This window comes from Eublepharis macularius, chromosome 4 (genome assembly GCF_028583425.1).
Source record: "Eublepharis macularius isolate TG4126 chromosome 4, MPM_Emac_v1.0, whole genome shotgun sequence".
In the NCBI taxonomy this organism is placed as follows: Eukaryota; Metazoa; Chordata; class Lepidosauria; order Squamata; family Eublepharidae; genus Eublepharis; species Eublepharis macularius.
The window spans coordinates 92027988-92099860 of NC_072793.1; the positions used below are offsets into that span (position 1 = coordinate 92027988).

Below are 71873 nucleotides of genomic sequence, written 5' to 3' on the forward strand. Positions count from 1 at the left end.
TCTCCTGCTGGGTGGGGAGATACTCTTAGGATTGCTTAGTGGTGAAGAAAGTGCACTCTTGCCCTGCTCAGGAGCATTTTTTTTATTCTTACCCTATACATTCGGCAGCTGCGTTTGAATCCTGTCACGTTAATCAGAAAACTCGCATAAAGATTTCGAAACATTTGAAATGTGCTATATAACAGGGCTCGAGACGAGAGTGCACTTTTCCAGGACTGCCTGTCCGGCGCACGTGTGCATCAGCGACAGTTTCAGCCCGTAGCGGTTTCTGGCTGGGTGGGCTGCAACTGCCACCCTTTCCCTCTAGGGGGCGGGCCAAACAGGCGGAGCGGCGGTGGCGCTGCTGGGCTGGCGGCTGGCGGGCGGCATGGGGCTGTGAGCCGGCCGGGCAGCGCCCAGGCCCGTGCCCGCCATGCCAGGCAAAGCCCAGCACTTCCAAGGGCCCCAAGTCAGCTGCTGCGCCAAGTACCTTCTCTTCGCCTCCAATGTGCTCTTCTGGGTGGGTGAGCAAACGAGGGCGCCGCGGCCCGCCTGGGCGCAGGGTGGGGAGAGGGAGTGCGCGCTTGCATCGCTCTTTTCTGGCTAGGGTGCAGAAGGGGGGGCGGGGGTGGACGGGCCGGATCTTTTCTTCCCATCCAGTCCGCCGCAGGTGACTGGGCCCGGCCGGGGTCGCGGGGAACAGACGGGCCCGTTCGCCCTCAGCCCCAGGCCCTTGCGCCAGGGCTGGGGAGGAGGGAATACGTTTCCTGAGGAAGGAGGCTTTCAGGTGGCAGTGGCTGGCGGTTGGCCCTGCGGAGGGCTGCGCGGCACCTGCGAGGGCTTGACGTGGGGGAGAGGCTTCCTGCAAGCTTAGGGGCAGTTCCGGCAGTTTTCGAGCCCCTTGTACCAAAGCTGTGTGCCACAGTTCCCATTCTTTGGTTCGGTGCGGAGTTTGCCCGGCTCCCGGGGCTCTGCTGCACCACAAAATGCGGTCTACTTCTCTGGCGAAATTCTTCTCCGGCTTGGAATGTTCAAAGACATTCTGCACATGCACAGTCAACAGACCGGCCGCTTTGGAGGGGCACGCACAGAAGTTCTTTCGTGTTAACTGCTTAGTTTTGGTGCAGCCCTCCGTGATTGTTGCTGTAAACCACATTTCTAGACCACCCACTTATGTGGCCTTTGGAGGGTGTGTGTGTGATATTTGCGTTAGTTCCCTTGGTTGTTTCTTGCTGGGGGTTTGTGTGTGTGTGTGATTGTTATCCTTCACCCAAATCTCAAAACCTTGCCTTGTTCTCAGTTTGTGTGTATTAGGGAAGGGGTGAATTCCAAAACTTCTCTCTAGGATGGCTGACACTATGGAGTGGTCTCGGGACAGCAAAACCAAATTTTAATTCCTGGGGCACTGTATGTGCACAGCAGCAGGTGCTGACATGTGTTTGGAGACACACAACAAAGCCTTTTGAAAATAAGCACAAAGGTGTTCAAAAATACCCACCCTCTGCTCTTCTCTCTTTATGTTTCCTGGCAAAGGAAGTTGGGGTGTGAGGAGAGGCATTCCTTTTCCTGTTTTATGGTTTTATGAGCTTGTGGTTTACTAACACTGGGCTGAGGCTCCCAAAGTTTGTTTGTGGCTTTTGCCAGTGGCCGTCACATAACTTTTCAAGACATTGAACCTGCTATAGCTTTTGATAATTGCTCTGTCTCAAGCTCATCACAGCATCAAGTGGACAAATACTCTGATGGAATATAATCTGGTGCTGTGAGGTTAGTTCTGCTTATGCTACAGGTATCTTGTTATGCGTATTTTGTTTTACTGGGGAAGTTGCCCCCAATCCAAATGCATTTCTAGGGCCTCTGAACAAGGTGATTTTTTTTATTTCTTAAAAGAAACACCTACTTCCAAACTCGGAGCCACTTCATGTGTGATAAGATTCTTACACAGAAAGCACTCCTTCAAACAATGCAATGTGCAGATTTTGTACATGATCACAGTTGACTGTGGCTTCCAGTCCCATTTATGTGTGCATTGCATATACATCTAGGGCACAATTATGGTTAGTAGACTGGGATTGGGCGATCTGGATTCAAATCCTCACTTGGCCACGAAGTTCACTGGGTTAATCCCATTCTCTCTAAGTCTACTTTACATCACAGGGTTATTGTGAGGACAAAATAGGAAGGAGAACTGTGTATGTTGCCCTAAGGTCTTTGGGGAAAGGCAGAATAAAAGTGTATCACTAGGTAGAGAGTTGTATGTGCCTTTGCAGAGGCTGCATTACATGTTGAGTCTTCCACAATAGTGTGTTTGGTATAGGAGTTTTATTTATTTACTGCATTTCTACTCCATCTTTCTTCCCAATCTTGAATTGTTCTCATCTTCATTTTATCTTCACAGCAACCCTGTGAAGTAGGTTAGGCTGAATGTGCATGACTGGCCCAAGGTCACCCAGTAAGCCTCCATGGCAGTGTGGGGATTTGAACATGGGTCTCCCAGATCCAAGTCCAGTACACTAACTCTTATGCCACACTGGCTGTCATGTTTGAAGTGGGCCTGAGGGACTCAGACTTGTCTAGAGTAGCCATGATTGTGCTGATCACATCTGCATGTCAGAATAATAATACTGCATTATCATGTAAGTCTTCTGTCACCAGGGAAACTGGGATTTAAATGATGCTACTTACCATATTGCTTATCATGATGGGCTTAGCTGTTCCCTGTACAGTGAATGTTGATGTTTATGAAGGACACTACAATAAAAATTAAGCAACAAAATGCCAATAAGCAAGTTCCATAAAAGAATTATGAAGTTAACAATCACATGTATAAAATATTGCATGTGGCAAAAGTGGAAACCAATAGCTCGTGTTAAAATATCCACAGACACCACATAAACACTCTCTGAAATAAACATATCTTGACCTGCTTTCTAAGAAGGATGATAGGTGAACTTCCTGGGGCTGGGACTTCCATATCTGGAAGAATTAAATTTTGTATCCCACCCACAGTATCTCAGATGGTGGGACGCTCACAACTGAGCCTCCTTAGCTGATCTTGGCACATGCTGGAAGGAGGTGTTCCTTCCGATAAGAACATCTGGAGCAGTGTAGAGCTTGTGTAAGCCCTAGGACTTGACTCAGCTTGCTAAAGAATAGGGTGAGGCATCTATATTTTGATGAAACAGAGGAACTGGCAGGCCACCTGGCAGAGCAATCCAGAAATGGGTTATATAGAGATATACTGCTGTGGTTTGAATGTGTGCCCTTGAGATTTCCTGGGTGCTTTGTTAATCTTGGACCCTACCTAAAGTTTTGCCATGTCTAGGAGGTCTTTTCACATGAAAAATTTCCTGTAGTTTGGATGCTATCCCACAGTTTTTCTTCAAGCTTTCTCACATTCTCGTTTTCCAGTTGTGACCTTCTGTGGCTTCTCTGTGCTTTCTCAAATCAGATCAAAGGTGGTTTGAGAAAGCACGGAAATGATGAGGAAAACACAGTTTGACAACAAATGGAAGACAAGGACATGAGGAAGCTCAAAGAAAAACCACTGTGGGCTAGTACCGAAACCGTGAAAAAAGCTCCATGTGAAAAGACCTTGGGTTTATGAACATAGGGATATGTCTTATACTGGGTTGTGTCATCTGGCCCAGTAGGATGACACGCATGGGGTCTTCAAGGGTTGAGCAGAGGTCTTTCCCAGCCCTGGACCCTTAGGTTTTTAAAAAATGCCAATGCAAATCATGCATACTATCACAGAGCTATGTTTCCTTTCTCCTTTAATTTCTATAATGCTTTTCCAGTACTAGACACTCCATTTTGCCCTATGGTTCATAATCATAGAGACACGCATGATGCAAGCAACTAGCATTACCCAGTGAGTCTCAGGTGACTGCAGGCTCTTGGTGGTTTGGGAACAACTTTGTTCCCTTGAGGCCAACGTAGCTGACTTGGCAAAGGCAAGAAGCATATAGCTGAGAATTTCAGGGATGTGCTGGAAGCATCCTGCCCTCGGGCTAATAGTTCATCTCATGTCATGGAGAACGAGTGTCTTAGTGCAGGAGGGTATCATTCTGAGGAGGAGAGAGACAGTCCTTCAGAAGGGACCCATTTCAAATGATGAACCAATATGCCAAGTACGCTCCTTCAAGGGATAGAAGGCTTTTAGTACTGGGTGATTTGACGGCAGAACGTAGAGAGATGGGTTGTGACTCCCATGGTGTCTTTTCTGTCTGGTACATAGTTTGTGGTCATTACACACTATATAGTTAGGTTGGTAGGTAGTGCAGGAAAGAGTCCATGGTTATGGTGCACATTAACAACAGCAATGTTGGAAAATGTGAGGTTGCACATGAAGGAAACATGGCTGTATTGAAATGGAATTGTTCAGGAGGGTGCTTTTATGAAGGGTTTAGGATTGTAGTTTATTACACTATTTTTCTATATGTTACCTTTTTTACTTTATTATTTTCCAAGTTCTGTAAATTCATTTTTTCCATTGCTTGTAGTATGTCATGCCTTATCCTATTTTTTAAATTTGTGATGTTTTCTAATTTTGTAATCCAGTCTTATTGCATGATTTGTAGTGTGTCTTAAACTGTTTTTATTGCATTGTTTTTATGTTTTGTAATCTACCTTGAATTATAGCAAGAAAGTAAGATTATAAATAATGTCAATAAGTTGTAAAAAATAGATTGTTACATAGAATGTAGGTAAGATGATCAGGTGGATCTAGCCTTTGAAAACTTAATAATCCTGTTAGTCTTTAAGGTGCCAACAGCCTCCATTCTGTGCTCTCTTTAGTAAACTGATAGGAATATCCCACTTGAGTAGGTAGAATGTGGAAATTCAGGACTGCCAAGGTATTTTAGGAAATGCTGCCTGTCCCATATGGAGGGCCAGCCTAGGGGTTACAGATGAGACAGTGGTTTCTGGAGGAGTGGTTTAGATTTGATAAAACACTGGTGAACATTTGGGGCCATGACAAACAAATACAAAAAAGGACAGATTGCACTTCAGCTGCTCTGGAACCATACTTCTAGTATGGTTTGTTCAGACTAGCATGGAAGATGGCCCTCTACCTTGACACAGCTGATCTGGCCACTTGGATTCATGCCTTGGTAACATTGAGATTAAACTACTGTAATGCACTCTATATAAGTCTCCCCTCAAAGTCAATTCAGAGACTCCAGCTGGTACAGAATGCCACAGCTCAATTATTACCAGGAGCTAAGCGGAGCATGCATATTTCTTCCATTCTGTAGTCACTCCATTGGCTACCCATCAGTTACCAGACTTAGTTCAAAAGTTTTGGCTATCACATACAGAGCCCTTCATGGCCTTGGGCTCTCACATCTGTGGGATCACCTCTCTCCCTGTGCCCCACTAAGGCAGTTTTACTCATCTGAACAGGTTCTTCTGTAGGTACCACCCTGCAAATGGGCAAGCTCAACAGCTGCCATTCTCTCTGGTGGCTCCTGCCTTATAGACTGGTCTGTCTGAAGAGTTCAGGAAAGCTCCTACTCTGTTGACTTTCTACAAACCATACAAAACTGAATAATTTAGGAGGGATTTTAACTCTGGAAATAGGTCTGTCCTATAAGAAATGGATCAGACAGATATCTAGGTAAAGGGACATGACCTGGGTACCACAGGGTATTATCTGTTTTGGTAGATGTGCTTCTGCTGAGAGTTTCTATGGCATTCAGTATGTTCATGTCAAATTACTTATGTTTTGTTTCTGCAGCGTTTCATATTTGTATTCAGTTGTATGCTTGTTTTCAAATTTCTGCAATCCTATACCCCATTGTATTGTTTGTTAGGTGTACCTGCATTTGATCATATTGACTTACACTGTGTAATCTTCCTTGACTCCCAGTGAGAAAGGTGGACTATAAATAAACAAATAAATAATGTCTAAAGATTGCAGAGCAGCTTTAACTAACTTCAGGGCAAAGGCTCATTATGGCAAGGCAACATCTTGTTCAGTCTGATATCTTTAATGGACAGCCGTATAAATGTTCCAGCTTATTGAAATGGGGATATAGCAATGGCCTCATAGAAGGAAGTCATAACTGCTTAAGGGTCAAAGGAAAAATCACATTCAAAAGGTGCCTGGTGAGGTTATATACCACTACTAGAAGCTTCGAACCTATGATGGGAGAGCTGGAGTACTTAGTGCTAAATGAGAGCATAAATCCAGTGGGCATTTCAAAAACCTGAGGGCTACAGCTATCCTTTTATGCTAGAGGAAAGGCACTGACGGATGTGTTGGTATTGTTACTCAAATACAAAGTTTCCTTAACTGGTTGGGGGAATTAGCATTAAGGAGGCAAGCAAGAGCATTAAGGAAGCAAGAGGAATCTCCACCAATGTTTCCAGGAATTATTCCCTTAGAGAACGTTCTAATAAATCAGGCAGCTGTTCAACAGGAAAGGTTTTTTTATTTTAAAGAGAAATAAAGGGCAAATTATAGAAAACTACACAGCACACATACAAGGATAACTAAGAAAATCAAGGAGGAATTGAGGAGAAAGCAGTTTCAGAGGGGGCAATAGTTACCAGTCTCGAAGAGCAGAGGTCCATGGAGGCAGCAAAATGACCAATGTTTCAGGAAGAGAAGAGGCCCAAACAAATTTGGGAGCGTGTGGACAGATCCAGAACACACACACACACACACAGTACATGGCTGGGGAGCCCAGTTATAGGGTGAAATGCTCCTTGGGACAAGCTAATGACTTTACTCCCAAAACAATGGGAGTCTTGAGGTGGATAATGGAGTTGGGAGAGGCTTCTAAAGATGGACTATAGCTATGAAAAGTGCCTGACGACCCTTTTAGCACCAGGTGGGAAAAACTACCAAGTTCGCTGAATAGCTTTGATTAGAGTGGATAGGTGAGGGGAAGCCAGGTTGGGTGTTGATGGGATGAGTCAGGAGCTTCCTGGGAGCCTCATTGTTCTAAGTTACGCATCTCCAGGGCGTGGAGGGGTCAGCCAGCCACTCTGACTCACCTCCTGGTAATTTTCCAGGCTCCTGTCTGGTTGGCATCCATTCTGCCTTTGGGTAGGCAGTGCCTTGTGCTTATGGAATATGAAGAAGGGGGTTTATGATATTCCATCAATAAAGTGCCCTCTTAGCGTGAGGAGGGGTCTGACTGCTAACAGTATAGTGTTGCTATGTATGTCAGAATGGGCACATTTGCTGGATCAGATCAGTGGTCTATCTAGTGCAGTATCCAGTTCTTCATGGTGACCAACAAGATTCCTCAGAAGGTCCATAGCATTGGCCCTGCTGCGGCCCCCAGCAACTGGCATTCAGAGGTATACTGCCACCAAACATGGAGGTCCCATTCGGCCATTGCGGCTGATAGATAGTGATGGACTTTTCCTCAATGAATGTATGCAATCCCCTTTTAAAATGATCTAAGCTAGTGACTGCCAGAAGGTATCATGGCAGCTAGGTCCACAAGTTAATTCACAGTATGAAAAAGTACTTCTTTTTGTTTCTGCTGAATCCACTGCTTATCAGTTTCTTTGGATACCACAATTTCTAATATTTTGGGAAACATAAGGGAAAACATATTTCTTCAATTTCTCCAGACTATTTTATCAACCTCTGTCATCCACTTCTTCCCCAGGTCATCTTCCTTCTGAACTGAAAAGTCTTAAACTCTTTAACTTTTTCTTGTAGTGAAGCTGTTCATTTGATAATTTTGAATTGACTTTTTCTGCACTTTTCTGGTGCTACAATATTGTTTTTGAGATAGGGCAGCCAAAACTGTACATTGTAGCTGTACTATGGATCTAAACAAGGACACTATAATACTGACTGATTTATTTTCAGTCATTTGCCTTTTAATCTTGCTGCATACTAAGTCAGCATTTTCATTGAACCATCTACCATGACCTCAATCACCACCGATCTATCACCACAATTTCAAACCCCATCACTCTATAAAGTTAGAATTTTCCCCCCCAATATGCATCACTTTGCACTTACTTACACAGAATTCAGTGAGGGCAATTTGTGAGATATTTTTGTGAAGTCCAATAATAATATATCCGTTCAGAGACACTCTTAACCAAAAGTGTAACAGTTTCAAAGAACTCCAAAAGTATTGGTGAGGTGGGGCATTTATTTGCAAAATCCCTGCTAATTCTTCCTCAGCAAACTATGTTCCTCTCTCTCTATTCTTCTCTTATTTTATTAATGCTTTTTGCTGATTTATCTGGAACAGATGCTAGGCTGACTGACCTGTCATCTCCTGGATTTATTTTTAAAAATTGGCATTATGTTAGCTACTTTCTAATGATGCAATAAAATGATGGATTTTTGTGATATTGCATATTTTTATTAGGAGACTGGAAATTTCACATTTAAGTTCTTTATATGTATATTTGATAACTGGTCACATATGTCATTTGACTTCCTATCACAGTAAAATATGTTATAGTACAACCTCATTTGCCATACTGTTGTCTGTTCACTCATTTGGAAGGATCCTTCAAAGATCCTTGCAGTCCACTTAGGTTTTCCTCATCCTGAAATAATTTGGACCCACTTGCAAACTTGGCCATTTCAGTGCGTACCCTAACTCCAGATAATTTATGAACAAATTAAATACTTCTAGTCCTGATTCTGAATCTTGAGGGGGCTCTATGTTTACTTCCCTACATTGTGAGAGAGGTTTATTTCTACCTCCCCTCTGCTTTTCCTGTTGTTAGCCATGTTGATCCGTAGAAAAATCCAGAAACAAAAGTTATCTAACAATGCTTTTTATTAAAACCAGCCAAAATATGACAACGTAGTGTGCAATCTTTTGAATTCTCCAGAACATCCAACCTGATGAATAGTTCTGGAGAACATAAAAGCTTGCACACTACATTTTGATATTTTGGTTGGTCTTCAGAAAAAGGTTTTGTTTTCTGTTCTTTGACCTGTTACCAGTCTATGAGGGTGAACATCCTTTTAATCCATGAGCCAAGCTACAAGTGACGAGCTTCACTTGCCTGGTAAGTGAACGGACTCGTGTGTATTCCTCCCTGTTCACTTGCCATTCACTTGCGCTCCACTTGATCAAGTGGAGAGCAAGTGAATGGCAAGTGAACAGGGAGGAATACACACGTGTCTGTTCACTTGCCAGGCAAGTGTAATTTGTCACTTGTAGCTTGGCTCTATGACTAATCCAATGAAAGCATTTGCCCTGCTTTCCTCTCCTCTTCCCCCCCCCCCCCCTCCACTGAAAGTTCCTACCAGGAGCCTGTCCAGTTCTGCCTGCGCTGTTGCAGGGCAATAGAAGAAGCATCTGAGCATCTCAACAGCGCAAGAAGAACTTTGAGTGGCGTTGACATGGTTCTTGAAAGGGCATTCAGGCTTAGATTTTGCCCACACATGGCACCCTGTAGCTATGATCCTAATATTAAGAGGTAATATTTTGTGGTCTGGGTGAAGAGGTGCCCAGAAATTGTCCAGCTTTGATTAAAGTGTTGTGTGGTGCCATAAAACATATGAGTATTATTTGACAATATTTGATTAATATTAGACAGGCTAGATGGCCAAATCTTTTTTGACCAGTCTGATGCCCAACCTAGGGTGTGAAATGATGCACACTGGGGTCTGAATCTTGACTTCACATATGCATTGAGGAAGTCTGAACTAGTACTCAGTAATCAGGAAAGAGATCTTGGCATTATGGTTCATAGTTCATTGAGAACATTGACTCGGCATGTGGCAGTGGTGAGAACTGCCCATTCTAGTCTATGGATTATCTGAGAATAAAACATAACCATACGTTTATCTATGACATAGCCACTCTGTGTAGTTCTGGCTGTCCCACCTCAAAAAGGATATAATGGAAAAGGTGCAGAAAGGTGATTTAGAGGTTAAGCATCTTCTTCACGAGGCAAGGCTAAACCAATGAGTATTTTTAGCATAGTTAAAAGGTGATTAAATAGGGACATGGTAGAGATGTATAAAATTACAGGTGTGTGATCCACAAAGACTTGTGGAGGGCATCTCATTTCCCCCTCCACCACCGTTTCTTTCTTTCCTCTCGTAGCCCCAATGGTTTCTTTTCCTGCTTCTTTCTTTCCTTCCCACCCATAACCAACCGTTATCTGTCTTCAGCATCCCCTCCTTCCTTGCAGCCTCTGCACAGGAAAACTAGGGCCCAGTTGTGCAGCATCAGCAGCTGCCAAACCAAGTTGCATGGTTGAGAACCCACAGTAACTGGGTCCCCATTTTTTCCCTGTATTCCTTTCTCCACACTATTTATGCTCTCCCTTGCCTGGCAACCACCATATTCTCATCTTTTCTTGCTTCCTTCTCTCCTTCCCAGCCACCCACCAACTTATTTTTTATTTGCATCCCTATCTTCAGCTATATTTATTATTTATTTATTTATTTCATTTATACCTCACCTATATTTCCACAAAGCAGCCTGAATAATTCTACATTCCTCCATTTTATCCTCACAACAACCTGGTCAGATAGGTTATGCTGAGAATGTGTGGCTTGCCCAAAGTCACCCAGTGAGCTTCCAAGGCAGAGCGAGGATTAGAACCTGGGTCTCCCAGGTCCTGTGCTGTAACAACTACACTAAACTGGCTTTTGTGGGGTGCCTGCTGTTGAACAATAGCAAGTAGCCAGGCCTGGGTGAGCCATGCAAGTCACATGATAGCAAATTATGCCATGATTGCTGCCAGGCCTGGCCCTGATACATTCTCCCTCAAAGGCCAAAATGGCCCTGACCCCTCCCTCTGCCTTTTCCTGATAAAAAACAAGACTTGAAGGCTGGCAGCAATACTGTTGAGGTTGCCCAGCAATGGCCACTAAGGGTATTTGCTTCTTAAAGCTACAGGCACTGCTTCTGTTATGTGTGTGGGGTGGGGGTGGGGGTGGGGGAGGGGGTAACCTCCAGGTTTTTTTTTTAATTTAAGATTTCAGATTTTTCTGCAACCTATATGGCTTTTCTCAGGTTTGTAGAAAGATCTGTCTTGTCCATTCACAGCTCCTGTCTCCAGATGCAAGTAGCTTCAGATTTCGTCAGGTTAAGAATTAGCCACTTTGGTGTAGTGGTTAAGAACAGTCTGGAGAACGGGGTTTGATTCCTCAATCCCCACTCCTCCACTTGAAGCCAGCTGGGTGACCTTGTGTCAGTCGCAGCTCTCTGGAGCTCTCTCAGCCCCACCCACCTCCCAAGGTGATTGTTGTGGAGATAATAATAGTGTACTTTGTAAACTGCTCTGAGTGGACATCAAGTTCTCCTGAAGGGCAATATGTAAATCGAATGTTATGGTGATGCTGCTGCTGATATTGAAGTACATGTTGCTTCCAACACATTTATTTTTTCCTGTAGGGAAGGCTTTTCTTATTTATCATGACAATCTCTTAGGAAAAAAATTATTTTCTTCCCACCTAGCTTTCAGCAAGATTTGTTACAGTGTTAGAATGGCACAATAGTAGTTGCTTACAGATAATAGAAGAAACTCATGGTAAGTTCAAAATAGGGGTGTGCACCAAAAAAAATAAATAAATCAGTAAATCTGATTTTTTTTAACCTAATCTGAGGGGAAAAATGGAATTGCCTGAATTCTGAATTGATTCTCTAATTCAGTCCAACTATTTCTTGAAATGGTTGTTGGGGGTTTTCCGGGCTGTATTGCCGTGGTCTTGGCATTGTAGTTCCTGACGTTTCGCCAGCAGCTGTGGCTGGCATCTTCAGAGGTGTAGCACCAAAAGACCTTTTGGTGCTACACCTCTGAAGATGCCAGCCACAGCTGCTGGCGAAACGTCAGGAACTACAATGCCAAGACCACGGCAATACAGCCCGGAAAACCCCCAACAACCATCGTTCTCCGGCCGTGAAAGCCTTCGACAATACATATTTCTTGAAAATTCAGTAAAATTTGGCCATTGTTTTCTATGGGAAAATCTATCTTGGGGTGGGGGGGAAGCATCATTTTTAACCAAACTTCACCAAATTTGGAAGGAACCACTCCTGACTGTCCTAAAGACCCCCCCAAGTTTCATAAAGAGTGAGCTCCATGGCCCATTTCTATGAGCCTCTGAGCAGCCACTCCATTGTTTCCTGTGAGAAAAAAGTCAAAGCTGCAAAGTTGCAGAAAAACACTGGGGCAAGGCTGCCGTGGCTAAGACACACTTCCAAATGCAGACTGAGTTCATCCTAGAGAAAATCCAATAGAACCAAACTGAAGCACAGGAATGGAATCCCCCCTAGAATCAAAGTGAAGGAAGGGGCCTGTCACCACATTAGAGAATCACATCTATTCTACCCAAACCAAACTGAAACAAGGGACACTGTTGCAACTTAGCCCAACAGAAGCAGTCGAGCTGTACACCCCTAGTTATCATCCCGAAGGCCACTAATATGCGGCGATACTCTCCCCATTACTGTTTAACATCTACATGGGCCCCTTGCCCAGTTGGTGCGAAGTTTCAGGCCTGGGTGTCACCAATATGCGGATGACACCCAGCTATATCTCTTGATGGATGGCCGGCCTGGATCAGCCCCGGATGTCCTGGAGCATGCTTTTGAAGCTGTGGCTGGATGGTTGAGGCAAAGTCGACTGAAACTAAACCCTGCGAAGACGGAGATCCTGTATTTGAGTCGCAGAAACATAGATTTGGGTCCTCAGGTTCCTCTGCTCGATGGGGCAGCGCTTACACTGGCCCCGAGAATTAGGAGCCTGGGGGTGATTCTGGATGCCTCCTTGACTATGGAGGCCCAGGTCACTGCAGTTGCTAGGTCTTTTTTTTCCCTATCTTTGACAGACCAGGCAGCTTGCCCCTTATCTTTCATCCTGAGACTTGGCTACAGTGATCCAGGCAATAGTCACCTCTAGGCTTGACTACTGTAACGTACTCTACGCTGGGCATCCCCTGAACCTCATCCGGCAGTTACAGCTGGTACAGAATGCAGCAGCGCGGGTCATCACTTGAACGTCAAGGTGTGAGCACATAACGCTGGTATTGCGTCAGCTGCACTGGTTACCAGTAGAGGACCGAATCAGGTTCAAGGTTCTGGTATTAACCTATAAAGCTCTATGCGGACAGAGACCAGCGTATCTGTGGGACCACCTCTCCCCATATGAGCCTCAGAGGACTCTTCGCTCTAATGGCAAACATCTGCTGAAGGTCCCCGGCCCAACAGAAGGTCCCTGGCCCAAATCCAGGGTCCGGCAGGATTTATTGTCTTTTCGCTGGGCCTGTAAGACAGAGCTGTTCCACCAGGCATATGGCTGATGCTAGGCGGAATCCCCCCATCCAGTCGAGCATGGTCTGTGCCCTCCCCACTAGCGACATCCTCCCATCTGTTGAGCTCCAATGTAAATGCTCTGGTGAAGGTGAAAGGGAGGTGCCTTGTGTATGCATATAGTGCATTTTATTATGCCGCTGAGTATTGTAAATGTATGTAAATTGTAATCCACCCTGAGCCTGCTGGTGTGGGGAGGGCAGAATATAAATCTAATAAATTAAATTTAAATAACTAGTACAGAGGATGTTTTGCCTTATGAGTTGTGGGTTGTGCATATTAAAGAGCTATCATGGTATAGTGGATAGAGTGTTCAATTAGAACCTAAGAGACCCTGGGTCAAATCCCCACTCTGCCATGGAAGCTTGCTGGGTGACTTGGGCCAGTCACACACCCTCAGCCTAATCCACCTCACAGGATTGTTGTGAGAATTAATAGGAGGAGAGGGGAACATGTAAGCTTCTTTGGGTCCCCACTGGGGAGAAAGATGGGATACAAATGAAAATAAATAAATATTATGCCTGCATGTATCCTGAGGTGGTGGCTACGAGCTGGCATTTATTACTCCCAGGCAAAATTAGTTGATCTGGTAAAATCACCTTGATATGTCAGAATGTTAAAGTGGTTAGAGTGCTGGAATAGCACCAGGGAAATCTGAATTCAAATCTCTGTTCCCCCATGAAGCTTATTGGGTAACCTTGGGCCAGTCACTCTTTCTCAGCCTTATCTACCTCACAGGCCTGTTGTGCAGATAATGTGGGGGAGGGGAAAGTATGTAAACTTCCTTAAGCTTCTTGGAGAAAGGGCAGGATAAAAATATGACAGCCCAGGGCTGGGGGTGAGGCACCTTCCAGCAAAACTGCAGAGTCTGTTTGCTAGCAGTATTGCATTGTGTCATCTTTGATGGAGTTGGTATCCTCACAAATATGTTGGATCATTTCAGCAACTCAGAGCTCTGATGATGGCTGCTGCTGTTTTTGGAACATCCCACTCCGATAGTGGGAACAGAGTGACCATTGTCTACCCTGTGCCAGGCTTCTAGTTGCTCCAGGCTCTCCGTCTCCAGCCTTCTGTTTCCCTGTGTTGGCTGGCTGGACAGGGCCCATGGTTGGGGGGTGTTGCGCTGATAGGGTTAGAAAACTGTGGAAACTCAGTCTTCTATATCTTGCAGTCAGAAGGGGAGGAAATGGCTTTGTAAGCTTGATCAGAGAAAGAGGAGGTGTGCGTTTGTTCCTGTCACCAGGGAAGGTGATTCTGCGAGTACTGGCAGTACTGCAGGAAGGTCTGACTTTGATTCCTGGAATGCCACTGGCAGCACTTCTGGTAGCCAAGGAGGCAGCACTCTCAGCTGTACACATCACCCTGTGCTGTCAAGAAAAGGGGCTATGGGCAGTGCAGGGAGCTGTGAGCATGGATGGTGGGAGGGCTTCTGAGCAGGCGGTAGAACACAGGCTGGGGGGGGGGGAGGCATGCAGCTGGGTTGGCATGAAGAGAAGTGCAAGCAGAGTGCCCCTAGGCACTCTCTGACAGCCCCTCCCTAAAGAACCTGGAACCAGCCCTTTGTAGAGTTGTACATTCTGGGTTCTACTATAGTAAATATTTTCCAGTTAAAGTTTCAGAATATCCTAGGAAGACTAGATAGCACTCTTCCCCACAGTTGCTTACCTTGACTATTTTTAGGTGTCCAGGTGTTCTTTCTATTTATCTTGGATTTTGATTGAAATGATTTATAATATTAAGAGAAGCTTTATATTTTGGCTTCCTGTTGGCTTGTACTGCTTGCTGTTCTGGATTTTTAAAAATGCTTGTAGTTTACTTCTCTGATGTTTTTTAACTGGTAATTTTTAAAGATGGCCTCTGGATTTAGAGGTGAAATGGGATACAATTTTTGAAAGAATACATGAATATTTTTTCTGCCACATACCTAAGGAGTAGAATTTTAGGAGGCATTTTGAGCTTCAGTGGGAGAGAGGAGGCAAGAAAGTTGCACTTTGCAGGTGGATGTCCTTCCATCCTAAAGTTTTTAAGCAGTTATTAGGCACGCACACATGAGCCGGATGCTGATCAGGACTGCACCAAGCCATTTCCTTGACAAGTACAGAAGTAAAGTAAGGACAAAATCAGGCACCCATGTGCCTGATGGCTGCATTAAAAAAAATGCTGGGAGTTCCAGTCATGGAACTCTTAGCGCCTGACCTGGCTTGACCCCCAGTCTGTCAGCAATGGCCTCTGCCTCTGTACACTTCCCTTTTTCCTGTCTCACTATGTCTTCTTCACTGTGACAAGAACTGAAAACAAACTGAATTCAATACTAAAAGCATGGATATGTGATACAGGCAAAAAGAGAGTATCTCTGTGTGGGAGACATAAAGCAAAGCTTAGGTTTAATTAAACTAACTACGGTTAGTGTTGTCTGAATGCAGGGTTAGTTAGTGTCTGTCAACCCATGCTCTTAAAATCAAGGCTTGAAATTGATTTATTAAATATAGTCTTGACTGTGGCTTTGTATGACATAGGAATGCTGCCATCCTGACTTGTTCCCTGGCACTGCCCTTGCACACTCTCTGGCTAAAGAGACACCTGGTCAGAGCAAAAATGATGAAACTGGCACTTATTGAGGCAAGCCAAGATTTGAGTGGTCATCTACAAGCAGAACCATGGTTACACAAACTATCTAACCACAGTTAAAATAAGCTGTAATTTCATGTTGCATCTGAACTCAGCCTGTGTATGTATGAGTGTGCAAATATGGCCATTTTGTATGATGCTCTGAATCTATGAGATGGAGGGTTGCAGAATCAGGAAGTGTTGTAGGTCTTAATTCAAGGTATGATGCTATCTTCTTGTTAGCTCTATCTCCAGGCTTTCAGCTTCTCATAGATACAAATACAAATAAACTCAAGTATATCCTTTAAAGAGGATAGATCGTATCTGAGTCTGTGAAGAAGGTACCTTGATGGAGGATGTTACTGAGACTGATCAACATATATATCGTCATAGTTGCAGTGCCTGGCAGAAGTCTTTGGGAGGGAAATGCTGGTGGAGTTATTGCATGGAGAATGCTTTTAGAGCACGAGCAGGGCATCACGCCACACATGGCTTCTGCTTGTTGCACCTTGCATAACTATGGTCTCTCCTCTTTTGCAGTTGCTGGGGGCTGCCTTCCTGGCCATTGGTCTGTGGGCCTGGGCAGAAAAGGTGAGTGTTGCCAGTGCCTTGAGCATCTCAAGGGGAATGTTCTGGTCGGCACTTGTAATGTGCACTCTGGCACTCAAAAGTCATAGGCAGATTTGCTGCTCCCCCCAGAAATGGTGCGCAAAAATTGATGTTTGTTTGGTTATTATATGTCTGAATGCAAAAACATCCTGTATAATGACAAACAGCCTTTGACTGTGTGGGGGGGAGGGGCAACAAAAATAGACAGACTGCTGAGTCCTTTTCTAGTGCATCCCTGTGCTACCCACTAGTGCATCTGAGATCACCATTCCTTAGAAACACCAGGTTTTAAAATCAGATTGGGGTGGAAGGTGTTGAGGCGTATAAGAAAATAGCAGATGACAAAAAATACATACACGTAATGGTCTGAAACCCGCCGATCAGGGGAGCCGGTTTCCAAGTGAAATGTCTTTTGGATTGGTTGCCAGCATATCCTTTTTCCAAACCTGGATTCTGTATCAGCAATGCAGTGAGCGTGCATGGAAATTGCTAACTTGCATCATCAAGAGATGACATGCATATGCAAATGAGCCATCCACCAGAGATCTACAGCTACAGGCAAAACTTCCATGTGACTTTGCATTGCCGGTGCGCCTGCACTTTTCAACTGGGTCAGCTGCAGAACATCAACTCTTGTGAAATCAATCTATGAACAATTACGTGTGAGCCAGCCCTATATGAAAGTGTTACGGTTCAGTGATGTTTGCTTCTGTTTGGAATCTTGAGATCTTGGATTATGGATCCTTTTATCCATTCACAACGTCACTTCTCCTTGATTACATGACTCTTGTGTTTGGTTCAACAGGAGGACCACCCTGCCCTTTATTCATTAGGCATGTATGCGGACAGCCTGCGTTTGGGGTGTGGGTTGTCTTTCTTTCCGATCCCCTGAAGATTATCCTAACTGGAATTTACATTGGTTACAACCACATGTAATTCACTAGAACACAGCAGAATGTTGCCCTGTGAACAAAGAGATATCCAAGTCCCTGTCAGTCACAAGTTCTGAGTCATAATACCTAATGGGGGAAACTCCTATACAATGCTGCGGGAGAGGGCATTGGGATTGCTAGGTAGTCTCCTAGGATTTGAGTCCATTGGCACCTTAGAGACCAATACGATTTTCAGAGTGGAAGCTTTTGAGAGCCAGAGCTCCCTTCTCATATTCAGTAGCCTTTGGGAAGTACCAGCTTCCTTGAAGACATAAGAGCAGCACGGCTGGACTAGACGAGAGTTCACCTTGTCATCATATATTTTGTTTACAGGAGTCGCTAGCAAGATGCCTCTGGGAGCTCGCAAGCAGGATATGAAGGTGATAGGTCCCCCCTGTTGTTTGTTCTTGACACCCAGCATTCAGAGATATACTGTCTCAGTACGTGGAGGTTTCATTTGCCTATCGCTAGACTCATTACCTATGGATTTGTCTTAATCCTCTTTTAAAGCCGCCCAAGGTCATAATCAAATTCTAACCCTATTATGGCTCCTAGCCCAGTAAGCAGCAGGATTTTTAGGCCTGGGAGCTTACTGTTAAGATAACTCTTATTCAGTATGTGTCTGTAGTGCTGTACTTTCTTGGAAAAAGATCCCTCTCCAACCCATGCTTCATTCTCAGTTTGAGATATAGAAAGCGTGGATGTCTGCTATACCCAGCAAAGCCTCCCACCCCACTATCAGGGTAGGGTTAGCTGTCCTCTCCTGATTCCAGCTGCTATTACCCGCAGTTTTCTATCAGATAGCTATTGTGATTACTCTGCATGCATAATCACATAACATTAGAAGAGGAGGGTCTTTTTTTTGGCCTAGCATATGTGTGATCCTGCCCCTCCTTCTCCAAAAGAGCAACCTAGGGCAGCTGATAGCAAAACAAATAAAACACAAATCCTGTAAAAACAATGTATCTTCTTAAGTAAATCCATAAAACCATAACTAACAGCAGCAGACATCTAAAGGCACAGTGATCAAATTCCAGCGTATCAAGTGAAAGCTATAAAATTTCACAAATGTATGAAGCAGCAGAAACTAACCCAGATCACAATAGAAAGCAGAGGATGAAAGCTGTGGAAGGGTAGAGATGTGACAAAAAGTCTCAGAGCAGCAGGCCTGGGTCACACCAGTGTTGTCTGTTTCTCTGGGTGAGGCTTGACTTTTGCAGGAAGGGTCTTTAGCAGGGTGGATTTGATTTAAATCAAACTGATTTAAACTAGAAAGGAAGGAAAGAAGAGAAAGGGAAGGGTGCAAAGGGCAGGAGCTGCCATTAGAGCTGGCTGGCTTGAGAACCACTTTCAGAAGCTTTGTGATTGTTGGATAAATTTACGATTTAAATCACGATTTAAATCACTAGTCAGTAAGGCTTGATTTAAATCATAGTTTTCTACATAAAGACTAATTCTTGCTGGTATAACTTTAATATGCAAGTAGATGAAGATTGTTCACAAACTGTCATCAGAATAGGCCGGTTCTTGATATACTGCTCAAAACAGGCCACCACAGAGTTCCATCTAACATCTTGTGGGAGCGTTAGCTTGGTTCCACCCATCCTTTTCAGAGCTGCTGCAGCAAAATGATTGTTACGGAAGTATTTAGCAATTTCAACAACATTAGTCTTTATTTCTGGAACACTTAAGTCTTTGGCTAAGAGGTGCAGCAAATGAGCACTGCAACCATATGTTATTAGCTTTGTATTCCCTTCCTGCTCTTCTAAATTTCTTCTCATCTTGGATACATTTGCAGCATTGTCTTTAAGGTCTTTTTCTCAACTCTGTTCATGTTATAACATTTTTGCTGTGAAGAAGAGGCATGTGATCTCTGCTGAGCTGACACAAATTCAGTTTTGAGAACTGCAAAACCAAGCATCTGTGATAATATCTTGTAGGCAGAGAAACTGCCCAATAATCTTACAAAAACCTCTGGAAGAGCATGACATTGTGGATGGATTAATGGAATTTATTTACCCCAAAAATTAAACATATACAGCCTTATTCTACATAATTAAAAACTAATCTTTATTTCATGATGGAATAACCTTTGGATGGTAATATATTTTCCTCAAAAAGCATTTTATTTAAAAAAATCCAATTTAAATAAAAAAAATCCGATTGAAATAAAAAAAATCTGATTTTTTTGATTTTTTAAAAAAAATCATTGATTTTTATCCACCCTGGTCTTTAGCTGCCAGGTGGAGATCAGCCCCTCTTTCTCACCCCCATCTCTCTCCTCTCCTCAGGGTGTGCTTTCCAATCTGTCATCCATCACAGACCTGGGCGGCTTTGACCCCGTCTGGCTGTTCCTTGTGGTCGGAGGGGTGATGTTCGTGTTGGGCTTCGCAGGCTGCATTGGGGCCTTGAGGGAGAATACTTTCCTCCTTAAGTTCGTAAGTCTCTTTCTTCCTGAAGGGTGTGGATATGAGGTAGATGTCCCTGTTTTGAATCTCAGCTTAGCCGTGAGCTCATTGTGGCTTTAAACAGGTAGTTCTCTTTTCCAGTCTCACTCCCTCACGTGTACTACTGCTGGCTTACTTTAAAGGAGTGCACAGTACTTGAAGTGTTTTGAGCCCTTAGAAAAAACTCACTCTCTACATATTTAGACAGGAATGTTTCTGACCCAGCCTCCTTAGGCCTAGGGAACGAAAGCAGAAGCCTCAAGGGAAGCTGCCCCCTGCACATGGAGGGCTGTGGATTTTCCTTTGCCAGTACTGGCAGGATTAGGGCAAACTAGGGGTGGTAATTGGGATTTATTGCTTAGAATGGAAGAAGTACAAAGGGCATCGGTGTTCTTGGAGGGGAGGGGAGTGGGATGTAGAATGTGCAGAGTAGGATTGTGTCCAGGATGTTCATATTCTGTTCCTGGTGCTGTTGCAGTTTGTTTTTTCCCCCTGTACGTTTCCTAGTGGACTTGGAGTAAACAGGGGTGATACTTGATTTCCTTCCACTGTAGTAGCGGCAGTGTCCCTTCACAGTCACAGAAGCAGTGGCCAGCATCCGTGTTGACTGTTCAAGTCGCATGTTTGATACCTGTGAGGCTTTCAGACTTTTCCAGCCATGCAGCTTCCCATGAGCTGTGGAAGGGAAGCCCACTCAGTGTAAAAGGGATTCTTATCCTGCAGCAGAATGAGTCAGTGGTTTTCACGGACACACCTAGACTGCTTGGACACCCTCTGTCTGCTTTCCTCTCAGTTTTCGGTTTTCTTGGGGCTTATATTTTTCCTGGAGCTGACAGCTGGTGTCCTGGCCTTCATCTTCAAGGACTGGATCAAAGACCAACTCAACTTCTTTATCAACAACAATGTCAAGGCCTACCGTGATGACATTGACCTGCAGAACCTCATTGACTTTGCTCAGGAATATGTGAGTTGTGCAGTCTGCCCAGAGCTCCGTGTCCTTCCCCCGTTCTGAGTTCATTAAGCCCCAGCACGTCACAGGGCATCTTGAGAAGCCAGTCTCGGTGCGTCTTAAGGCATTCCTGCTGGCATTCTGTGCTTCTCCAGCTCCGCTGCCCTCAGTGGTCCAGAGATGCCCTGCTCCCTCAGCTGATTCCCTCAGACACCTTCCAGAGCCCCTGCATGAGGAGGCCACCTCACTCCCAAACCCGTAGTTTCCATGAAGGCTTTGGGGACAGCCCCTTCCCTCCTGAAAGTAAGCTTAAGCATTGAAATGAATGTGTATTCGTCTCCTCATTCTCACCTCCTTCCCCTCTCTCTGTTGACAACCTTGGATTGTAAGCTGCTTGGGGCAGCAATCTGTCATTTTGTACTGTGCAAAATGTATTGATGGAGTGGCTCATAATTATAATCCTAAGTGTTACTTGCTTGTTGCGAGTGGCTTACTGCAAAGATATCCCTAAAGATCTTTTCCAGTCCTACATCCTTAGCATTCCAAAAACAGCAAAGTTTGATCCCAAAAAGTGTTTTTTAAATGGCTGCTCCCTTCTTTATCCCCACAGAGAGCATCTTCCCCAGTACTAATATCTGTTGCCCTTGTACACGTGGGAAGGCAAGGCAACCCTACTGCTGAATAGGTTCATGGGAGGCACACTGCTCTAAGCCCCGGTATAGAGATTCAGCTTTAGCATGCAAGCTGCACCCTTCACCTGGCTGTTAACTCCAGTAATCCCAGCTCTGTTGTAGCTCCCTCTGGGTACTTTCTGTGGGAGAATGACCCAAATCAGTGGCAATCCTGCCACCTGGTGGCTGATGATGAAACTTCAGGACTTGTTAGACATGATGGGGACAATGCATTGTCTTTCATGCCCCATGTAATGCTTTTCCCTACAAGGGGTCCTTCCAGAGAAGTGGGTTCACCAGTTGGGCCCAGTTCTGTACTGTGCATTTGCGTATGTGTTGGTGCTGCTGGAGGAGGTGACTTTTCGGGTAGACACTCATCCAAGTCTAACAGTGTTTCCCTCTGTAGTGGTCTTGCTGTGGTGCTCATGGGCCGAATGATTGGAACTTCAATATTTACTTCAACTGCACTGACTCCAATCCCAGCCGGGAGCGCTGTGGAGTACCCTTTTCCTGCTGTGTCAAAGATCCTGCGGTGAGACTGCTTTTGAACGGAAGTTAAAACAAGAAATATGAGTAATAAGCCCCACACTTTACCCCAGGAAATGCCAGTCTCAGGATGAGGTGGGCTTCATGTGTCCTCTAGACCAGACAGCAACTGCTTCTTTGGAGGACATGCCTGAAATTAGACATACTAGAGGCACTGTTGAGCAGCACTGATCATGGCTTAGGATATGCAGTAGACCAAATTAGGTTATGATCCAGTCTGGACCAAAATAGCCGTGAGTGCATGAGTTGGACTGGCACAGCTGTATATGTCCTGGGACTGCTACAGGTGAAGGGCCCAGAGGGGTCAGCTGAGCAATTTGAGAGGATGTGGATTGCCAAGCAAAAAGCTGGAGAGAGGAATTATGAATCACTTCCAGGGAAATGACTGCTGAGTTTTCCAAGATGGTTTGATCACCTTTGAGTTTGTTCTTTCCCCAGGAGGATGTTCTCAACACCCAGTGTGGCTACGATGTCCGCCTTAAACTGGTGAGAGCCAAGGGGCTGTGGTGGGAGGAGCCTGGTGGATGTGCTTCCTGGGCTGTGGCCATGAGACAAGGCGGGGTGGGTGGGTGCGTGCAGTTGCAGTGCAGTCCTACACAGAGTTTCATCCTTCTAAGTCCATTGAAGGCTGTGGGTTTAGAAGAGTATTGCACTGTTAGCGTTTTTAAGTAGGTTACAGGTCAAGTAACGGGGTAACTAAGCCACTTTCACCCAGATTTGCACTGGGGCCCGTGAGTTCAGATGGGTGTCCACGTTTGAGACAAATTGCTGTGGAACCGATTGTATTTGGGCTGTGGGGCTATTGGATACAGAGGAACTGTCTAGTTTAACAGTATTTTATTTCCTAAGTACTTCTTTCCTAGGGAATGGGAAAAGCCCTTGCTGTTTCCGGAGCTGCTCACTGGTTTGTCCTCACCCTTTGCAGGAGCTGGAGCAGCAGACCTTCATCCATACCAAGGGATGTGCTGTCCAGTTTGAGAAGTGGCTCCAGGACAACCTTATCGTGGTGGCTGGGACCTTCGTGGGCATTGCCCTGCTCCAGGTAGTTATTCCACAAGAATAACATCCATGCTGGTATGTTTCTGTGGAGCGCAGAATGTCAGTTTTCATTGTAGGAATGTGTACAAGACAACGGAATTCCATCCCCTTCAGCTAGAGCTGGTCTTGCACGAATCCCAAGTGAGACAAAGATTGCTTGGATCAACCTGGTACCCAGTTTGTCACATGCACAAATTATTTCCAAGGTTAGTTTCACTGGCTAATCTCTCAATGACCCTTTTCTGGAACGTTTGCCCTCCTGAAATAAGGGAAAAGTTGGTTATTGTTGTGGAAGTTCTTGAGACATTCTGGTCCTCGCATGACTCCTTACTTCATCATTCTGGCTTGATGATGCATTGGAAACAGGTAACCAGGCATCTGGGTTGTTGCCCTTGCTTTTCTGCTTCACTAGCTGAGCAGTTCCAGGAGGCAGAAACTGAAATATATTGGCAGTGGTGGTGTGTGTGGGGGAAGGAGGAGGTTGTCTGCATTTTATGTCCACTCACTCTGACAGGAAAAGTATTCAGCCACAAAATAGGGTTTTGAGTGCACAGGGCTGGTACAAAACTAGATCAGATGTTGGAAATCCATAATCAGATCTTTCTCTTAAATTTTCTAAACAGTCATAAGGAGCATCAATTCAAACTCACTCCACTCTGCCCTTGTCTTGCCATAAATCAGCTTCCTTTGTCTCTGGAAGGAAAATACATGTTTTATTGAAATGGAAGAATTGGTCAGAATCTTAGCAGAGGCTCCACCTTCGCTCCCTCTGTGGTAACAGAGAAACTCATCAACAGATGATTTACTTCACTTATGCCCCTGCTATGTCCCCAATGGGGACCCAAAGAAGACTACATTATTCTCATCTCCTGCATTTTATCCTCATAACAGTAACTCTATAAGGTGGGTGTGACAGACAGGACTAGTTCAAGCTCTGCCTTTCTTGGGGAACAGCCAGTGAGAGCCAGAGGAATGCTGGGGCTGGGAGTCAGCTGCTGAAGTGTATGACATGGTAGGTATAGGTGACAGTCCATCCAAGAGTATAATAAAGAAATCTATTGGACTAGTTAGTGAGGGAGAGAGAAGGATTTTTGGATGCTGAAGGTGTTGGGATTATATATTTATATATTAGTTTAGTTTAGTAATTTAGCAGAGTAACATAGCAGAGCAATTTAGTCAGAAGCATTTAAACCCTTACAAACGTGCATTAATGAATCCTCAGACAAAATCATAGAAAGATAGAACTTACAGTTTATTGTAGCAGATTTCTTCCATAGCAATATCTTCTGGTAATAAGGGAAAGATCCTAATCTAAAGAGTTACATTCCCTAGTCTAATGCCACGGCCTGAAACTAGGCAGCGAGGCTGGAAGTGGGTTTGTGGACAAAAAGAAGGGCTCCATAAGGAGCATGGTGGGTTACATCTTTTCTCTTTGGATGACCGTGAGGGAAGGTGTGAAATCTCCCAAGAGGCACAGAGGCAAGAGAGGAGGAGTCAGTAGGCGTTCCCATCTTAGACAAGAGAGTGGCAGATTGCTAGACTTACACATTACATTCAAAGAGACATGCAGCACCCCCCAGTGTCCAAAGGCAGGCTGAGTCGCCTATTCCAACAGAAGGGAGGCTAGCTGTGGACATCTGTTATCATACATTGTAAACACCCACTATTATAAGAGTTTGAGGTTTTAAGTTCAACTCTTAACAAGAATGTATCTATGTATTTGCATAATTCTCTTAAGTGTTACATATATCTTGCAAATAAAAGTTACTGTTTCTGTTTTAACCCTGGCTGACTTGAAGTTGTTGGCTATGGAGAAGCACCACACACAGAAACATAAAGCATTCTGGCCATGACAGATGTGCATGATTAATGAAATGCTGGCGGTATATAGGGGAAGTAAACACTGAGTTCCCTTTCCCCAGTAGCCCTCGGCTGTAGCTGGGTGAGGAGTAATGACTAGAGGGAGCTGGCTGCCTGTCTGATGGAGCCTCTGGGAAGAGGAGCGAATGTACTTGGTGTGGATTTGGGTCAGGGCTCTTTATCTGATAAATTTCAGGCTAGACAGGTGGTGTGTTGTAACTGCCCTTAACTGCCTGTGATGCCATAAACCTGTGCAGAGAAGTTTCTAGTTAGTGACAGTGTGTAAAGGGGTCACAGTAGGTTAGGCTGAGAGAGAGTGACAGGCCCAAGGTTGCCCATGGGATTCCATGGCAGAGTGGGGATTTGAACCTGGGTTTCTCAGATCCTAGTCCAACACTCTAACCTCTACAAGTATGTGTGCATGTGAGGGAAAACATGAACATGTCTCCTTTCACATGCCTCATCCTCAACTTTCTCTTTCAGATCTTTGGTATCTGTTTGGCACAGAATCTAGTGAGCGACATCAATGCTGTGAAAGCCAACTGGTGACACCAGAGTGGGGTCTGTGCCGTCTTCCACAGACTCACGGCACCCTCTACAGGCCTGAAGCCACGATCCCAGCCACAACCACTGGGGGATGCTTTGCCATCAAGCCTCTGTGTGTGTGTGTGTGTGTGTGTGTGTGTGTGTGTGTGTGTGTGTTTGTGTGGAGCAAATGCTACCAGTGTTAATGGCTACCTGGTGCCCTTCCATAGCTTTCTCTTCCTAGTTGTGGCACACACACCATACAAGATGTGAGTGGCATTGTAAATAGTATTTATATAGGCTATTCTAGGCAGGGACCTCTCCACCTCCATTGTGGTCTACTGGGCTGCCTGCGGCACCTGCAGACAAGGGCATGTAGATGCCGAAGGAGATAGAGGTAGCTCTGGGGTGCATAGGTGCCCACTGAAATCCCATTAATGAGACATGGCCCACGTGGCTTTCCATTATGATCCTGCCTGGAGCAGGCCGTATGCCAATCTCTACTTGAATTTTCTGGGCTCCTCTCCCCTCATAGCTCAGGTCTACTCTCTGTCTGGGTTCTAAGTCAGGGAGATTGCGCTCCCTTGTGCAAATACAGAGTGAATGCTACTGGCTTATCCTGTAATTACAGTATTGGTCTCTGCTTGCCCTCTCTTTGGATCTGGGATCAAGCCAGAAGGGGTTCTATAGGACACAGTGCTGCTGTACCTCATTTGCCATAGTAACTCTCAGCCTTGCCTGTTGGGTTAGAGCTCCCCCCTCTTCATTATACTACTATGCACATTCAAGATGGGTGGAATGTGCCCAGATGGAACCGAGCATGAGGCCATCCACACTTCCCTACCAAGAGAGAGTAGAAATTTGTGTGAAAGCCATGTTGGGGAAAAAAATGAAATGCGGCACTGTAAAAAAGAGATGAAAAAGGCTCTGAGCAGATGGTAATGCTCATTTTTGTATTTGAACAAGAAATGAAGACCCTTTATTGTGTGTGTGCGTGTGTGTGTGTGTGTGTGTGAAAGAGAGACAGAAAGAGTGACTAATTGGAGCATGAGAAATAAGCAATCCTTTTCTGTGTGGTACCTTTTCTGATGCATCTCTCTTGTGTGTGTGGGTGGGGGGGGGGAGTCATACACACGACCTATTGCCTAAGCTATTGCCAGAGTCTAAGCTTGAACAAGCACAATGTTTTTCCTTTGAACTGTCCCTTGGTCCCTTCTTTTTGGATCAGCAGGTGATGATGCCCTGGCATATGGCAAGGAAGGGCTTTTGTGCTGAGGTGCTTGTCCATGCTGCCATTCTTGGTGCTTCTCTCTCTCTTGGATGAGATTCTGCCATGTCCCCCTGGATTCTGCAGCTAACAGGACTGATTGGTTCATCTGAGTGTCTGTTGACCTGCTGTGCCCAATAAAGCAACTCTTACCAAATGGTTGTTGTGTTTGGTTTTTATACTGCCATGAATCAGGCTGGAGTTTGTGCATTTGTGTTGATAGAAGGGAATGCTTTCCTGTCTGGCTCATGACTGGTCCTCTCGTTAGGATTTCCCTTTTGCATAAAATGGATATATGTTTCGTCTTTCCCTCTCCCCAGTGAAACATTTGGACATTTTGGGCTGCAGTATCAGCTTCTCTCCACTCGAGGGAACTGCTGTCTAGCTTTCCTTCAGCACAGCAGTTTTAAAAAACCCATCTCTGTTGTGTTTATTGCATGCAGCATGGAGAGATGTAGCCTTTATACAGAAGAATAGGAAGTGGGTGAGGGTGGATGAGGATGCTTAGCCAATTCCCATCTGCCATGGGTTTCCTATTTACTGTCACCTTTGGCAGCTGAGGCATGTGTGATGAGGTGCTTTATAGCATCTTCCTCCTCTTACCCCTCCCAAAGAAGAGAAAAGAGCTATTATGAACCTGTCAGTATATATAAAAACGAAAACGAACTACTGCATATGTAAAATCTTCAACCTATCCATCTTAATCAGAGAGTAAAAGATAACTTGCTAAGGAGATTTACTTTTCACCTCAAACAGTCTGCAGTATTCTAACTATTCTAGGGATTAACAATACAAATGCATTTCTGGAGAAACCATAGACTTCCTTGTCAGATCACAGCTGACTCCTCTTCTACTTAGATTTTCTTGGTTTTCATTTGTATCACACTGGTTGCCGGATCAGGCTTTGCCATGCTTGCTTGTTGGTGTATTTCGTCTGTATCACTCCTCTGTTTTCTTCTCGAGTTAATCTGTCAGCTGTACATGGTTTACAGTGTGATATTGTTATCTGCTGCTATTTAGGGGGCTCAAGGTTGTAAAGGAACTTTTTGTATTATTAAACCATTTTCAGTTGATGGACTGTATGAGGTTGCCTGTTTATTTGTGCCTTTTGATAGATTCTAGGTTCTGAAAAAGATTTTTCTTCATACATGTCCTTACCAACCACCCTTAGCTTTGAGCCCTGTGTAGTATTCCTAATCTATATACCCCACCGGCCTTTTGTGTGGCATCTGTGCACTTTGGAGTCTGCAAAGCTGCTCATCCTAAATGGGTTCAGTTGTCTTTTGTGTCTGTCTGCTGAAAAAAAAAATCTCATTCCGCCTGAAGAACAATAGAGTATAATGACAACTTGTGTATTTTTCCAGCACCAGAAGATGTTTTAATTTTTAAAACACGCTCTTTACCCATTTGGGCCACCAGATAATAGCAGATGATAACACTACTTTGAAATTTGCAGTAACCACCCAGGAAAGACATCTGGAAACAGTGCCTTAAGAGAATGAGACAAGGGGATGCTGGAGAACCTGGTCCTCACAATGGATAGAATTAGAAGGTATCAGTGTGACTACAAAAAGGGCACACCTTCCGCATACGCAACCTGACTTCCCAAGTAGTCAAGTATAAACGGAATAGAGTAAACCGTAAAGTTTATTCATGATTTAGATGTTTAAACCCCACTTTTCTCCCTAATGGTGACTCAAAATACCACCCCTGCATTAAGGAAAAAGGAGTATCTAATTTTTTAATTTAATAGGAGGCTGATAAGGTACTTGCACTGAAACTTTGCAAAGGATATTTCAACAAGAGAAAAGAACATGGGAAACTTCATTAGGTGATGCTAATGCTATTTGTCTTCCATTGACTCTTTACTTACAGTGCCATCCTAAGCAAAGTTACACCTGGCTAAGCCTGTTGACTTCAGTAGACCAAGGGCCAAATTAGTCAGGTCTGAGTATCCTGGACCCAACTCACTTTCCCTGTTGCCTGTGGGAAATGTCATTTTAAATATCAGTGGGAGCCCAATTCAGCTTGAAACTGGTATGAGGGAAGGAGGGGCTCCTGCCTCCCCTCTCACACTATTTTCTTGAGTTGAAATGGCCCAGGGAAGGGAGTTATTTCCCCATTTTTGCCACTGCATGTGCATGGAATACTACATGTGCAGCTGCAAAAAGGAAAAATACCCCACCCCTCCCCAAACCATTTTTGCACCAGAAAAATGACACGAGGAGGGGAAGGAAGGAGCCACAGTTTCAAGCCAAAGTTACAGCCTCCTGTATAAAAAGAGTCCCATCTAGTTCAGCCCTTTGCAGGATGTAACACTGTTCAGAATAGCACTGTTAGTGTGTCAGCTAAAATTAATCATTGTTAAAGTAAGTGTATTTTATTTTTGTTGTTAACCGTTTAAGTGACCTCTGTGTTCTGTTTGCATCTGAAAGATGTTTGATCAATGATCGACTGTTACATTTTCATTACCAGTTGTTGCCTCTTATTCCCAGCATGCCAAGGGTGCAACCTGATATCAGCCACGTTCCATGCCCATGGAAGTCACCAAAGCAGTCTAGGCAGCCTGTGGATGAGGGGGCCTTAAGACCATGGACTGAGAGATTCTTTCTCCACCCTTTTTATTAACATCTAGCCTGATGTAGAGTTCTGGAAACCTTGAAAGCTTGCACACTGGGTTGTATTATTTGGTTCCTCTTAGTAAAAGGCATCAAATGAAGTTTGGGGTGGGTGGGGTGGATTTTGCTGTGGACCAGTGGCTGGTTTTTAATCTTGCCTGACTGTATTTTGTATCAGAAAAAAAGTAAAGCACATGAGAGGAAAGATGCAAGTGGTGCAATATAAGTCAACCCCAAATAATCTTGAATTTCATTTGCATGCAAACAATTCAGCCTCTTCAGATTTGGGGATCAATGGGGGAAATTGACACCTTAATAAATATTGGTATTCATCCACATAAAAGCTGTTGGGAATCCAGCTAACTTTAGGCAATTCAGCTAAATCTTAATATACTGCTCTAATAGAATATAAATGGCTTTGAGCAGCTGCTGAAGTGTGTGACATGGTAGGTATAGGTGACAGTCCATCCAAGAGCATAAACAAGAAGGCCCTTTTTGCAAGTTTGCATTAACATCCCTTGAATAAGGGAAATATACTACTGTAATTACTTGCATAAAGTGCAAATTTGTAGGCTAGACAAGTCTGTTTACCACTTCATTGGGGCACCTTGATGCTGAAGGATAATATAACACAGGCCAGATTCTTGTGTTCTTCATTTCAGCAGTCTAGCAGGCCCTCATCAGGCCGTCTTGGATTATTCCATTCCCCAGCTTTAGGACTCTGCGGGCCTATCTATTTGACACATTTATTAATGGGTATATACCACTGTAATTGCCATGGATTCCTCAAGGATTCTCAGAAATGATGTTTTGGTGAGGGTGCCAAGAATCCTCTGCTGGAGATCACTAGACACCCCTCTCAAAACTATGGTCCCTGGAGTGAAGGAATTTGCCTTTGAAAGTAATTTATGTCTGCAATGTTGAGACTCGTGTGCTGTGGTTTCTTGCCTACAGGTGTCTGTGAAAGAATTGGGCTCATTGATTCTTTCCCCCTTCCTTAAAGTCAGTGTTGTGTTGTGAGATGAAATCAATACACTTGCACTCTATTAATTTTGATTGGACGTCTTCCACTGCACACTTGCAGCTCAGAGAGACCTGTTGTATATGTGGGAATGTGCTTACATGTGCAGTGGGCTTCCTCCCAGCCCTCCCAAATAGCCTCACTACTATTGTTCATCTGGAAAATGGCTTTCTGTGTTGGACGAGTATGAAATGTGCTGTGGCAGAAGGTGTACTTCTTTTAAAAAGTCAGGAAAATGCCGTTGTATACTTGAATCTTCCTAGCTGGTGAAGGAGCTGTAAGGTTGTGGTAGGTAATTCAGACTCTGGCGTCCCCATCGGACAGATGTCAGGAAGCAAGGTAGGAAGAGCCTCAGTGTGAAGGGTCAATATGGGAGGCTTTCTGCAGAGGCTCTCTTGGTCCCCCCCGCCATCGAATGCATCTCTGAATCAAAGCATAAGTATTTAGAATCAGAAGCAGCAAAATGCTTCATGTAAAAGCTCATCTTTGAAAAAGGAATTTGTAACACTGGAAAGCACAAGAAGGTTGGCTTGCTTTTGTTCATAAAATATTTAAATAAATTTCATGGGCCCCCCGATTAGTTTGCCCTCTTCACAAGATTCATGATTTTCACTCATGAAATTCAGCCAGCTCTGAGCTATTCCTTCCTTTCTGCACATTAGTACTACTTAAATTAGGGTTTCCTCAACTTAAAGGCTCCCCAAAGTCACTACCATGTTTCAAAAGACACGTTTTAGTGTCTAGGTATGAAGTTGTGCACTCCAATGATGGTCCTCATTTACCAGGGAGAATCTTTGTTATTTCTTCCTGATAAATCATAGGCTCTCCTAATGTTGTCTTTTGCGGGGAAGCCTTTTGAAACTTTTATTTCATGAGAAATTTTCAGTCTGCAAATTCCATAGTTACCTCTTGCATCTTAAACCTCTGCCTGGAGGGAGATGCATCTTGTCTCTCGTGCACATGCATGTAATGAAAAGTATATAAACATTAACAGACGCTGTGGGTGTCTGTCTTCCCACCCTGAGCCTTCAAGCAGCTTCCGGGGGTGGGGGAAGAAGCATTTCCACAGGGAAAACAAGGCAGAAGGAAAGAGTTAAACCTCCCTGCCAGGCCTGTGACTCCTATCCAGATTGCACCACCACAAGGTTGGGTTTTTTTGCCATTGAACTGCACATTCACACATTTGTCTCCAGTATCACAGGTGGTACGGTTTGTAGTACAGAGCCACTTCTTACATTGCAGCAGGTGAACCGTTGATCTTACTTCTAGTGTATCTTTAACTGAAAGAACTCCCCCGCCCCCCCCCTTTTTAGGGCAGGGCAGGTTACTACAAAATTAACAAATAGCATCTGCAGCAGATGAAGTACCGCCTTTAGCAATGAGTGGAAGATGGTCAGAAAGGCAGTTATCATTAGTGTTAAAAGGGGAATACCAAAAGTATGAAAGAGTGTCCCCACTTCCATCTGTGAAATGTTGGAGGGTATATAAGTTGCCAAACTCCTTCTGAAGTGTTACAGTTTACAAGTCTCCTTGCATGTACAGAATATGACTGTGAGCCTGCAGGCAGGATTCATTGATTTTTAGGTCAGCTATGTACAATTGCCCATATCCTTCACCATTTAAGAAATAACAAGTACTGTTATTCCAACAACATGCCATTTCTGCAGCCCATCCTTTCAGACACAGGAAGAGTTTATCTGGGTCTTTTGGACCTTTGGTGAGGATCAGCTCTTGGTTTTCCACTTCTCACAAAATAGATTCAGATGAGTCAGAGAGTGCAGCCGAAGTACTGGAAGCTACTTTAACACCATGAATCAATCCGCGTAGGAAGTGCATTTAATCTACACCTCTACAAATATATAATGGAAGCTATCTACATACCTCTAGTCACCACCCTAAATACACCAAAAATCCATTGTTTACAGTCAAGCTCTATATTACAGCTATATCTGTTCTAATCTCTATGACAGATTCTCATCTACGGGATCTATAACACACATTTTTGGGATTACAATATCCACCTGAGGCAATAAGGAAACAGATTGACAAAGGCAGAATGATACCAAGGGATAACCTGCTACAAGACAGGCCCAAATGAAACAACAATAGAAAGCCACTGGTGGTCACATATAGCTCTTGGCTCAAACCAGTTCAGCTCATCATCAATGACTTGCAACCTATGCTGAGCAACAAAAAGGAGGCGCCTTCAGTACAAACAAAAGAGAATGGTGGAAAACCACAATAGAAGGCTAATGTGAAAATGGCAGCAGCCCTCTGGTGCTAAGCTATAATAAAATCAATAGTGGGCCATTTCCTGTCCTTTAAATAGTACCTTAAAATCAGTCACCATAACTGGGCCACCTGTAGTGCTCAATGCTAGGGTCAGTCCTATTGGGAAGAGGTTTCCTGTAGCGTCCAGTTAAGCCTTATATTACCACCATCAAGATTTCAGAGTGGCTCTGAAGGGGTGGCCAGGCTAGCCTTAAGTGTGAGATTAGCATTGACAGCCAGCAATCTCCCCATGGAGTTAAAGATGGCATTTGATGGTAAAGTGGAGCCCTGGTTCACAGTCTATTCAGAAAAGAACTCGTGTTTCATTTGCATGCCATGATGTGATGTCCTGCTAAATCTGACGTAAATGGTGCAATGTGACTTTGTGTCATGGCAACAGCTTTTAACTATCCACTGCTTCTGTTCCTTACAGTTTCAAGGACTGTAATTATTTTCATAATCTCAGTTATTGTTGCTCATACCATTTTTATTGTCTTGCAAATTTTGAAATTGAAATATTGGACCCTGAAGGATTCTATGATGTGTCATCTCTTCAGAGTGCATTGTTCTCATCTCATCTCTCTCACAAGTGATCATAGATTATCTTTCACATTGTAAAGGAGCATATACAACCAAGAACCCCAATTACCTTGCCTTACCAGGACAAGGGCTGTGGCTGAGCATCTGCTTTGCATGCTGAAAGTCCTGGGTTCAGTCCCAGGCATCTCCAGTTAAAAGGAACAGGTATCAGATGTAGAAGATCCCTACCTGAGATGCTAGAGAGCTGCTGCCAATCAGAGTAGACAATTCTCTCCTTGATAGACCACTGGCCTGTCACAGTATAAGCAAACTTCATGTGTTCAATGCCCTATTCTAGCAAGGACTGTGTGTGCCGTTGCCAAGGTAAGTGCTTGAACTCAATGGCTGTATCAGAAGCTGGTGGAGATCCTTCACCTGCACCACTAGTCACATGAAACAAAACATGCCTAAACTGGACTGGGATTATGTGTGATGTCAAATACATTATGTGTATGGCAATGATCAAAAGGTAATAGCGCTGGAGATAAAGTACTACAATACCTAAATCACATTTAGCAATACTGTACAATATATATAGCTTTTAACTTCTTGTATTGGATGATTCTGGTCAGACCTGATTCACAGGTAGATCTACACTTAAGAAATCTAAGTGTCTAGTTAGCTTTCCTATATCAGATCATTTAACTCCTGGTGAGATACACACTTCAATAATGTTTCAGATTCATTACCGTGTATCGTACACAAGTAAATACTATTACAGAATCTCTGCTTCCATTCGAAACCTTTATTAAAACATAATTATTCAGCATTCTTAATACTGGCTAAATCAACAGAAAATTCTACCACCCCTCGTTACTACATAGATCATTAAAGGAAAGCAATTACATGAGCCCAAGAAAGTATCTAACCCCAAAGACCAGTAGATCACAGGTAAGGAGCACTTTCTAAAATGAAGCTCCTGATCAATTTCTCATATTTATAGGATTTTAGCATTATCTCCTAACAATAGCTAGCTGTCCCACTTGAGTAGGGTGCATATTCTTGGCAAACTAATTGTCTTATAACTTCCAACAGCATACAAGGTTAATCTATACTTGAAGCATCTCTTAAAATATATGAAAATTTTTAGTATATTCTTCCACTTTTTATCTGAACAAAGTCTATGTAAAATTAGTCATTTTAAGTTTCTCATACATATGAATATCTTTTGGCCCTCAACCAATACACCCGTCCTTGAATCATATCTTCTGTGAAGGTAGACATTCGTGCCGTTCATAGATGCTTTCTGCATCGGGGCCTCAACACATAGCATCTATTGATATGGGTTAGATACCAATTCTATGTACATATACAATTGTGTTACTCCTTTGTTTTATGCCCCTCTCCAAGGGGCATATTCTGGACCTTTTTTTTAAAATTTCATTTCATTCCCCACTTTCCTCCTCAATGGGGACTCATTATGCCTTATATCATTCTCCTCTCTCCCATTTTTCCCTCACAATAAATCTTGTAAGGTCAATTAAGTTGAGAGTTTGTAACTGGCCCAAGGTCACCCATCAAGCTTCCATGGCAGAGCAGGGAATTGAATGTGGCTCACCCAGATCCTAATCCATCCCTCCAGCCACCACAGTACATTGGCTCTCCAAGACGAAAAGTGAGCAAAAAGAAAAGAGAGATGGTTGTTGTGGGTTTTCCGGGCTGTATTGCCGTGGTCTTGGCATTGTAGTTCCTGACGTTTCGCCAGCAGCTGTGGCTGGCATCTTCAGAGGTGTAGCACCAAAAGACAGAGATCTCTCAGTGTCACAGTGTCAGGAACTACAATGCCAAGACCACGGCAATACAGCCTGGAAAACCCACAACAGCCATCGTTCTCCGGCCGTGAAAGCCTTCGACAATACAGAAAAGAGAGAATCTATACTTCCTTTATGGCACGTGTAGTCCTGGGGCTGGGCTAGTTCTGTTCCTGCATGCGGAGACATCTTCTAATACATTCTTGGTCAAATCCAGCAAACCATTACCCTATATTTCTGGCTATATCTGTGACATTCTACGAGTGAATATCACCTGTCAAATATTGACTGATACCGAAAAATATTGGATGTCAAATATGAATGCTGAATCTCAAATATTCAAAGAATATTTTGAGACTTCACAAACCAGAGAATGTTCAGAAACTAGTCACTATCAAAATTATCAGAGGAGGAGTGGGGGGGGGGGGGGCGGCAGCGTATGTGAGCCCTAATTTTAACATCTTCATCTTCAATTTAAAAAGAATCCAATAATCTAAAATAAACATGATTGCAAGGTCAATATTACAGTCAGGAAAATCAGATTAGTTAAGATAATAAAATGATGTTTTAAAAGCACCTAAACTCATGGAGGTTCATGAGATTTGGAGCAACTCAAGGAAAATCATAGACCAGAGTAAACGCTTTTGTAAGGCTCTCATGCCTAATCCTTCAAACAAGGATCCTTCCCTGAGATTGGGTTAAATGGAATTATAATCCCAATATCAGACAGAAAATGCTCCTTGCAGATTCCACAGAGGTACCCGTGTTAATGGTGGCCAAGGCAAACCTGCTCTACAGCCTCCTCAATATATAATAATCCAGTACCTGTGGAACTGCTGTAGTTATAATTTGGGACTGCCAAATCGATTTTCTCTTTGGCAAGCCAACTACCATCCATGTCTTCACACATGTCTACACATGCTCATTAACAAACATGTAAGTAAACAAACAACAAAGAAGGGAAACATAACTGCTTGTTCCATTGCTTTTTTTAAAAAGGCTTTGATTCCACCTGATGCCCAGGTTTAAATGCTAAATTGTGACAAATGTAATTGATGCAGAAAACAAACAGCAATATCAGATCTTTTTACCAAGTCATCAAAGGCAGGATACAAACAAATGAAGACCGGATGGAAGCAAAACACAGGAAAAGGAAGAATAAAACAGGGCGTCTCAGTCTGGCCACATGAAGGTTCTTCTTTAGCGACTGGCCAATCCTTCTCCTGTATTTTGAATGATTTAGAAGAAGGAACATGTCCCAAAGTATCACTAATTTTCTCCTGCTTCACAAAGATGTAGAAACTGTGGGCTTGGACCCACTGGAGCTGTTCTGCTGATAGAAGAATTTCCATCTGCAGAGCATGACTGTCTCAGCTCCCTCCTCCCGCTGCAGCCCCAAATATCACCCCCTACTGCTCCTGGAGCAGGAAGAGCATTTCAGGGGATATTTGGCACTGTAATAGCAAAGGGGAGGAGAGAGTCATGCATTGCTGGCAGAAATCATATCTGCAGAAGCGCTCCAGTGGATACAAGCCACTGATCTCTTTTGCTTCTGGCTACCCTACTTGGGATGAAACTCATTTTGAGGCAATGCTATGGCTGTAGCCCTTTCCATATTTGCTGGGCTAACAGCTCCACTGAATTTAGTAGGGCTTACTTGCAAGTAAGTAAGCATGCTTAGGATTGGTTTTCAAGCTGCTTTTTCTGGTGACTGCATAGATTGTATTTGTTTATTTACAAAATATCATGAAGCAACCCCTGTATAATCGAGGAGGGCAGTTACTGTAACCTCTAGATGTCAGGTAATTAACATGTTTAGCCGAATTCTCATCTACCCCGAAATTGGAAAGCCTCCTTTAGAATGAACTCTGGCCTCAGCTGATCACCCTAGTAGGAATCTAATCCCCAGGAGCATGTTTTCCTCTGTGATTGTGCAAGGAGGAGGCTCTGGCCACCTCATCTCCTGTGACAATGTTGGTGGCAAAAAACTAGACACCTCTTGAGCGGCCAGGGCAAAAGAAGACAGCTATACCAACTTTTAAAAGCATGTAAAACAGCCAGTTTCAGGCAGGGTGGTTTCTTCCTGACAAGCTGCACTTGCCAAAATCCCATCTTCTTTGTAATTATTAAATGTACAGAAATCCTGTCCTCTTTTGTCTCTGTCCATAACCTCGACTCAATATATACAGTAACATCTCAGTCAGTAATATTTATGCTAACTTTAGAGCCAGAAACACACAAAAAACAAAGCTAAGTTACTTTACTTACTAAACATAACGATGATTATGAAAAAAAAATCCCTCCTACATTATGTACTATTACGGCTTGGCTAAGTGCCCTCCTCCCACTAACAACAGCAATGAAAAGTAAATCAAATAGGAAAGATGTTCCAACAAATAGACCTACAAATAAAAGAGCAAAATATGAGCTGCTACAAATAATCAACCAAGGTGAGCAGCAAGTAGGAAACTAAGGTTTCCTCAGCAACAGCAACCATAATCTTGGGGGCTCTCTCACCATAGGGAAAAACTAAACCAGGCTCTCACTGAAAAAGCACCAGCAGGAGCCACACAACATATGGCAGAAGGGCTTTACCAGGTCACATAATGCATGTAAAATAAATGTAACAAAGGCAAGATTCAACTCTTGCTTTTGGAGCGGTAAACTTCTCAGGAGAGTGCAGTTTATAAAATGCTTCCCTTCACTGGCTCCAATGTCCATGACTTACCCTATTGTAGCTTAACTCTTGCATGCTTGAATATCTGGGGAGAAAGGTCTGTAATAAGATACAGCTTGTCTCTTTACCTCAGAGCCAAGCTACAAGTGATGAACTACAATTGCCTGGCAAGTGAACAGACTCACGGGTATTCCTCCCTGTTCACTTGCCCTCCACTTGCCCTCCACTTGATCACTACGTGGAGGGCAAGTGAACAGGGAGGAATACCCGTGAGTCTGTTCACTTGCCAGGCAAGTGTAGTTCATCACTTGTAGCTTGGCCCTTAAAGGCTCACGGAAAAACCTCCTAACTGTTCTTTCTGCTAATAGCTCTCTGAACCAAACTATAAATTGACCACTAGAGGGCAGATAAACTCCAGTCACAACGTTTCTGGTTTTTATCTCCCTCACCCCACCCCACCCCATATCATGGAACGCTTATGGCCCATATTGGGAGGGAGGGTTTCTTTTCTCTGGCATAATTTATTAGAGTATTTAGAAAAAGAGTGACATGAGGGTCCAGGAAGCAGTAAAGGTTCCCCTCCCCTTTTATACTGTGTGGTACCACATATATGCATTTTCTGAAATTACTTGTAGCAATGTTTCTTTTGGTACTGTTCTGAAAAAAACTATTTAAAAAAAATTTAAGTGAGCTGTGTCCTTTCACTATCACCGCAGTAAATGGTACTACATAGATTTATTGCCACACCTGAAAAAACAGTATTATTAAGATGTGTCACTAGAAAGAATGCAGGATAAAAGGCTCTGGAGGCCTGACCAGAACAAACCATTTGTCCAGGATTTATTATAATCTGGCATGCTGCTTTAGAATCAATTAGCAGAGTCAGTAGGAAAAGTTAGGTGCTCCCTTGGAATTCTTAATGTTTAAAACAATAGGACTCAAAATATTCATTTCCTTATACACTGAAATACTATTCAACATATGTAGATAGCAAGTGTTGTGTAATGGTTAGAGGGTCAGGCTAGAATCTGGGAGACTCAGGTTTGAATCCCCGCTTTGCTATGAAAACTCAATGGGGGACCCTGGGTCAGTCACACTCTCCTACCTCTACCAACATATACATATGGAGCATAATAGCTGTAATTTATCCCTCAACCAACTTCTGATGGATTGTACTCATAGGGAACAAATTGGTAAAGGCAGACATGAGTCCTGTGATACTTTAAAAACTAATAACATTTTATTCCAGTATGACCTTTTTGTGAACAAGATCCCAAGTCTTCAGATACAGAATGGATCCATACTATAGAGTCATTTTATGCAGGGGTACTAGAAAAGCAGCAGCTTGGATAGCCCAGCTTAACCTGAGCTTGTCAGAGTTGAGGGGCTAAGAAGAGTCAGCAATGATCAGTACTTGGATGGGAGACCTCCAGGGAAGACTGGGGCTGCTAGGCAGAGGAGGAAACGGCAAACAAGCTTTGTTCCTTCTCCTCAATGCCCTATGGTTGGAGTCACCATGAGTTGGTTGTATCTCCATGGCACCTTCTTACTAGAAAAACAACTAACCAATCAAGGGGCCATGGAATGCAGTAAGGACAAAGGGACATTATATAAAACTTTAATCAAGAAACATCGAAACCATTCACAAGTTAACATCTATACTGGGGGTTGGGGTGGCGAGTGCCAGGTTTTGTTAATATAAGGAACACATTGAAGAAAATCTTGGAGTTTATTACAGGTATTAACTGTCTTAGCAATCTTGGGTCTCCTTCCCCAGTACAGGTATTAAGTGATCTACCATACATCAGTCTAATCTACCTCACAGGGTTGTTGTGAAGATAAAGAGAGCCAGTTTGGTGCAGTGGTTAAGAGTGACAGGACTCTTATCTGGAAAACCGGGTTTGATTCCCCACACCTCCACTTGAAGCCAGCTGGGTGACCTTGGGCTAGTCACAGTTCTCTGGAGCTCTCTCAGACCCACCCACCTCACAGGGTGTTTTGTTGTGGGGATAATAATAACATACTTTGTAAACCTCTATGCGTGGGTGTTAAATCATCCTGAAGGGCAGTATATAAATCAAATGTTGTTGTTGTTTTTAAAATGGAAGAGAGGAGAACAGTGTAAGCTACTTTTGGTCCCCATTGGGGAGGAAAGTGGAATATAAATGAAGTAAATACAATTAATAAAATAAATGCTGGGGTCAGAAGTTATAAATTTGTGTTTAGACAACCTTAGTAGACAGACAGCATAAAGCTAGAAGACATAAAATGAAACAACAAACCAGAGATTGAGGGAGGAATATACAGACTATATTCTGTTAGCACAGGGAGCCACACTGCCTTACACCTGGCCTACAAAATGTCTGCAAGGCCCTCAGAGCAAAGCTAAGAGAACTTGCTGGATTAAAAGCAACAGACTGATTGCTGGCTGGTAAATGGGATTCTGTTCTGTCATCCCTCGCTCCCCCCCAACCCATTTGTGATGCCGGCTCTGTCATGCTGACCCCTGTGAGTGAGGCTGGCGCTGTCAGAGTTAATTTGCTGCCAGCCCCTCTCAGATGCACTAAGGAGTTTTTACTGTTTGCCTGTCATTTCCTTGCCCCAGCAGCAAGGCTTTTAGACTTAGCCTCCATTTCAGGCTGTTTTTGTGAACACCTCTGCATGAGGAATTTGGTGGCAATGACAAGCCCCTGCATAGTGGGTTTGGAGGGAGAGACTGTCGGCAGAATACCCATGGAGGAGAGGAATGCAGCCACAGAAACAGGACTTTGAATGAACTAACAGGACAGTTCCAATTCCTGAACAGAAGTCAAAGGGACATGGCGGCAGGACATGTTCTCTCAGGCACAGAACAAACCATGAAGCCTGGAACAAACATGGAATGTCTTCTCATGCAGAGAAGTATATATGGATTCTCTATGAGGCCTCACACAAGTCTCAAGTTATTGCTATTCCAACTTCACAACCATCTCCATAATAAGCCTACCAGTACTTAGCAACCACAGGTAAAGCTGTGAGCACCGAGACATTACTGACCCGTGGGGGGCTGTCGCATCACAACGTTTTCTTGGCAGACTTTTTGTTACGGGGTAGTTTGCCATTGCCTTCCCCAGTCATCTACACTTTACACCCAGGAAACTGGGTACTCATTTTACTGACCTCGGAAGGATGGAAGGCTGAGTCAATCTTGAGCTGGCTGCCTGAACGCAGCTTCCACCAGGATCGAACTCAGGTCATCATCAGCAGAGCTTGGGCTGCAGTACTGCAGCTTACCACTCTGAACTTCTTGACTGCATCAATATTTTTATTATTTCATTTACTTTACTTAGCTAACATAACACCATGTCAGAAATAATTCACACTAGCTGATCCACAATGGCTGTGGAATCACCAAAGTTTGAAATGAAGTAGCTTTTCATTTTGGATAGCTTTTCCTGACTGAAACAAAAGCCTTGTCTACACTTGAAGTTGAATAACGTGGTAAACCCCTGAAGTGACAGAATAGGCTGTACCATTCCAGGATGCAGATGACAAGTGTCATTTTTTAATCCTCCCATGCTTGAAGAACTCCTTGCAAGAAAGGGAGTAGTATATCAGGGAGAAAGGCACTAGCCCAGCCTGCTCATTGCTGTGCTGGCTTTCTACTTTTAAGGAGATTTATACACAGAAGAATCTGTACATATTTTAATGAACCACCACTTTTTGTCTGATCTAGCACAGGCCAGTCTATCATCACACAACTCTAGCATCTCTTTTCTATCTTATTCTTGGCATATATAGACTAGGCGTAAAGAGTAGGGAATGGTGGTTTTAGTATATTCCATTTTTAAAGAATAAAACCTTTTGTTTATTGTTTCTAGCTATTATTAACTACAATTAATTATTATATTTTAATTGCTAGTTATTGGTTGCATTGAGACATCATGAACAAACTCTAATTTATTCATGATGAGACAATCTTGGGTCTATTCTTGGGATCATCAGCCTCATTTCTGTACCCTTGTGTTCAGTGCTGAGATTCAGTCTTCCTGGTTTAGAAGAAAACTATGGTTTGTTGTGATGTTTGAACTGGGCACTTTAGTGTTTTTTTTTCTTGCCTTCAAACCAAAGTTCTAACCAGAGGATCTCAATTTTGTTAAACCTGTACATACTTTTAGAATTTTGAAAATAGGTAATAGGTGCCATAACAACATCACTATCAGGAAGTGGGTGGGTAGGTGAGCAGGTGAGACCAAACACAAAATGGCTATCATAGGGCCCAATCACAAAAAGTTGGGAAATTCCACTAAATGTTAGGAGGTTTCAAGCCCAGCATCCTCTAAGTGAGTTCTCCCACAGACATAAAAGTGATGCTTCCTAAGCTCTTCTGAACCACCTCCTGCTCCTCTGAAATAGAGGAAAGCCAGAATTCGCTGTTTGCTCAAGAAAAGAGATGCTTCAGGGAAGAAGCAAGTGGATGCCAGAAAACACACTGGTGGGCATCATGGTGCCCATTCAGACCCACACTGGGCATCACAGTTCTAAAACAATCCCTGTTTAGAATTCCAGTTTGTTAAAGTTCAGACAACACAGTAAGCAGCAGTTTCTTTCAAATCCGAAACCCTTCAGTCTTCACTCCACATCTAAGGGGAGGAGGGAGGGGGAGTGAGCATTTAAACCTGAGGATGCCAAGCTCAGTCTTGTCAAATAAACTGGCATTTGTGTGTGATGTCTGAATACAGCCCATGTTAGAGTTACTGAAAAATTTATAATAGCTTATTGATCTTAGGGGTTTGTTGATTTTATTGTATTCTTTCTGTTTTTATGAACTACTTCAAGAACCTCAGTTGTGAGGCAGTCTAAAAATGTTTCAGGCAAACAGATAAATAAGCAATGCATCCCTTTGCCATTCGGAGGCCGTGCTTTGCTCTGCTGGTATTTGGGGACTCAGCAGCCTTGGCTCCTGCTGTCAAGCCTTTTGTTTTTTTTTCTGCTGGGTGCTACAGTGGGACTGATTGGATTGTTACTGGGGCAACGCCTCCACCTGCGTACAGTTGTAGTATTCAAAAGCTTGCTACAGGTGAAAGATATGTGCTGAAGGCTTGGCAGGTGATCCCAGTGTGCAGGTAGACGTCTTTCAGGGTCTGTGTTTGCATCTTCCACAAACGTGCATAATAGCTATAGAATATCTTAATCTCTTGCTGCCTTTTCTACATATGAAACTAGATTGAATTGCATTACAGACTGGTGGGAACTTAGCATAAATAAAATGAATATGATTTGAATTCATGATTAATGTTTTATTGTTTTAGTTGAATAAGGGATCAAGTGTCGGTGAATGATAGATTGTGTTCTGAACCTGTATATTTTGTAAAGTTTACTAATGGTGGTGGTGGGGGGGAGGTAAAAATCTCAAGTTTTCAAATAAAAGTACAGCTCAGTCTGACACTAAATACGCAGATGAGAAAGAGGATGCTAAGTCCACAGTTACATGGGGTTAACAAAAGGAAATGTTATTTTTACCTGAACTATCATGTTCAGATCAAATGGATGTGCTGAAGATAAAATGAGAAAATAGAAAAATAAGCCGAAAGCTCTGAAAAATGGTTATCTAGGATAAGGCTTGACTCTATTGAGGAAACCACGGCCTTCGATTTGCAAGACCTGAGCAAGGCTATCAATGACAGGATGTTTGGAGGTCATTAATTCATAGGAAGTGACTTAATGGCACATAACAAATAAAGTGCAAACATATAGTAGAACAACATATTGAAACTGATGATACATTAAGCCATGTTGGAACAATGGTTAAATAACTTAACTATTTATACAAATTGAAGATTTGGAAACTAAAGCTAGAAGAAACAATTTGATAATGCAAGGTGTCTCTGAGGGAGTAGAGTAGGAGCAACTTCTTACCTTTGTGGAAAATTAGATAACTTCTTCACATTAAAATTACAGGCAGAAGAAGGAACAGAAACTAAGAGCCAATCATCATGTGACATTGGAGTTTCCATGACTGGAAGCCCCAGTGTGTTACTTGGTACTAAAAGCAGCAGGAAAAGGAATTTAATAGTAATCAGGACTGCAGCACAGTTCCCTCTGTCATGTCTGTAATCAGAAATGCCTCCTCAGGCTACTTTAAACCATTGTAAGGAAAAAAAGACTGAAACATACAATGTGGGGCACTATTTTCACTTGGTAGAAAGAGTAAACTCCCACTTCCACAAATCTGTGGCTCTGATCCATATTGGACCATTATTGCTGCATTTTAGAGCCAAATTGCCTATCAGTAGTTTCCATGTAGAACTCCTATTGTTCTGTATTGCCCAGCACGAAAAGACAGGTTATTGTAACCTGTGTTGGTGTTGTTGTCACCTTTGAAACATTATGTACAGTTCTGCTTGCCCATCTTTAAAAAAAGATCACAGAACTAGAAGTTCTTTTTAAAAATGACAAACTGATCTACAAGTTGGAGCACCTCCCCTGTAAGGAAAGGCTAAGACATTTGGGACTCTGAATTTAGAAAAAAATACAGCTAAAGAGGGTAATAACATAGCAGCCTCCACCTTGTGGAATGGCCTACCTGAGGAGGTCAGGAAACCTCCCACTCTCCTGGCTTTCCACAAACTATGCAAGACTGAATTATTCAGGAGGGCTTTCTACTCAGATGAGAGGGCTGTGTTATGAGAAATAGCTCAAAGAGATATCTTGATAGTAACAGGGGCTATAGACTGTGCTATTGGGGACTGTCTGCTGATGTAAATATGCCCCTACTGGGTAGTTCAAAATTCCTAAAGATGACATGTTAATCACTTGCACTTTAATTCAGGAAGGTTCCATCTATGTGTTTTGCTTTATGCTAGTTTTCAAATTTGTGGCTACCGTATTGTATCTGCTTTCATTGAATGTCCTAACTGTTGATCATATTGTATTTTTGCTCTGTGAATGTCCTAGCTATTGATTATATTGTATTCATTTGCAGTCTGTAATCCATCTTGGATCTCAGTGAGAAAGGTGGACTATAAATAGATGGTCTAACCATAGCAACATCCAGGAGATTTGCTGAACATGTGTCTAAGCTGCATGCACCATCCAACCATTTGTAAGTTACGTGCTACTTCCTCACATAGATCTTAAGAAGTTATGTTGGCAAAAGTAACTTCATGACTGTTATGGCTCCCAAGCCTCATTGATAACTGGAAATGCTTCCACATGGAATGACTCAATAATTGCATGAAGAACATCTATACCAGTGCAAGCAACTGCTAGTTCAATGCAATACTGACATGGAGATGCTCCTGAGTGTTCTGTGTGAGGAGCAGCCTTTGACTATGACAGCTATATATGTGCGACATGCAAGTGTTTCCAGTGTGTTCCACAGGCTGGCTGTGATGTTAGTATTGGCCCTTTGTGGTCAAACCTGGATTTTTTTGGAAATGCACGATGGCATCAACCGTTCCTAGCCTCAGGCAGCAGAATAGTTTATGAGCAGAGGCCATTTAAGGCTTGTGGGGGACTCCAGGACATTAGCTGTCTTGGGGGCAACTTAACACAACTCTCGTCTCCTTTTTATCAGTATAACAGAATGGATTGCTGACTTTAACTCAAGGAGCTTACTTTGGCTTCTCTCCCTTCTCCTCTGTGTTAGAATGTCTGTGTACAAGGCAGCCATTAAGGTAGCAGCCATTTACACCTCCTCCAAAGCCATTAATACTTCATTAACACCAGTAGTTTCTGTGGCTTCATTCAAAGTGCATTACAGTTTGTTGAACAGGTTTGAAGTACATTGTCTGGTTATTTTTAAAAAAGAAAAAAAACAATGTTGCCAGGTACAGCTGCTGCTTTAGTTACTGTGCTGTAAGGAATGTACTGCTTACAGAAAAGCAAATCTAGCACTTTTCCTCCTAAATTGAAGAGAGGGAGCTACAAAATCGCTCTGTTATGCCATATGGTTATTCTGGTCCTGACTGTGGATACCTTTTGCCTATTGGGATGGATACCATGAAACTCTTTCTAATAGTGGCTGATATTCTTATCATCCTTAATTTGTCTAATTCTTTTAAAAACATGGCAATAATGTAGGCTACTGCTATTTCTGGTGGCTGAGCCACGTCAAATGTATGTAAAACAGTTTATTGATTTAAAAATCTGCTACATGTTGATTTTATCCATGCCCTCCCATCTCTAGTATAATGGATAAGCAAGCACACACACTGGTGGGGCTTCCAAATATATGTTTTACAGAATGTGCAAGGAGAACAGATGTGACTGAACATTCTTGTGTACCATGAGTTTGTGTGACTGGATGTGTGATTGCATGGTTGCGAGTGATAGAGTAGTATGTAGATGTATGAAAGAAGGCATGACTAGGTATGCAATTTCCAGGTGTAAGATGGAGAGGTGCGTGCTTGAGCATATGTGTGTGCATGGATGGTTCTGTGAACAGGCAGCGTGTTTTGTGTAAAGGAAGGAAATCTGTAAGTTGATGTTATGTGAGAGGGAAGACAGTACATGAGCAGTGTGATCAATCCCTGATGGATTCCAGTGCAATGGAACATACTCTTTATCAGCTCTTCCATTCTGTGCTCCAAAACTGGGTGGGACACTGACCATGATGTGACTGTATAGTCTAATGGCTTTCCATGAAATTCCAAATTCCATGTGACTCAAACCATCACATAGCCCCTTTCAAGACTATGCCTGTGTTGCAGGAAAGACTCCTTCCCGCTATCCCCAAAAGAGTTGATATAGCTGCAGCAGGTTAGGTGTTGCTGCTCAGAACAGTGAACATGGTTTCCTTCTGGCTTTGGATCAGCCCCATCCTCTTGTGTGCCTTTGTTTCCTCATATTCCTACACTATCTCTGCCTGAAATAGAAAAGGAAACTTGAAAGGGGAGTTCCAGTCAAACCTGCTTTATATTGGCCACAGAAGAGGGAGAAAGAGAGGAAATAATGCTGACAGGGCACTTCCTAAGATGGTTGGGACCCTGTCTGGGCGGTGGAGAAGCAGGACTCTGCAGCCAAGCTGTCCAAGGTTACCTTGGTACACGGGCACAGACGGGTGCTGACAAAAGCCGTGGAATTTTTTTTATCATCATTCAAATGAAGTCATAGTCAGGGATTTCATGTGATTGGGGGAATAATAGCAGCCATTTATCTCCTGCTTCCCGCTCCAGCAACACTTTATGGGTTTGCTGGCCATGTGGGAACAGGGAGCCCAACCTTCCTCCTGATGAGGTTTATGTAGGAAGAAAGCTGGCAGACACCCTTAACACATCCCTCTCTCAGATGGTGGCACCGAAAGATGTGAGTTAGGCTCACAGAGAGGAATCTAGTGTGACTTGAGGGCACTTTTATCATTTAGTTTGGTTAAAGCTTTCAGATCCCCTGCTATTGGTGTGGGCATGCACAAGAACTGGGAGGGGAAATCGGGTGGAATGAAAAGAAAGGGCAAACCTGTGGCAGGCCTAACACTCTGTGATATAGCTTTGGTATCGGAGGCACGGTTCCTGAGCCTTCTCCTTAGAGACACAAGCAATTTAAGTACCCCAGTCATGACCTTTATAGTGTGTTCGCAGAAGGCATCAACTGCCTTAAACTACAGGCCTGAAAAAATTATTTCATAAAGGATGATTCATGTGGTGAGTGCACACCCACTCACAAGTCAAGCAATTTTTCATTGTCTAGGGACATTCCTATCTACTTGGCCCTGAGGCAGGCTGGTCCTTCCAGACGGCTCTCTTCAAGCATTTTAAGTATTCCCATCACACTTACCGCATTTGACTTTACTGTGGTTTAAATGGCCCTGAAGTGCTTTATAAAACTAATAAGTGTGAACACTTAGTGGTGTTAAGACACTATTAGCAAACATAAGAGCTTTGACTGCACTGGTATAAACCTAGCTTCTACATTTTACCTGCTTCAGTCAGTGGAGAAGATGGGGCTCTTTTCTTCTCCATCACAATGTCCTTCCTGGCAAAGGTGGGGATGTTGCTTGCTGCCGGATCGGGCAGGACTAGATGCCCTGTTTAGCCTGTCCTGGACTCATGCTGAATGGTGGGCATTCCCTTGGGAAACGCGAGCTTTGCTCCTTAGATGCCGTGGCCTGAGTGTTCTCTTTGAACTCGTAGGGCAAGATTATTTGACTGCAGTTCTCTGCTAGGTCCCTTCTGACTACAGTTGCAACATGGTGCTTCTAACTCTCTCAGCTAGCAGAGCCATTGTGTCTAAGTTAAGCCGTTCCCCACATGCCCCAGAATTAACTGCAGGAGGCACTGGGCTAAAAGGGCCCATTACAATGCCGTTCATCAAAACATAGCTGCTGGGCTGGGTCCTGTGGGCCTCTGAGCATCATCTGCCACATAGTTTCTAGCTGGGCTAAGCACTGGGGAGAACTTCGAACTAATGTTCCTGACTCACTTGTGCCCATAAATTTCCCAGCCTGTTTCTGGGGAATAAAAAGTGCTGAGCATGAATGAAGCAGCCCATCCATCTCAGAGCCAGCTCTCTGCCTGGCACAGCATGGAGAAAGGGAGATGAAGGAAAAGGAGTGGAGAAGGCATTTATGTTCATGTCTATGCCCAGATCTGGATGTCAGGTCCATGCTCTTTATATAGGAGACAGCCAAAAAGAGAAAACTGCCACAGCCAGGACATTAGTGATGATGAGTGGTTAAAGCAGGGAGGAGTGAGTGAGTTGGGAACATCAAAGGCAAAGGAATAAGTCCTGGCCTCCGCATTTGTTCTTGACTTTCTACTTGTAATTCAAAACCTGGATGACTAGAAGGGCATCCAGAAGGGCATCCTATGCCCACAGGCTTTGGCTCTCTGTCTGCCATGGTGGTGGAACCATTACCAGCTTGGGATGTCTTTGTGGCTCGTTCCCTGCTTGAAGTTTGCATTGCAGAAGGGCCTGTTGGGGTGTATGTACTTTTAGCAATTGTTCTTTTATGCCTGTTTCATTTTATAAGCTGCTTTGAATCCATTTGGGAGACAATATGTTAAGTGAATAATGCAAGCAGGCAAGTTATTTCCAAAAAAAGGGTCAAGAGGTCAAGAAAACCATTTTATTATTTTTTAAAATTTATTTAAAGCATTTGTATGCCAGCTTTCCACCCAAATTGGATCCTCAAGGCAGCACTTCTTGCTAGGGTTGCCAGGCCCCCTCAACCTCCTGGCAGGGGATAGGGGCCCACCACTTACCCGTGAGGGTGGGGGGAGTAGGCAAAGTGCACGCACTCCCACAAACACAATGACATCACTTCCAGGAAGTGATGTCATCGTGTGGCCCCTGGGAGCACGCCCATGCTCTGCAGGGTCCCAGACTGGGGATGTTGCAGAGTGCAGAAGCACTCCTGACCTCCACAGTGGCCCAAAACACACCCATTTCAGCCCAGATCAAGCTTATTTCGGGCCTGTTTTGGTGCAGATCGGGCCCGTTTTGAGCCACTGTGGAGCAAGGGAGCGCTCCTGCACTCCACAGCGGCCTGAAACAGGTCCAATCCAGGCAAAAATGGGCCCGTTTCAGGCCGATGCAGAGTGCAGGAGTGCTCCCATGCGCCACAGCAGCTGAAAACGGGCCCAATCCGTGCCAAAACGGGCCCAAAATGAGCCCAATCTGGGCCAAAACAGGCGCATTTTGGGCCACTGTGGAGGGCAGGAGCACTCCTGCGCTCCACAGTGGCCCCAATCCAGGCCAAAACGGGCCCAATTTAGGTGGCTACAGCGCATGGGAGCGTGCAGCGCTCCTGCTGGCCAGGTAAGCCAGGGCGGGGTGTGGGGGGCGGGGGATCCCCCGCCACCAGCGGGGGTCTGACATCCCTACTTCTTGCTGCTGAGAATAGACTGCAATCTAATAGTTTGATTCTAAACCGATGTAAACGATGTTCATACGTCGCATTAGATGAGAACCTCAGCTAGCAGCCTGTCTTAGGGGGACTTAAAAGTCATTTGTGGGGTTGACTATGCACATTGAACATGGGTGGCCTCCTCCATGAAGAAGGCCTTGAGGCCAGGAGAATGAAGTAGTTAAAGTATTACCATGTGGTCCTCAAGCCGAGGGGTAGGCATCTACTGACACCATTCCTAGACTAGGAAGCATGATGTCCCTGAATTCCTCCGTAGTTTCTCACAATACATGGATTAATTTTGGCTCTAGAAAGGCAAACAGTTATAAACGCCAACCGGGATGCCCCCCCTCCACCCCCAGGGTTAAGGTGGTAAAAGGCCCTGCATCCTCACTGCCTTCTCTCGAGCTAGTCCACTTCCACTTCTGTACAGGCTGCAGATATTCAGTCTTGTCAATAACAATAATAATGAAGATCTTCTCCTAATGAAAGAATGAAGCAGATGGTGTCGCGTGTGGCTAGCCTGGCACAGGAACTGAGTGGTGCGGGTGGGCGCTTTGCATGGCAGGCAATGTGCCGAGCCCAGACCGTGCTGCATCTACAGAGAAGGGAGAGCTGGCATCTTGCAGATGAGCAGGCAGCAAGTGGTGGGGAGGGAGTAATTTTCCTCTTGGACTCATCCTTTCCCATTCTGGCATAGGATACCACAAGCAGGGCCAGGCTAAGGGAGCCTAAGTGGAGTGTCTTTAAATGGGGTTCTTCAAGCAAGAAATTTGTAGGCAGAACATGGCACTATTCAGCCCCAGTGTCTGGCAGGGCACACGCAAACATCGGGCAGAACTTCACAGGGGCCCAGCAAAGGAGCAACTCTGCCTGGTCACTGAGCAATGGGGGCTGGAGGCTGAGCTATGATACCAGTGCTATCCTGCTTCGGAGCAAAGTGCCCTCACAGCTGGCCCAGCACTCTGAAAGAATGCAGAATCACAAATGCACATTCACACTGGAAAATGTTGTGTCACATGCAGTGCTTTAACTACTGGCATTGTTACTATAGCATCTCCATAGTGCAGAATACCTTAAAACACACCTTTGTCCTAAGGATCTTACAGACTAAAACTGACAACAGCAGTGAAAGAAAAGGAGCCAGGGAACAAACATGTCTTGACTTGTAGATGCATGAAGGTTGGCATTAATGTTTCCAGGGGCTTTGTGGCAAATGTAGGCTCTGAGGGTGGGATCTGGAAGCAGTAAGAGAGGTGGCATCATTCAAGTGTTCTGGGAAAGAGTTCAAAGGACCAGAGCTTCATTTGGTCCAGTGGCCCATAATGATGGGGCATACTCTGAAAGGAAATGGGGCTTGTTAGATTCCCAGCTGAGGACAGATGGAAGCTGGCTCTCGGTCACAGCCATGGTCAGAGAATGGCAGCTTTGCTAGCCTTGTCAAACTGCTACTGTGGAGAGCTGCACCGAGAGGCTGGCCAGTCCAGGCGCTAAGGGTCACTTCCTGACATAGGCAAGCCTACCAAAGATCTGAAAGTATCTTTGCTCAGTGATCCTGTCCAGGTGGCCTGAAGCCAGTGCTTGGCTCACTGTACCAGCAATAGGCCTTCCCTTCCTCACCTTAGAAGGGGTCACCTTGGTTCATTGCCAGCAGCCAGTGGGAAGCTGGCACATGGCCATGCCTGAAAGCACTTGTTCCCTCCCCTTTCTGCCTTGGTTGCCTGTGCACTAGGAACCCTGCCAGGGCATAGTCCCAGGGTCATATCCCTGGCTGCATGCTCCCTCTTGCTGCCATGATTGATGGATGGCAGGCTGAGAATACTTCCCTCTCCTCCTGCAGAGCTTCCAAATTTGCAGCACATGGTGAAGAAGTAAGTACTACTTGCAGATTGCACTTTATCCTAGCTGTTGTTATTCTTGGTCATATGTCTGATGTTGTGGTATACTCTGTGCACAGGACCAGGTTTTGGGCTTGATGGTATGTTTGTACCAAAGTGTCCTTTTACCCAGGATTATCTAAGAGGTGCTGTGATAAAATCACAGTAAGTAATGATTGAAAACAGGAATTCCACTGCATGAGGATAGGGGGAAGAGAATGTGTTTTTTACGACTCCAGCCATGTAAGTGCTGTTTGTTACACACTTTGCACGAACAAAGCATAGATGAAAGGGGGCTGTGTTACATGTTCCAGGCCAACCCTGCAATTCTTGCATTCTGCTTCAAAAGCAGGGCAAGGTCCAGCTTCCTTGCCTGGAAGGTGTCACTTTGCAAGGTGATAGACTTGTAGAGAACTAAGCAGCAGGCTGTGTCTCTGTGACAGAGTGCAGGTTTTGCACAATGCCCCAGTTTAAGTCTCTGGCATATCAAAATGTAGCACGGTTTGGGGTTTGGGGTTTGGGGTTTGGGGAAATCCTCTGCCTGAGAGGTTGGAGAGCTGCTGCCAGTCACTGTAGTACTGGCAGAAATGGACCAGTGGTAGTTCCCTGTACTCTTAAGTACAAAAAGGGAATGGTCGTTGCAGGCTCTACATATATACATTTGGAATAAATAACAAATTCTTGAATAAGATTTCAGAGCCCTGTGACAAAAGGCAAGAATTCTGGAAAAGTTCTTCTGCTTTTGAAGTCAGTGCTGGCACTTCCAATTGGGGCTGCTGCATTGCAGGGAAGGATTTTAGTCTACCATTTCCAAGGGTTCTGTTAAGCCTTTAGAGCACGACATGTCCCAAGATGGCTTTGCTGCTCCTCTTGCCCTATCCCCATGCATGGCAGAGTCGACTGTAAGAAGCACAGACTTTTGTCTGAGAGGGCTGAAAGTGGTTGTAGGTGCTGCGCTTTGCACTGTTTCAGCACTGGGGGAAAGGGCATCTGCGCATGCTGCAGATATGAGCTCCAGAGATGAGCTTCTCCTTCAACTGATCCTTCAACTGTAAGCTGCCACTCACTGACCACACAATTCCTCCAATCCAGGCCAACATGTGAGCAGCTGTTTGGTTTTGCCTGTGCAAGATCGATGGCTAAGCTACAGCAATCGTTTACAAACATCTATTGACGAAATATGAGCAAATCCATTAAAGTAGCGGCTCTGTAACAAGCGCCCACCCAATAATTTGATTTCCCCCTCCCTTCTCCCCAAAGCCGGAGTGACACAATCAATCCTGCCACTTGCAGGCCACCTCATTACAGCTGAGCCTCGTCCTGCTGTAGCCCCTGATGGCTCCAATCAACACACTCAGCAAGGAGCCCATGTTGGCCTAGAAAAAGGTGCATGCCAGCAGGAGTCCCCTTGTGGGCCCTTTTATTCAGCAGCATGGAAAAATGCCTACCAAAACACACCCTGGCAATGTCCTTGCCTGCATGCAAAGTCAGGGTGTGAACAGACATGCAACACTTCTGCTCCCTGTAGAGGCACTTAGCATGAACATCATAACTCTGTTCAAAGATGTTCTGTTAAGGTTTCATTACAGTCTATAGACTATGTGGCTGGGTCTGAATCTGAACCACATGTGATGTATGCAAAGCAGCATACATCACATGTATGATGCTTTGCTGCATCACATAGCAGCATAATGCTAATCCTGGCAACTATATGGATCCACCTTTCATAGCTTTCTAGAACTAGGACATTCTATAAAATCTGAAGTAATCTATAACTCGTGTTACCTATTGTACAGCTGAAAGATTTACACAGCCCTTTTTGTCACTTGCAGGGAGTGGACTCTTTGTTAAAATGGAAGTGTTCTGTGTAATTAGTTGTTGCAATTAGTTGATGTTTATCAGACAGACATGCCTGGAAAAGGAACTCTCGGTCTCCCTGCCCCTTCTCTCCCCATCCTCAACTGGTTACTTGTATTCCTTAGCTGTTATCAAATAGAAGGCGCCTCTTTCAATTAATCAAATACCTAATCTCCCTTTTCCATCTGTATGCCTTTGGGACACCTGACCCAGCTTCCAGGGCTTGAGAATGGAGGGGCAGGATATTTGAGGGCTGCTAGGAAGCAGTTTGATGATTGGAACACTTGGCTTCTGAATAATACTTAGCACTTTAGCATGTTCAAAACACTTCACATACATTAACGCTATAATCCTGCAAAAAGATGTTTGCTTTATACTCCTGATGGGGAGCTGAGTGATGGTAGCTTTTTGAGGAAGGTTTAAACCAGGAACTTCTTGGTTCATAGTTCACGCCCTTTGTCACAATGCTATAGTAGTTCTCAGGGTTACAGATTTCCCTTTGTAAACATGTACTTTTTAAAAATGCAGAACAATTTGTGGATCTGGACATGCTTGCTCTCATTTTGTCTGTGGTCCCCTGAACCACTTGGATAATTGCTGCTGTGATTTGTGAGATATAAGGCTAGCATTGCTGAAAGACCTTCTGTAAACAAGCAGGATTTGAGTCCAGGTGCGTCTTAGAGACCAACAAGCTTTTCAGGGTATGAGCTTTCAAGAGTCAGAGCTCCCTTCTTCAAATGCCAATAGGAATGGAGATCCCTGAGTCTTTATATCCAACTACTTTGTCAGACTGCACAGGGAAGCCATTGAAATTCACAAGCATAAGCAAAACTTCAATAGGAAAGAAGAAACCTTAAGAATGAACAGAGCATGGTTTCCAGTTCTGAAAAACACCAGGCTAACAAAACATTCTATCCCCGACAATAGCCCTGCAGAGAAGATTAGCACATCAAGTACCAATCCATATGCAAAAGAACCTCCTCAGGATACAGTGAAGCCTCCCGCCATTAGCATTCCACACCCTGGGAAACTCTTACAGGATGACTCAGCTCAACCCCACCCCTCCTGAGTAGATATAAATGACCTGCCAACATCTTTTCCACACTGTGACACTGAGAGATCTCTGTCTTTTGGTGCTACACCTCAGAAGATGCCAGCCACAGCTGCTGGCGAAACGTCAGGAACTACAATGCCAAGACCACAGCAATACAGCCCAGAAAACCCATAACAACCACTGTGAAAATCTTAAGCTTCTAGAACTCCTATTTGGTGGTAGTGATACCTTTTCCAGCAGCATCTCTGGTCAGCTTGAGGAGCATGAGAGCTCATCATTAACTACCCTGAAGCCCTGTGTACTGGGATACAGGCAAGATCAAATATGCACTGTTATCTGTCAGAGGCTGATGTTGAGCATTTGGTATAGCCGCATCTATCCAGCCTATGCAATCTGGCTGCGGAAGAGGAAATGTATAGAGATGGTATTAAGCCCTCTGCCCCCTACTCTGGCATTTTGAAATGTTAAGATTTGCTTTGTGAATGTTATGTTGCATGCCGACTCTGGTGTGTTATTGCACAATGTACTTTAAGACCACTGGAGTAGGCAGGCATTGCGTTGTAATTACAGGGTTTAGTCTAGCCTGCTTGAGTGGAGAAAGGCACTGCTCTGTTATTGTATGGCTGCTTCAGGGATAGCAGCTGCTATATTACTCTAGGTCTCTTCAGGGAAATGGATGCTGCCCTGTTTCAATAGGGTGTGCTGCAAATTGCTGGGGTAGTCAATGCTCAGTTATTGTTGTGCTGTTGGTGAGGGTGTGTGATAATCTGTAATTATAAGTGTGTTCTGGGAAGAGATGTCTGTCATTATCTGTTTGTGCAGTGTGGCTCTGGGAAGGAAGCGAGGAGGACGGTATCAATTACTCTAGGAATTGAGAGATTTTATGGGCTCACATACACCTTGCTATTCGTTCATTGTTTGAGGGGAAAGGCAATAATGTTTTAAATTGTTTTATTTTTACTCAATTTATACCCCACTTTTCTCCCCAATGGTGACCCAAAGTGACTTAGATCATTCTCCTGGCCTCCGTTTTATCCTCACAACAATGCTGCGAAGTATTACAGCTGCTAAGGGCATAGCAACTGCACCTGTGTGAAGCTGAATGAACAGGGAGTTAAGAATACCAGAGAATATGAGTATGAGGGAAAGTACTTGGTATAGATAAATGGAGAGCATCAAAGCAATGCAAGTAGAAGGCTAAACATGATGCAGGGAGTGACTAGAAGACAGTGTAACCACTTAGAACCTTCCTAATCAGGCACTCGGTTTACATCATGGCGAATATACAGTTGTTGCTAACTCGCTGCGTTGGTTCCAGTCCTCTTCCCTTTAGGAAGTAATGTTCTCAGCATTCAAATGGCAGTATGTTACAGGGAAAATGTGATCGTCTCCTGGCAAGGCTATCACAATTGGGAGAGAGGTCTGGAATGGAATGCAGGTATACACTTATCATGAGAGGAAATAGTCTTACTCCCACCAAAGCAGTGTCCCCTTGGACAGTCCTTTTATTTCCCCATAAGACTGAATGACAGCCATTGACTATAAAGGTGTGCTCTCAGAGATGCTGTTCATGAGTGGGCTAAGCCTTCTTCTTTGTCCTGATGACTCCACCGTCTGGGGAGGAGTGCCGTTTGCCCGTTCTGCATCTCAGTTCCCTTACTGAGAAGTGTCAAGAACTGACCCCAATGGCCCTGCTTTGTGATTCTGTCCCTGCCCCTGCTAGCCTGCTCAGCCCCAACACTGGCCTCCCTTCAATCTCTTGGTCAGGCCTGAGTGAGCAAGTAGGAGAAGACGGAAAGGAATCAAATGGGCTTGTATTTCTTTATATTTCTTCCCTTCTCCTTTGCCTCCTGATCACAGGACTTCAGGACAAGGAACTACAGGACGAAGCTGAAGTAGGTTCCCAGTCCCCAGTCCCTCATTCACAGTTCCTAGTTCCTTATTTGCAGACCAGTTCCCAGTTCCTTATTTGCAGTTCCTAGTTCCTTATTACCCCAAAACAAAGACTGTAGGAGCACATATCATATACCTCCGAATTCAGCAGACTCTCCCCTCTAAGTGGACATATGTTGAGTCCTACTACAGAGCCCAGTTCTTGAGTTAACAGCTTCAAAGTAGAGTAAGAGATAGAAGCCCTCTACATCCCCCCAAAATCTTGCATGGCCCCACATCACACAGCCCTGCCCGCACTAGACTGTTCCCTACAACCAGACAGGTGCTGGTGCCCATCTAAACACTGGTCCTGGAGCTAGGACCTCCTGTTTGAGCTGCCTCCCAGAAGCTGGTGTTGGGAACAGCCTTAATATCATATTTTGATCACTAGTATGGGTTTTCTTTCTGCAGTTACTTGCTTCTGGTTAACTTATAGAAAGGTGTCAGGGGCTGTAAACCTTGACCGAATGGCGCAGAACCCTTCATCTGAACCTGCTTTGATCCAGAGCCCAGAAATTCACGTCAGGAGAAAATGGTTAATTACCAGCACTGCACTTTTACCATCTAGACGCCAGAAATCAGACAAGGGTGACTTTCATTCTTACTTTTATTTTCTTTGGACTCTCAGAGGAATTTTTTAAAAAAAGGATTTTTCTTACATGTACTGCCTAAAACAAAACATTATTATTTATATCTATTACACCCTGTCTTTCTCAACAATGGTGACCCAAAGCATCATTCTTCTCCCCTCCATTTTGCCTTCACAACAACCCTGCGAGGCAAGATATTCTGAGAGTGTATGATTGCCAACTCTGGGTTAGGAAATTCCTGGAGAATTGGGGGTTGGAGCCTAGTGAAGCCAGGTTAGGGGGAGAGGGGAGAAATCAGCATGGTATAATGAATGCCATAGAATCCACCCTCCAAAGCAGCCATCTGTTCCAGGGGGAATGATCTTTGTTGTGTGGAGATTAGTGGTACTTGTGGGAGGCCTCCAGCCCCTCCCTGAAAGTTGGAAAGCATGCAAGTGTGTATATCTGGCCCAAAGTCACCCAGCAAGCTTCCATGGCTCAGTGAGGATTTGAACCTGGCTGTCCCAAATCCTACAACAAGACATAGAGTGGAAGCGATTGAAAGACTGGTTCTGGAGCAAGGAGCTCTTATTGGGCAGTCTCGCACAAGCCTGTTTTGGGAAGAGAAGCATAACCAGAGTTACCTCTGGCAAGTCACACAACCTCAGCCTAACCTACTTCACAGGGTTGATATGAGATTCTTTGGAGCATCTGCTCCAAAGTGGGCTTCCCCCAGGAGAAATACGCAGGTAGGAAGAGAGAAGATTGTACCCCCAAACAATCTTTGAATCTCCCTGCATCACTCAGCCCTACAGAGACGGTCCCCTACAAGGAGATGTGGCTGGGCACCAGTACAAACACTGCTTTCCCAACACCAGCTTCTGGGAGGCGTGTTTGGATGGGCACCAGCACCTGTCTGGATGTAGGGAACAGTCTAGTGAGTGCAGGGCTGTGTGATGTGGGGCCATGCAAGATTTTTGGAGGGTTCAGAAGGCTTGTATCTCTTACCCTACTTTCAGAGGAGTTAGCCATGTTAGTCTGTAGTAGCAAAATCAAAAAGAGTCCAGTAGCACCTTTAAGACTAACCAATTTTATTGTAGCATAAGCTTTCGAGAATCACAGTTCTCTTCGTCAGATGCATGGAGGGCAAAAAGAAACTGGTCAGATATAGAGGAGGAGAGGGGAGGGCGGAGTAGATGCAAACAACTCCTTCTGATATAGAGATCAGTTTGCTTCTGTTAAGGAAATCAGTTACCTCTGATAATGAGATAACCATTCATAGTCCCTATTCAGTCCCAGCTTGACAGAGTCAAATTTACATATGAATTCAAATTCAGTAGCTTCCCGTTGGATTTTGTTTTTGAAAGGTTTCTGTTGAACCACAGCGACCTTTAAGTCTTTGGTGGAATGTCCTGGTAGATTGAAGTGTTCTCCCACTGGTTTCTGGACGTTGCCATTTTTAATGTCAGATTTGTGTCCATTTATTCTTTTGCGTAGAGGTTGGCTGGTTTGTCCAATGTACAGAGCAGAAGGACATTGTTGGCACATGAGGGCATATATCAGATTGGAGGATGAGCAGCTGTAAGAGCCAGAGACAGTGTAGTTGATGTCATTGGGTCCTGTAATTGTATTCCCTGGGTAGATATAGGGGCAGAGCTGGCATCTGGGTCTGTTGCAGGGCCTGGTACCTGTGCTGGTGACTCTGCTGGCTGATTCATGATTGTGAGTGAGAAGTCGTTTAAGGTTGGGGGGCTGTCTGTAAGCAAGGAAAGGTCTTCCACCCAGGACTTCTGAGAGAGAGGTATCATTTTCCAGGATGGGTTGTAGCTCCCTGATGATACGTTGGATGGGTTTGAGCTGGGAGCTATAGGTGACAACCAGTGGTGTTCTGTTGTTAGTTCCTTTAGGTTTGTCCTGGAGCAGGCTGTTTCTGGGTACTAGTCTGGCCCTGTTGATTTGTTTCTTCACTTCATTTGGTGGGTACTGTAGTCCCAAAAATGCTTGTTGTAAATCTCTTAAGTGTGAGTCTCGGTCAAGAGCATTGGAGCAGATACGGTTGTAATGTAAGGCTTGGCTGTAGACAATAGACAGAGTGGTATGTTTAGGGTGGTAGCTGGAGGCATGTAGATATAAGTATCGGTCTGTGGGTTTCTGGTATAAGGTGGTATTTATCCGTCCATTATGTAGTTGTACAGTGGTGTCCAGGAAGTGTACCTGTTGTGCAGAGTGGTCCAGGCTCAGGTTGATAGTAGGGTGAAAGTTGTTGAAGTCCTGATGGAATCTCTCAAGGGCTTCCTTCCCATGGGTCCAAATGATGAAGATGTCATCCAAGAATGTTAAGTATAGTAGTGGTTCCAGTGGATGGGAGCTGAGGAAGCGTTGCTCCAAGTCCGCCATGAATATGTTAGCATATTGTGGTGCCATGCGTGTGCCCATGGCTGTGCCATTAACCTGTAGATATAAGCTGTCACCAGATTTGAAGTATGAATGGTAATCTCATTATCAGAGGTAACTGATTTCCTTAACAGAAGCAAACTGATCTCCATATCAGAAGGAGCTGTTTGCATTTCCATATCAGAAGGAGCTGTTTGCATCTACTCCGCCCTCTCCTCTCCTCCTCTATATTTGACCAGTTTCTTCTTGCCCTCCATGCATCTGACGAAGAGAACTGTGATTCTCGAAAGCTTATGCTACAATAAAATTGGTTAGTCTTAAAGGTGCTACTGGACTCTTTTTGATTTTACCCTACTTTGAAACTGTTAACTCAAGCACTGGGCTTTGTAGGAGAACCCAGTATATGTCCACTTAGAGGAGAGAGTCTGCTGAATATGGAGTGTATGATACGTGCTCCTACAGTATTTGCTTTGGGGTAATAAGGAACTAGGAACTGGGAACTGATCTGTGAATAAGGAAGTAGGAACCGTGAATAAGGTACTGGGAACTGGAAACCAACTACAGCTTCGTAACTACAGACTGGATTTGGATGTGTTGCTGAGGAGATGACTGATGTAGTGGGAGTATGTTTTTGTTGTCGTGGTTATTCTTGGGAGTGCTCTGACACATCAGAGGCAGTAGAGAGGCTGGTGCAGTGCATCTTCTTCTGTACATCTTTTGAAAAGTGGGGCAAACCTAGGGACAAGTATGCTACAAAGTCTGCTGTGCCGAAGTATTCATGGCAATAGCTGCCACAGCCCTCCCCCATCACCCCATGCTGGTCACTCTTGCAGCAGTCTTTTTCAGATTTCACAATAGCATTAATCACCCTGAGTCTTTTAAAGAGATGCATATTATTGTCAGCCAGCTTTTTTGATTTGTAAAATGTCCCTTTTCTCTAAGTGCTCACATAGCCTGGCAATTGATGGCAAACAATAGCTGTTTCCTTTAATGGTCATTAATGGCATATCAGATTAGTCTTCATCTAAATCCCACTGTGGCAAGTGCCCAAGAAGGCCATAAGGTACCTGCAGGATGGGGGCTGAAAATACAGCTTGGAATTTAGCCAGAAAAAGAGAGAATTGCTTTTGAGTTTAGGGGCCTGGGGTTTCAGGGTTGTGGTTCTTCATACTAGGGACTGCATTGCTTCGGGGCTAGCATTGTCTGCCTACGTGCTTTCTTGCTCACTGTTTGCTCGGCCTGTATATTGGTTAAGAAAGAGATATTACAAAATGCCAGCTAAGTCTCCAGTGTTTTCTCCTTCAAAGGAAACCAATTCTGTAAAGCTGCCCCAGAACTTCCCCCAGGAAAGTGGGGGGCATGAAACAATATAAATAAATAAAAATCCTGTGTAGTTCTCTGCAGTCTCCAAGAAGAAAGGGCTCACCTTCTCCTCCAGTGACCTAAGAGCCTGGGAACATGCTTATTACCCACACTGCCCTTCCATCCCACCAGGAGTGGCTGCCCTCCCCAGATTGATGGAGGGGGGACTGCTCTCGTTGACAGAATCAGGGAAAGAGAAGGTGCTGACGGCTGTTCTGTAAACATTGTACTTTGCTGGGCAGCTAATAGCTGTGGATGGATGATGCTGGCTGGCTGGCAAGTCAGCAGACAGGCGTCCCCCACCCCCACCCCAGCTGGGACAGAACAGGTGGCAAAACACACACAGAGCAGGGGGAGGGAGGGAGGGCAGGCGGCAGCACTGACAGTTGTGCAGTGGTGCCCATTCATCAGCTGAGCCATTTATAGCTTATATTGTTCCACATGTGTTACCTGGACTAGCATACTACTTGCTGCAGGGAAACATACGTGAAAACAGCACAGGCAGCTGAGCAAAGGCAGCAGCCACCCCTTCTGGTCCTCCCATGGTCTTTGGGAATCCAGAATGATGACAGCTGAAATCATTTTCTTCCTTTCTCCACCTGCATTTTGCACAGGTGTACATTGTAGGGAACAACTCTGCCCTTCACTGGTTATGCTTGCTTAGGATGGCAGTGTACATGTCCTCCTATGCTCTTACCCCCCTCCCCCCCTACTCTTTCATTCCTTAGTGAACTGAGGCTGATAGGGCTGTCCCCTATAAACAATGTCAGGGAAAGGGAGGGCACTGAAGATTTAAATGTGTTTATTAAACTTTAAATAAAAATATCGACATTGATGTTTTAAAAAGGATCTCCCCCACCCTCCAAAAAAGTCAGGCAGTGGCCAGTTTTTACACTGGGGTCAGGATATTCTTTTCTTTCTATCACACAGAGAAATTGACACATTGGAGGTGTCCTAACTGATGCTCTATATGTGGGTATAGATTAGAACTTGTTTGTCTCTTTCTCCTCAATCACCCTCCTGGCTTTTAAGAAATCTTAGACATCAAGGGGCTATTGCATCTGGGGACCAGGATGTGTGTATCTTTCTGTCTATCCTAGAGGAACTTCATTTTCCTCTGATGCAGGAAGAATCCCCTTCTGTTTCCCCCTCCTCTTTCTCACTCACTCTCTCTGTCTCACTCTCTCTTTCTCACACGCACACATTTTGTCAGCTCCTTCCAGGATAACACTGTGTGTGGTCACTGCAGAAGATGCTGCAGGAGCTGTCAATAAAAGATGCACATTCCCGCAACCCGCACAATTGTCTGAGACATTAATTAACTTCAGAGTCAACCCTTCGTCTCTAGAGATGCAGGTGAAGAGCTGGGATTTAGGTCACTGGTGAAATGAGTTTGGTGGCCTTTAAAAAAGTTCTCTTGGAGGATTGTCCATAATGTTTTACATCACAACAGATTTTGGTGCAGGACTGTAGCCACTGGCACTGTCTGTGCTGGCACAGAGACAACCGAAAGAGCTGCATGCCGGGTTCAAGGGGCATTGGCAAGCCAGACATGGTGAGGAGAATAGGAGAACTGGGGCAACAGTGGCCTGTCAACTAGGGCTTTAGAAAGGAGTTGACAGCACCGACCTGTCAGAGGAAGGAGCTTGGGGTGGAGAAAGAGGGGAGTGTCGGTGCTGAGCTTGAGGTTAAAAATTAATAGGAAGAAGATCTGCTCAGGTGGGAATGGAGAGGAGGGAGTCCTGAAACAGACTTGCATGCATCCCACAACTATATCAGACAAAATCATCTGTGCTCAGCATGCCATGCATCAGTTAACACTTTCCAAGCACAAGCTTCTAGTTCTTAAGCTCAGCTGGAAAGTGTGTGGCAATACTTGGAGAGCTCTCAGGAGGCAGGGGAGGGGCTGGTCAGGAATTCTCAGGTCAGGGGGGTGGGCTTCAGTCCCTACAGGGTCCTCTCCCTCTCCCCAGGACTTGCAGAAGGATAATAAATTATACAGTGTGTGTAAAGATATACACAGGATCTACGCAGGTCCTAGAATTGACGTTTCCTTGAATTTAATTTTTGTGTTTAAAAAGTGCAGCATACACAGAGCCCAGGAACAAGGGATATCAGCAAGAAATATTCGGCATGGATCACATAGCATGAATGTTGAATCAAATACCAAGGACAGCAGAGATCCATAAGTTTGCAAATGAGGGTCACTGATAGGAATGAATACCTGGGGAGGTCACAGCTGGGATAGGCAGGAGTGGCTGCAAGGGGGGGGGCGGCAAGGGGTATGGTAGGTGCCAGTGTGTGATCCTTGCAGTAGGGGTGCTAGAATGCACACTGCAAGTCAGGATTGATGTACAAAGGCAGAGCTGTATCTGTATGTTCAGCAGTGGCAAGACTGGAATAGTAAAAAGTGCTGCATTGAGGTGCATTGACAAAGCTGCGTGGGGATGGGCTGGAATGTGACAAGTTGTAGCAGGTCAAGGCGCAGATGGAGCTGTGTGTGAGCTGCTGCCAAGGTCTTGCCATGCTTGTCCTCCTGGTCACTTTCTCCCAGAGCTGGAACAGGCCAGAGGCACTTCTTGTTGCTTTTCTCACGTGTGCTTCACCCTGTTATTATAGGATTCCTTTGGCAGGTGCTAGGCAGTGAGTGCCACTTTGTCTTCAGATGAAACCTTGACTCAATGCAGAACAGAAAGAGGTTAAAGCAGCCTGGGGGAAAGATTTTTGGTGGTGACGACAGTTGAAGTGGTGGAAGGCATAAAACACTCTTGGGAATAGTGTCTCAAAATGACTCCAGAGCCTCTCCTTGCCCATACAGCCCATGCGCCCAACTGGTCACCCACCAGCCAGTCAGCCACCTTACATGCTGCCTGTGATCCTATGCAGTGGCTCCCTCCTGTAACAGCCAGCCCTGGTATTCTGGGTATCACAGATCTGGCGTGAGAGCTACTGCAACATAATGAGCTAGGAACCAAGAAGTCTCCGGTTCAAGTGTTGTCAGAGCCATAAGCTTTCTCAGCTGTCTACAATATAGAACTAACAATGGTGACCTCTTTTACAGAGCTGTTGTAAGGATTATTGAAATGAGATATGTGAAATATTTTGAACAGTCTCTACAAATGTTTAGTATTATAAACTAGGGAAGGCTAAGACTGGAGCCAATAAAAGGATCCCATGTTGTGCCTTATTTGCCTTCAGAATACCTCAAAGTGCACAGTAAGTGGCAAAACTGTTGGCTGCCTGACAAGGAGAATAAAACTAAGCAAATGGATGAAGAAGATATGAAGACAAGAACATATGAAGTATGCTTGGTTCTCCAAATGAGCAACGCCCTAAGTGAAGAGGCTCTGACTCTCTCTCCTGCCCCCTTGAGAAAGACACAGAGAGACAGATGAGTTTCCTCCACATCTAACAAAGTCTTCCTGGTCAATGCTAAGGCCAAGCAACCCCAGGAACTCCATCTGCCATGACAATCGAATTTCCACTGCCCTTTCCCCCTCTCCACTAGATTACACAAAACTGACGTGGCTCACAAGAAGACAGAAATAAAAATCAAATTGCCCTTGCTAGTTTGGGATGAAACTAACGAAGTGAAATCCAACAGAGACAAATGAAAGTTTAAGGAAAAAAGAATAAAATGCACAGGCGTAGGATGGGAGATACCCGGCATGGCCTGTGTGCAGCTGAACAGGAATTCAGGATTTTAGTCAGTTGCAGCCTGAATGTGAGTCTCCGTTGGGATGTGGCTGCAAAAAAGGCAAATGCAGTTTCTGGCGTACAGTATTCCAGTCATGAGAAGCAATAGTTCAGCTCTGTTCTGAACTGGAAAGACCTCATCTGGAGTACTGTGTTCCAGTCTAGGTGCTGAACTTTAAGAACAATATAAACAAATTGGAACAGGTTCGAAGAAGGAAGTGGGGGATGACTGCATTCTTCAGATACCTAAAGGACTGTCATATGAAAGAGGACAAAGATTTGTTCTCTGCTGCCTAGGGGGCAAGACTAAATTTGATGGATTTACAGTATAGGAGGATAGATTTCAGATGAACATTATGAGCCAGTTTGGTGTAGTGGTTAAGAGCGCGGGACCCTAATCTGGAGAGCCGGGTTTGATTCCCCACTCCTCCTCTAGAAGCCAGCTGGGTGACCTTGGGCTAATCACAGTTCTCTGGAGCTCTCTCAGCCCCACCCACCTCACAGGGTGTTTGTTGTGAGGATAATAATGACATACTTTGTAAACCACTCTGAGTGGGTGTTAAGTTGTCCTGAAGGGTGGTATATAAATCGAATGTTGTTGTTGTTATACATTTTGCTGCTACAGACTAACATGACTTGTCACCTAGAATTTTCTAATGGCAAGAGCAGCCCTGAGCCCGGAGTTGGACTAGGTGGGCTACACAACACTTCCTCCCCGCAAACTCCATGATACACTGATTCTATGTCTTGCCTTGCCATATGGAACAGATAGTAACTGTACTTTGCCCTGGCATGTATACTTCTGCAGCTCCTTCATGGGGGACCTGGGGCCTCTGTCTCTTCCTGGGTGATTCAAGCCAGCTCTGCTAATCACTTTGTATTCAAGTTTAAGTGGGGTAGTAGGCCATGTCCCCATGGCAACCTGCCCAAGCTGTACAAAAGCTGAGTAGCTGAGTGTTTTTGCTCTCTGTGTGTGAGGGAGAGCAAGAGAAAAAGCACGAGCAAGCTGTGCAGCAGCATTTTGCCAGCCCAGCAACATAAAGTCTAAGTAGCGTGTACAAAGTGATATAACAAAAACAAATTCCTCTGGGATGAGCATAGCTGGGATCTTGTCCTGTTTCCAGCTTCTCCAGTTCACATTTGGTGTTCGTATTGCTTGGGAGGGGGAGGGGTCAGAGAAGTTAAACTGGGAAATACCTTCAGACCCAGAAAAGTCTTCTTCAGTTGTGGGATCCAACAGGGAGGCTACAGGGTAGTACAGCATGACAAACGAAATGAGCACCTTGGTCAGCACACTGTGGGAACCAGGTAACAGGTGTCAATCGGGAAGGGACTGTTACTCTGGACCAGTGTTTTCTAACCTCTAAATTAACTTTTTCAATTCCTGAGGAACCCCTACCTATGAAAACATTTACAGGCCAGAAAAGGTTGATGGCAGGAAATGCAATTCAATTACTGCTAAATTGTTGACAAGAAAATTTATATGAAAAGAGATGATGTATATAAGCTTTCATAACCTTAACAACAGTGATATTTCTAGGGATATTTTGAATTTTTGCAGTATTTCAAAAATTGTATTTATTCCATGATTGCTTGCATAACTCCTGATGAAGTCCTGTGGGACTCTAGGCTTCTGTGGCACGCTGGTTGGGAAACACTGCTCTGAACTGCTTGCATTCTAGTTCAGACCCTATAGATGCCTGGGCAACATATGCAGCAAGAAGGGGCAATAAAGTTCTGAGAGGGTAGTTTTGTGGTTTTGGATTAAGCAGTCATCAGTATGCCTGCAACTCTCATCTCTGTATTTCTTTATCCAAATCACCTGGTGATGCTGCAGAGGTCCTGGGCCACAGCCTGGCTGTTATGGTTAAATGACTAAGAGTGAATAATGTGAAGATGAATCCTGAAAAGACAGAGGCAATGCTGGTTGGGAAGGCTGAGGTCTTGAAGGACATTGTGCTTCTTACATTTGATGGCATTCAGCTGACCATCACTGACTCAGTCAAGAGCTGGGTATTATACTAGATTCAGGACTATTACTAGAGAAGCAAGTTAATGCAACAGCAAAAAATGCTTTCTTTCATCTTGTACCTACTTTGACTGGGCCAGTCTGGCCACGTGGATCCATGCCATGGTAGCCTCAAGGCTTGACTACTATAATGTACTCAACCCGGGGCTGCTCTTAAAGTCAGAGACTCCAGCTGGTACAGAATGATGCAGCTCAGTTATCATCATGAGCTAGGCGGAGTATGTATATTACCCCTATTCTGCAGTCACTCCATTGATTAACAATCAGTTACTGGGTTCAAGTTCAGCATACTGGTTATCATCTACAAATGCCTTGGACCCACATATTTTCTGGATTGCCGCTCCTGCCAAGCTCTGCTGTGACAGCTTCACTCATCTGAGCAGGGCCTTCTGAAGGTGTCACCCTGCAAATGGGTAAAAACAACCACAGTCAGTACCTGAGATGTCTGTGTTGTGGCTCTTGCCTTGTGGACTGAACTGCCTGAGGCTCCCACACTGCAATCGTTCTGCAGAATGTATAAAACAGAAATGTTTGGGAGGGTATCTTTATAAAGAAAATAGGGCTATACCGTAATGAAATGGTTCGGGAAGGTTCTTTTATAAAAGGAGTTTGATTGTAGTCTTTTGCACTCTTTATTGTATGCATTATATTTTACTGCCTTGTGTCCTACTTTTCTTCCAGAGATATGCATTTCCACTTATATGTCTGCAATGAAACAGGCTAGAGACTTACTTTTTAGAAAAACCTGAAAGTGGGGAATTCAGAGAATCTGATACTAGAGCAGAACCACAAGTGACAAAAGGCACAGATTGGACACTTGTCTGCTTCCCTCAAGTTTTGATGGGAAATGTAGGCAACTTGGCGGAATGTTGGACAAGTGACAGTTGAAAAGTCCATTGGACAGCAGTCAGAGAGCGAAGCTGCGAGACCAGGATGCCTACATTTCCCATCAAAACTTGAGGGAAGCAGACAAGTGTCCAATCTGTGCCTTTTGTCACTTGTGGTTCTGCTCATAGATTGCCAATTTTTTTTAAAAAACTGCCATCATGGGGACAAAGGCAGGGAGAATGCCTGCCATGTGAGTGAGACCAAGAAAATTCAAACTTGCCCTCCCACCCACAAAGCAACTGTCCAGACTTTGCTGTGATATTTCCAAAACTTTACACTTTAAAACTGGAGGAAAGCTGGGGGAAACCCAAGGGGTGCACAACTGCCCAGGATGCTGTAGAAAAACAGGGGGGGACCCCACTTCCCAACAGCATTGAACCCTGGACAGAACCCGTCTGAAAAAGGTCTCATCTTTTGGCTAAGTCTGGTCACTGACTCTGCAAGCCCAGCCTCGGCATTAGGTTTAGCAAAGCACTTTCTCTCTTAAGGAGGTGAGAGATTTATCTGAAGTAAGTTTCCCAGCTCATAACCATGAATCCATCAGCTGCCTTAGCTGGTTTGCTCAATCTTTCATAACTCCCGGTTAAGGACATGGTCTGACAGATGGATAAAGGATGAAATAGGAGGCTGATATGTGGGATTTACACAATCCCTGTGAGTATGGCTGGGGAAAAGTTGCCTTTTGTTGCCAAGTAGGCCCCCTCCCCTGCTTTGAAGCCTGCTATGAACTGTGCTAAAGTTTCCTGCGTTGCTGTTTTACTGCTACACCAAAGACTGCTTTGCACGTGTGTGTTCTGGTACACGTGTCAGTTTCCTGCCTGCGTGTCAATTACCTTGCTTCTGCTATGGACTGTGTAGTTTACTGACTCCATGTTTGGTTAACTGCACAAAGGACTCTCTTCCTGGGCAAGCCCTGCCCTGGCCTGTATCTGGAATTCCCAGTGTGTGTTTGGACTGTGTTCCCCGTGCCTGCTTTGCCATCTGCCACGGACCGTGCCTCTTCCCTGCTTTGGACTGTGTTTTAAAGTGTTGTTCCCGCTGCCTCCATGGAAGCCTGCCTCATACGGGCCCAAGCCGCTGCTAGCAGCCGGGCGCCTGCCGGGGAAACCTCCAGCGAGCCTGGCTAGGCGCTCCCTGGTCAGTTCCCGCCTGGAGCCTCCCGCGGGCCGGTCGCCAAGCTTGCCCTCGCTACCGGGCAGCCTGCTATCCAGCCCCAGCTATGCCCAGCCGGCATCCATGTTCTCAGGCACCCAGAAGACCCAGAGGAAGAGACTGCTTTGAGAAGCCATTTCGGCGAAGCGGGCACACCACGTCCGCAGCGAGAGCCCCTCGCCCCGCTCTGCATATCTTAGGAGCCGCCCCGGAGAAGGAACTAAGTGCCGACCATCCCAAGCACTTAAAGAATGCATCTCAAAGAAACCTCCGCATTCCAAAGCTGATGACATCAGGACAAGCCCTGTCCGCTGGAACATCCTTTCAGCCCACTTGGATTTCCCCCTCCCTCTTTTGTCCCCTCTTCCTGAGGTGTCACTTATCACAATCTGATTACTAAAGTGGCCCATCCAAGCCATTCAGTAGCCCATTAGACCCTTTGTTTTAATCTGTGAGAACCACCAAGTACAGCACCAGCCCCAGGGTACGTTTTGGGGTATTTAAGCTGGTCTCCCAGACCACTCGGTGCTTAGGCCATTCCTATCCAGACTTCCTTGCTGTCCGTCTGTGGTCCCAGTGCTGGCATTGGGCCACCCTCGCTGCTGCGTCTCTGCTTCGCTCCAGGATAAGTGAGTATTCCCCCTATCATCGTTGGGAACCAGCTAATGCGAACGTCTCTGTATTTCCTACTCTGTATTTCTTAGACCTTGTATGTTCTTTGTATGATTGTGCAAGCTAGGCTTACGCTACACTCAATACACGTGTTTGGACCTTACTCCTTGTCTGCCTCTTTTTCACTAGAGTGTCTGGGATCGGGACCTCCGTAAACATAGGTTATGATCCTCGCTTAATATTAATAGTTACAGACTGCTACAGCTAATTCCCCATTATAATAAAAGAGCAGTTCTGGTAACAGTTTACTGGTGGAGAATATGCGGGCATAACCCGGTTCGTGTGAATACACGTGAGTCGACACGCGTGTCTTCAGCGAACTGACTTAGAGGAAAATTTTCCAGACCTCAGTGTAAAGAGCGCAATTTAGCTCAGGGAATTAAAAGTGTGAATGTGTGTGGCTCTAGTGAGCATTTCTATCTTGTGGGTTGGCTTTTCCCCCATTTCCTCCTTCAGCCAGCTTTGGACTACTTGCCTTTTGTGGTGCACCGCGAGGCCCTCCAGCCGTTATAACCGGTGTACTGTGGGTGAGGACCTCTGAACTGGTGAAGTTCCTGGCCACCTTCCGGGCCGCCTAAACGCGTCTATGTGGGTGGGATCCCAGAAGTAGGCTCTATAGATTTATATATATATATATATCCTGAAGCAGCACATATAAAATTCTTTTCCGCCCTCCCCCGTCTCTCCTAAGTCCGTCCAAACCCCCGTTCCTGCCAGCACTTAGGCTTCAATCCCCGCTCCGGAGGAAACGTGAAGGGATCGTTAGTCCGTTTAGTCAGTTTAGCTTTGGGAATCTAAAGCCAGGTTCCTGAAGCCCCGCGGCAGCCGGCCGCACCGTGCTTAAGAGTTTTAAGGTAGACTCTTGGGCGCCTTTCCGCTTGCGAGTTTTAAGTCAGACTCGTGGGCGCACCTCGCTTGGGAGTCAGTGGGACTCTTGGGCGCACCTCGCTTGGGAGTCAGTGGGACTCTTGGGCACACTTCTGCTTGGGAGTTGTTAGAACTCTTGAGCGCTTTTCCGCTTGGGAGTACCGTGGTTTTACTCCTGGGCACTTTTGCTTGGGGACTTGCAGAGGCAGTCCTTGAGCGCATTTAGTCTTTTGGTCGAGGCTTGGAGACAGTTTAACCGTTTGTCTCTGAGCACGAGGCCTGGGGACACTTTGAGTTTAGTTCTTGGGCAGAGAGCTTGAGAGCATTTTGGCTTCTGAGCAGAGGCTTGGGAGCACTTCAGTTTCCGAGCAGAGGCTTGGAAGCACTTCAGTTCCTGAGCAGAGGCTTGGGAGCATTTCTGGTTGCCTGAGCAGAGGCTTGGGAGACCCCTTAGTTGCAGTCTCCGGGCAGAGGCTTGGGAGACCCCTGAGCTGTGGTTTTCCGAGCATAGGCTTGGGAGACCCCTGAGCTTTGGCTTCTAGGCAGAGGCTTGGAAGCACTGAGCGTTTTTGGTTCTTGGGCTTAGAGAGCTTGAGAGCACCCTCTGAGCCAGTAAACTTTTCCTGGTCCCGTGGCTTGTAGGCAAGCTTGAAACGGGAATAGGAATTTTCCTTCTCCCCCCGGTGGAGAAGAGCCGAGTGTAGAACCCTTAAAAATACCCTTTAAACCTAAAAGTAGAACCTTAAAACCCCCTGGTAAAAACCCTTGAGGACCTGAGGGAAGGATAAACCTCCCAAAAGGAACATAGAGAGGAAGAAGTTGTTAAAACCCTTGAGCAGCTTTAATCGCCCCACCCCTGGTATCGCTGATCTACTCTTTAACCTCCCCCGAGGTCAGCCTTAAACGAAAGTAAAAATGTACCGGGCAAACCCCACCGTGCCCCGCCTGGAGAAGTGGCTAGTTAAGAAGGGAGATTGCCCTTGGGAAGCTGGTTCCTTCAAGGGACCCGACCCACTCCAGATAGTTAGAAGCGCCTTCCAGGACTTCTGTGACAAGGAGAAACCTAGGTCCAGTAAGAAAGATAGATATGGAGCTTGGGCACTTTTCACTGCCCTGCAGGACAGCGTGTCCCTAATTAGTAAGTTACAAACCACGCAGGAGGAGCTAGAGGAGAGGTCCAAACGAGAACAGGACGCCTTGCGCCTAGAAATCCAGACTCTCAGGACCAAGCTAACCGAACAGGAGAAAGAACATGAGGAAAAGGCAGTTGAGTGGCGCGCCGAACGCGTCAATTTCATACTAGAAAAGCAAGGATTAACTACCGCCCTCCAGGACGCCCAGCACAAGGCTGAAGCGGCCACCGCTCGTGCCGATATGGCTGAGCACGCATTAACGGAGGGACAAGAGGAGATTACTAAGCTCACCCATGCCGCCCGGTTCATGGCGGACCACAACCAGTCTAAAACCGCAGCCGCGGACCATTCAGCTTGTAAGAGGGAGCTAGAGGCCCTGAAGCGACACTTGGGGATGCAACAGGCCGTAATTTCCGCCGTGCACCCCTCAGCCCTCTTGGCCCTCCCCGAAGGTAGTACCGACAGTTGGTCACCTCCTTCGCCCCAGCCCGAGGAAGCTCCACAGCCCCTCCATCCGATAGCTACCAAAGAAATTGTCTCCACAGACGAGGACGGCAGGAAGACAGACCGAATAGTTAAGGAAACCCGCAATTGGAGGCCCGATGAGCTCCAAGCCATAGCGGACCGCATGGGACCCCTGAACCGAGACTCAGCTATACAATGGTTTGCTCACGTGACCATGTCCCAGCCCTCCGCCAGTGGCTCCGATGTAGCTCAGCTGGCTCGCCATTGTGCCAGCCCCGAAATAGTCACCTCTCTCAACGCATATATTTCTAACCGGAGACTAGCTACTCGCAGTCAGTATGGTGCCATGAAAGAGTTGTGCGCCTTCCTGTGGCCCACCAAGAGTTTAAAGGCCCTGTATATTGCAGAGTCCCAAAAACCCGGAGAGGATCCAGAGGCATATTTAGCCAGGAAACAGCTCCTAGCCGAACTAGCAGACGAG

At 44.8% G+C, this 71873-nt stretch overlaps 1 protein-coding gene across 3 annotated transcripts; it reads left to right on the plus strand.

Moving 5' to 3' along the window:
• The first annotated feature begins 338 nt into the window (after nucleotides 1-338).
• TSPAN17 (tetraspanin 17) lies at nucleotides 339-27774 on the plus strand. 3 transcript variants are annotated; one of them, XM_054977365.1, is made up of 9 exons: nucleotides 339-503; nucleotides 16398-16448; nucleotides 17732-17778; nucleotides 19690-19836; nucleotides 20639-20809; nucleotides 21872-21997; nucleotides 22450-22497; nucleotides 22937-23053; nucleotides 25393-27774. In XM_054977365.1, the coding sequence occupies exons 1-9, from the start codon at nucleotides 413-415 to the stop codon at nucleotides 25456-25458; spliced, it is 864 nt and encodes a 287-aa protein (XP_054833340.1). In that variant the 5' UTR covers nucleotides 339-412; the 3' UTR covers nucleotides 25459-27774. The 3 variants fall into 3 exon arrangements, with proteins under 3 accessions (XP_054833340.1, XP_054833339.1, XP_054833341.1); XM_054977364.1 differs by lacking the exon at nucleotides 17732-17778 and adding an exon at nucleotides 23127-23255 and having other exon boundaries at nucleotides 339-499; XM_054977366.1 differs by lacking the exon at nucleotides 17732-17778 and having other exon boundaries at nucleotides 339-499.
• Nucleotides 27775-71873: the final 44099 nt, after the last annotated feature.

What these genes read in the sequence shown, in the direction of transcription:
- TSPAN17 (XM_054977364.1), top strand. Translation starts at nt 413, where the DNA reads ATGCCAGGCAAAGCCCAGCACTTCCAAGGGCCCCAAGTCAGCTGCTGC. An exon ending in TGGGCATTGCCCTGCTCCAG is followed by an intron (nt 23,054 to 23,126) that starts GTAGTTATTCCA and finishes TTTTCATTGTAG; the next exon opens with GAATGTGTACAAGACAACGG. An exon ending in ATGCACAAATTATTTCCAAG is followed by an intron (nt 23,256 to 25,392) that starts GTTAGTTTCACT and finishes TTTCTCTTTCAG; the next exon opens with ATCTTTGGTATCTGTTTGGC.